Source organism: Archocentrus centrarchus, chromosome 2 (genome assembly GCF_007364275.1).
Source record: "Archocentrus centrarchus isolate MPI-CPG fArcCen1 chromosome 2, fArcCen1, whole genome shotgun sequence".
NCBI lineage: Eukaryota > Metazoa > Chordata > Actinopteri > Cichliformes > Cichlidae > Archocentrus > Archocentrus centrarchus.
Genome location: NC_044347.1, coordinates 29,507,575 through 29,579,510, shown reverse-complemented (window position 1 = coordinate 29,579,510; position 71,936 = coordinate 29,507,575). Strand labels below are relative to the sequence as shown.

Below are 71,936 nucleotides of genomic sequence, written 5' to 3'. Positions count from 1 at the left end.
TTTTTCCCCCAAAGGACTCTACATTAAAATTTGTGTTTATTTTATATTTATTTATTTTTTTGCTCTGGATACGCTGCAACACGTCGCCCTAGAGTTTCAGTCGTGCTGTTTCTCATCGTTATCCATGTTAAAATGGAATGCGGGAGCCCCCTCATAGAGAGACTATCAAGGTTCTGAGGTAAGAGGATCTATATTTCATTGCAGTGGTTTAAGGAGAAGTTTATGAAATATTTATAAAGCACTTTGGCTGAAACTCTTGCTTGAGCGCAGAATTTGTAATTTACCAGAGCTCCAAATCCGCTCATGCGGTGATGAAACTCGAGTCGGAGTCAAAGTAAAGTTTATTTCTGACAGATTATGATTGTCACCTCAGACTGTTTTTATTCCAATCGATCTTTTTCACGAGGCTGAGAGAGGGTGGGATTTCTGTACTCTTAGCTTCTTGAACTTTATGAGAGTGCTGCTGACATTATTCTCTCATTATACAGACAGCTGCTGTGACCGGTAATGCCGCGGATGAAGATGGATCCTCCCGCTCTGTTCGTCCTCAACGCGCTGCTGGTGCTGATTATTTTTTCCCTTGCCGCTTCTGGCTCCTGTCCCCGACCTTGCTCCTGCCCTCAGTCCACTGAGCTTCACTGCACCTTCCGTTCCCTTCTCACCATCCCAGCAGCTATTCCCAAACTCGTGAAACACATGAACTTGGGGTCAGTCCCTCTACCATCCATAGCTTTACAGTGCCATGCTCGTTATACTGTCAGTGACTGCATTAAACACTTAATGCAGTACAAGGGAGGGATGTCGCTTTATGGGAAGTAAACACCTAGGGTTATGTGGTGTTTCTGATGAATGGGTTTATTGTTTGCTATCCTGCCCACTCTGGTTTTGTTGTTTCAGGTTCAACAGAATTAATAAGATCGCTGACAAATCACTGGCAGGCCTGAGGAAGCTGGAGCTGCTCATGGTTCATGGGAATGACATCCATGACCTGCCTGATGGAGTGTTCAGGGAGCTTATTTCACTTCAGGTGCACTGACAGAAAGTACAGCAAAAACAAAATCTGGGAATGATTGAATCAATGAATGCTGACAGGGTGATTGTTGTTTAGTGTCCTTGAGCAAGACAGTGACTTTTAATGATGAATCCATATTATAGTCTGAGCCTTTCATAAAGTCGCATTGTGCTATTTTGCACACAGATTATGGGTGTCTACAGAAAATGTCTCTTTGAATGCTCAGTTTTAGTGTAGTAACAGCTGCTTTATCTGGTTCATTCTGACTCTAGGAAGACTACAGGTGCATGTTTTTGTTTATTTCATTTGAAAAGAACATCACATATTAACATGAGTACTTAAATCTATAGTGTAAATATGCCACATTTAATCATACAGTTGAACTCCCTGGCAGGTTGATCCAGGGTTTTCATTCTGGAAAAACATGTTTACCTGAGCCTGAAATACATTCTAGAGGTGCCAAATGTGAATCTATATTTTAAGAAAAAATCCAACTGTAATAATTTTATCTACACAACAAATTCATGACCATCCATTAGAATCTGTAAAAGATGGCACAAAGATTTGTTTAAAACCCAAATTTCCTCCTGAAATGTTAATTAAACAAAGCAATTACATATAAACTATGCTCCTTTAGTGTGCCTATATAATAACGACTAAAGTATCAAGGCATCATTACATTAACTGCAAATAATCTCTCATGATGGGTAATAATGTCTTTCTCTCTTCTTGTTGGTCACTTTAGATGTTGAAGATTAGCTACAACAAGCTGAAGGAGATCCGCAGGCACACTCTTCAGGGTCTGTGGTCTGTAGCCAGGTTACACCTGGATCACAACCGGCTGGAGTTCATCCATCCAGACGCCTTCCAGGGCCTCACTTCCCTCCGGCTGCTGCAGCTGGAGGGCAACCAGCTTCAGCAACTGCACCCAGAGACCTTCACCACCTTCACTGTAAAAAGCCACTTCCATGTGTCCACTCTGAGGCACCTCTACCTGTCAGATAATGGTCTGACATCAGTTCCTTCCAGGCTGATGGCAACCATGCCCCAGTTGGAGAACCTGTACCTTGACAGGAACCCTTGGATGTGTGACTGCAGCATGAGGTGGCTCCATGACTGGGATAAAAAATCACCAGGTGGGACTTTTAATATATACACTGCAAATTAATGTAGACCTTTCATTATTGTGATGGTTAAAGACTAATAACTAAGACTCAAAATATATAAAACAGTCAAAGCTAATAATTAAAGAGACATAGTGGTCTGATTTTACAACATTGATCTCTTCTTTTGGTCTAGGAGTCTTAAAATGTAAAAAGGACAGGACTCTTCCTGGTGGCCAGCTGTGTCCCATGTGCTCTTCTCCCAGGCACCTCCAGGCAAAAGACCTCCTTGATGTGGAGAACCTGGTCTGCAGCAGCCCTGTCATCACCATTCCTCACAGGATGACCACACTTAAAGATGCTGAGAGTAAGGATTTGACCACAGAGGATTTTAAGGAACCATTTGGAAACATCTCTCTTGCCCTGTCTGATGAACATGGAAATGAGGTGGATCTGGAGTGCAGTGTTAGCAAGTCAAGAGAGCTTACCAAGATCACCTGGGAGCAGAACAACCAGCTTCAGCTGACCTCCAACATCACAGTGACAGTGGATCTTGAATGTCCAGTTGATAGAGAAAAATATGAGAAGCTGTGGAGGCTTATAGCATACTACAGCAACATACCAGCACACTTACAAAGGGGAGTTATTCTTAGCAAAGGCCCTCATCCAACCTATTTATATATACAAGACTCTGAGAAAGATGTTCTGTACTACACAGGTGTTAAAGTTAATATGACGGCCCAACCAACATGGCTGATGCAAACATCTGTGGCCCTTCAGCTGAATCGGCTTCAGACATCAGCCAGGATGGCAAAGCTGATTATGAGCACAAACCTGTCAGAGACAGTGGAGGTAGAGCTGATGCAAAAACAGAGGAGGTCATGGGTCATGATCGAATCAACAAACACCACTCGTAAAGTGTTCAGTGCTATCCTAGGAAAGCAAAGTCAAATGTACTGTAACGTGCACAGTTCAGGCCAAAGAGTTATCCGCTGGGTGCTGCCAGATGGCTCCAAAGTGGAAGCACCGTACAGCAGTCCAGACAGCAGACTGTCTGTATCCAGTGGTGGAAGTCTTGTCATTAAAGCTGTCCGCCACACAGACACGGGCATTTACTACTGTATCGCCAGGTCTCATGGAGACTTTGCTGTCCTGCCTTTCTATCTGACAGTGCAGGAATCCTCCAGCCCTCCCCCAGGGGAGGAAACATCAATCACACCTACCGAGGGATTTGCAGGGAACCCTATCTCCCTGCCTTGCGCTGCATCTGGCTCCCCTGATGCTGAAATTAACTGGATTCTACCAAGCAGCAAAATAGTTAGTTTCCAAGCCAACTCACCCAGAGCTTCAGTCTATTCCAATGGCACCCTACATATCCCTCAGTCTCAGTTATCAGACAGTGGTTATTATAAATGCATTGCCATGAATCAACATGGTGTGGATACACTGACTACAAAAATGACTGTTGTCAGGCACAAAGGGCTGATAAGCCCATTAAGGAAGTTTCCAGCAACACCTCAGTCAGCCTCAGGAGTCAACACTCAAATTAAAATCCCTACAAAGGATACAGATGATGCATCAGAGGACAGTGAAGGTACTCAGGAAGCGGTTCCAAAGAGGAGGCCAGGAGGTGTGGCCCCTGGCAGGAGGGGCATCCACCCATCCAGGAAAATCTGGCGGAGGCCTCCAGTGCTTCAGAAATCAACAGGATCACGTGTTGCGGTCAGGATGAGTACTGCTGACAGGAAGAGGATTAATCTGTCTAAAGGTAAAATAGATCCACAGAAATGGGCTCATATTTTGGCTAAGATTAGAGAGAGAAAGGCTCAAAATACAACCACACCACTCCCAGTCCAACAAACAAATGAGAGGAAAGCAGCAGAGCAGACAACAGAGTCAGAAGAAACTACTGAAGGATCATCAGATGATGTGACTGAGCAGAAAAAACAAGGCCGGGATTTTTTCAGGACACTACACACTCCTGTACAATACACACAGATGAAAACTGATGAACAACTTGCACAAAGTCAAGAAACACAAGTGACATCTAACAGCAACTCTGCACATAATGCACGTAAGATGTCAAGCAGTCAGCACAGCACACATTCTTCAACAGAGCCACTTATAACACAGAGTACACACAGTGTAGAGTACATAAAGCGCGATATAGTCTTGGACCTACACACAAGTTCAAATAGTGTGTTTTTCCTCCCACAGACCACATCTGTTCCACTGCATGCTGTCACTCTCTGGCAGTCTCTCACAAACACTGCAAGCAGCACATTTTCTCTACAAGAGAACCAAAGCACAAATACAGATGTTAATGGAGACAAAACAGCTGATTGGTCCAAGGTATCAGAGAGGCATGAGAACACAGACAGATTAAATGTTGCTGCCAGTTCTAGTAATGACAACGAACCTTTTTCAAGAAGTCAAATTATCACTTCAGTCAACCCAAGTAAATCAATGACAAGCAGAGAAGAAAATGGAAAATATCCTAGTGAGACTGTAATATCACAGTTGCAGTCTCTGGAGGACGCACCTGATGATTTACAGTCTGTAGCAACAGCATCTCCAACAACTACACGTGTGCCTATGACTTTAGGGTGGAAAGGGTCAGAAAGACGATCATCCCCACGCCTTCAAGAACATAAATCCAGGAGAAGGAATGGGAGTCAAAGGAGAAGGCCAAACAGAAGGAAACAAAAGCTCATTAAACCTATCCAGTTTGCTGCCATCACACCTGCCAAAGCTCTCCTAGCAACCATCAAGACCACTGCCTCCACACTGCTAAAAATACTTCCAACACAAGTTACAACAGCCAATCCCAGTACCATTGTTCCATTCACTGGCAGCCAAACAGCATCATCAGGAAGAGTGAGTCATAAAGAAAGCACAGTCTCCAGGCATGACCATGAAGCAGCCACCAAACCCTCCTCACTACCAGCTTCTCCCATCGAAACAAAGGACAGCCATCTACCCTTGGCCAAACCACTATTCAAAAGCACAGTGACAGCAACATCATTTCCAACAACCTTTCCAGAAGTGGATCATAGAAAGACAACTTCTCAAACAGCCTTGGGAATCTCAGAAAGTCCATCTCCTCCAGAGCACTTCAGTGTACCTACAGCAACCACTTTGCACAGGTTTATAAGCAGCCCTGCTCCACCCATCAGCCTTTCTGAGGAGGCACAAAGACCAAGTGTTATGGGTGACCTTGGACCTCGGCCAAGTTCTGACACTTTGTTTGTGGGTTTTTACACTACAAATGCTACACGGCTGCAAAGAGATGGTGAGGAGAATCAATCAGGCCAACAATACACAGCTAATGAAGAGATGCTTTTGAATGAGACTGAGATGGGTTTTTCACCAGTGCCTTCCACAGTCACCACAGACACGACTTTCATTGACCAAGTAATCAAGACAACCTCTGGATACACTTCCAGCGAATTAAACATGCCACCAAGCATACTTTCCAAGGATTATTTGGAGACAGATCTGGATACCACACAGACACCTACAGTACCTGAAAATTCATATTATAGTTCCAGTCAAAATAAAACTTCAACTGAGTCAAAGGCAGCTCAGAATCTTAAAGAACCTCTAAATGAAAAAGTTGATTTATTTTCTCCTACCATCAGTGCCTTTAAAACAACAACTCCTCCTCCTACCACTTCAATCAAAATAACACTGCATCCCACACTACCCAAAATATCTTTCACAGAAGCTAAGAAGGATTCTTCAGTGAGGGCCAGCATGCAGGAGGCTCCATGGATCACAGTCAGCCATGGTGAAGACCAACAAAAAAACCCCAACATTAATATATCAGAGCCATGGACAGAATTATATGTCCACCCCACAACCCAGTCACCAGGCCACAAACCAGCTAGCTCAAGTCCAGCCATGGAACTGACTAGCAGACAGACAGTCATACAGACAGTCACCCCTGCCCCAAATGCTACAGTCCAAACTAATCTATATAGAGAGGGGCTGTTAACAAGCACTCAGGACGTGTCCAGGAAGTACCAGGTACCTAAACAAGAATCTATTCCAAGAGGAAAGCCAAGGATAACTAAGAGCAATTTCCAGACTTTGACTGTGAAAGCTGAAACAGATGCTCAGCTTCCCTGTGAGACTGAAGGTGATCCAAAGCCATTCCTGTCGTGGACCAAAGCTGCTAGTGGTATGTATGACTCAGCCTCATTAACTCTTATTTGCATACATTTTGAAAGCCATGGCACTTCACTCTGCTGAAACACTGCTATTCAAATATGAGTAATATATATGTAAATAATGTGTAAATAATTAAAAGTGAAATAACCTGAAATATTTTGACACTGATTTAGAGCAATATGGAGCAAAGATGCCTGCAGGCTTCCAGTTTGTCTAGTTTTATATAAATATAGCTTTAAAATATGTTTTAATGGTAATAATGGCACACAGTATAGCAGATAATAGATTATCTACCATATTTACTGCAAAGATAGCAGTATGGTTACACATTCCTCATTACTCTAAATATGTTTTCCATATTTTCATAATATAATATGTGGCCATTACAGCACAGTACTCAAAAATGACCTCCGTGACTGATGATGCTATGATTGCCAAACCTGGACATGACAACTTTGTAACAAGCTTGCACTGATTCTCCAAAAATCTGTTTTTATTCAGTGCCAACCTTTAAAGACATTCTTTCTATATCATAATTATGCTAACCTATTGAATTATTCTCAATAGAATAAAAGGATAAAATCCTTAGCTAAATTTATGGAAAATAAAATGTTCCTGATTATGGTTTTGAGTTTGTAACATAAAGTAATATATTTTTAGCAGAGCAATAATTCTTGTCTGCTGCATGGAAGTGGCATGACCTAAAGACCCAGCAATTTAGCTCAGCCTCCACACTCTCACCTTCATGTCTTTACAAAAAGGCACTCTTGTTCTGTAGTGATGCTGGCCTTGTGATCCGAGAGTGAATTGAAAATAGAAGTTTTAGTTAAATATGATATGACCTTTACAACAAAGCCTTTGGCTTGCTCCCAGTTAGAAGTAACTATTCCCTTAACCATGTTATGGGTTTCTTTTCAAGGTTGGCAATCACACTAAAGTATTTGGAGTTCTCATTAAGATGGGACAAGTACTATAGAAATGCAGTTTATTGTATTTTTTTACACACTGTAAATACAACATCAATTTCTCCTGCTATATATACTTTATGGTCTTTTCTATATTCACTCATTGTTCCTCTTAAATTTTATACAGTTTTAATCTGTCAATTTTTGCAGGGGCAAGTATTGCTCAGAACACCACGGTCCAAAGGTTTGAGGTCCATCCAAATGGTACATTAATCATCAGGAACACACAGCTCTTGGATAGCGGTCAATACTTGTGCACAGTGCAGAACCAGTATGGCACAGATATGATGGGGGTCAACCTTGTGGTCCTGTCTCAGCAGCCGCGGGTCCTGCATCCCCAGCACAGAGAAATTACTGTGCATCTAGGTGGTAAAGTCAGTTTGGAGTGCAAAGTGGAAGGGCATCCTGTGCCTCAAGTCACATGGGTACTCCCTAACCATGTCCATATAGCTGCCGCCTCAGCTTCTGTTCTATCTCAGCAGCATGTAGTTGTCAGTAATGATGGAACCCTACAGCTTAACCAGGCCAGTTCCACAGACAGAGGGATTTATAAGTGCATTGCCAGCAGTGCAGCTGGAGCTGACTCTGTTTCAGTACATCTTCGTGTCTTAGCATTGCCACCTGTGATTCAGCAGTCACTACATGAGACCACCACCCTTTCAGAGCGCAGCCCTGCCTACATCCACTGCACTGCCACAGGTTCCCCTCCACCTTTTATTCACTGGATCACACCTGATGGTGCACACCTCACTGCTTCCCTGGATATTGGACAGAACCTCATTGTTTTCCCCAATGGGACCCTCTACATACGGAGTATGGGCACAGAAAATGCTGGGAGATACGAGTGCTCAGCTACTAACACAGCAGCATCCAGCAGGAGAACTGTGATGCTGAGCATAAGAAGGAATCCTCTGTCCTCTGCCAAGCCCAATATCGCCTCTTCATCAACCAAAAGAACAGATGTGATCTATGGGAGTAAGCTGCTGCTTAACTGTGTGGCAACAGGACAGCCAAAACCCCGAATCATCTGGAGAACACCTTCTAAGAAGCTAGTAGATGTTCAGTACAGGTGAAATGTATAGCTTGTAATGAAAAAAAAGTCAAGCTAATTGTTATCATTAGAAACCCTAAAAATCCTTAATCTTCCTAAGCATTCACAATCATATAATCACATGTATCATATACTTAACCTTGTTTCAAAGTTGGTTGTTTGTTTATTGCAGTTTTGACAGCAGAATCAAGGTGTTTCCCAACGGCACTTTGAGTGTTCTTTCGGTGACCGACAAGGACAGTGGTGATTACTTATGTGTGGCACGTAACAAGATGGGTGACGACTATGTTCTGCTGCGGGTAAATGTGCTGACCAGACCAGCCAAGATCGAACAGAAGCTGCAGCAATCCAGCCAGGAGGTTGTGTACGGTGCGGACCTGAAGGTGGACTGTGTGGCTTCTGGCCTCCCCAACCCTGAGATCAGCTGGATGCTGCCCGATGGCACGATGGTTAACCTGGTCAAACAGAGAGATGGTATCATTGTGGGGCGCAGTCGCAGGTATGAGCTGTTTTGACTTCTAAAAAATGCCATGAGTAGCACAAAGGGAAAAAACCTTCACCTGCCAGTCTTTGTGGTGCCTGATCCCATGTGTAGATCAAAGTTTAGCAATTTAATGAAGTTCTAATGATGCTTTTATTCCTCAGAAGAAGTGAGTGTGGAAACTTAGCTAAAGTCACTATGGCCAAATGGCCTTCTTCTTCTTTTACCTGTTTAATGAACTTTGTGCATCAGTACAGAAAACCATCTGGTAATAACTGTTTTCATATTTTTGTTTTGTTTAGACTCTTTTGCTCCAGCAGGCTAGGACATCTTACTACTTATCATTAATTGAAGAAAATAAGAACAACCCCAGGTTTCTTTTCAGCACCGTAGCCAAGAGACAGAGCTCTGTAGAGCTGAGAATTCCTTTAATTTTAACAAGGAATGATTTCATGGATTTCTTCACAAGTAAAGTTTTAGACATTAAAGAAAAAATTATTCATGACCGTCTCAAAGATTTATCTTCATGTTCGGCTGCTTTCAGCACTGCTGGTATTTGTTTAGACTCTTTTGTTCCAGTTGATCTTTCAGAGTTAACTTCAATAGTTACTTCCTCCAAACCAGCAACATGTTTGTTAGATCCCATTCCTACTAGACTGTTCAAAGAAGTCTTTCCAATTATTGATGCTTCAATCTTAAAAATGATCAATCAGTCTTTATTAGTTGGCTATGTACCACAGGCCTTCAAGGTGGCTGTAATTAAACCTCTACTTAAAAAGCCATCACTGACCCAGCTGTCTTAGCTAATTATAGGCCAATCTCCAACCTTCCTTTTCTCTCAAAGACTCTTGAAAGAGTAGTTGTAAAACAGCTAACTGATCATCTGCAGAGGAACGGTTTATTTGAAGAGTTTCAGTCAGGTTTCAGAATTCATCACAGTACAGAAACAGCATTAGTGAAGGTTACAATGATCTTCTTACAGCCTCTGACAGTGGACTCATCTCTGTTCTTGTCCTGTTGGACCTCAGTGCAGCTTTGATACTGTTGACCATAACATTTTATTACAGAGATTAGAGCTTTCTATAGGTATTAAAGGTACTGCACTGCAGTGGTTTGAATCATATTTATCTCATAGACTCCAATTTGTTCATGTAAATTGGCGAGTCTTCTTCACACACTAAGGTTAATTATGGAGTTCCACAGGGTTCTGTGCTAGGACCAATTCTATTTACATTATACATGCTTCCCTTAGGCAGTATTATTAGAAAGCATTGCATCAATTTTCATTGTTATGCAGATGATACTCAGCTTTACCTATCAATGAAGCCAGATGACACATCAATTAGTTAAACTGCAGGAATGTCTTAAAGATATTAAGGCCTGGATGACCTCTAATTTCCTGCCTCTAAATTCAGATCAAACTGAAGTTCTTGTTCTCGGCCCCACAAATCTTAGAAACATGGTGTCTAACCAGATACTTACTCTGGATGGCATTACTTTGGCCTCCAGTAACACTGTGAGAAATCTTGGAGTCATTTTTGACCAGGATATGTCCTTCAATGCACATATTAAACAAATATGTAGGACCACTTTTTTTGCATTTGCGCAGTATTTCTAAAATTAGAAACTTCTTGTCTCAGAGTGATGCTGAAAAGCTAATTCATGCATTTATTACTTCTAGGCTGGACTATTGTAATTCATTATTATCAGGCTGTCCTAAAAGCTCCCTGAAAAGCCTTCAGCTGATCCAAAATGCTGCAGCTGGAGTACTGACAGGGACTAGAAAGCCAAATCCAGTACTTTTCTCTCAGATCTAACTTGTTCATGAATGAGCATCTGTGACAGTCTGTGATGAGAAGGCAGCATCAGTGGATGCTGTTCACTAAAACTCATGTTTGAATGTTGCGGCCTTTCCCTACACAAAGCAAACCATTTCCATTAAAGAGTGTCTTAAGATCTCTGCTCTTTCAGCTGCTGCCTTCATTTCCATTAACTCTCTGTGCTAAGTTTGCTCTTGCACATTTAAAATCCAATGCCTTTCAGCTTCTGCCCTAAGCTCTCATTGTCTCTTTGACCTGGAATGAGCATGAACAAATAGCTTAATCCAGGCTGTGACCCTCTTTAGTTTACTGTAATTCTCCAACTGTATCAGTGAATCTGGCTGTATGCTTTCAGTATTACTTAGATGGACTGTGATTTGTGGTTGTTTAAGCTCTGCTGTTATTTCTTGTTCACAGAGCTCCCTAGAAAATGACTCTGGTTGTATTTATGTCTTCAGAAATGGGGGCCCAGTCCATCAGAGCTCCACTTCTTTAAAATCTGAGGCTGGTTGACCTCTTGTGTTAAGGTCTGCAGGTTTCAGCCTCCTGCTGCAATATGACCAGGCTTCTGGTGCGGTTAGTGACTAACTATCATGGAGTCTGACCACATTTGGGTTTCTGTTGGCTGAATGAAGGCCTTTTTCAGGTTGTTTCCCATCCATGCAGCAACTAGAGCTCCCATTAATTCCAGACACGGCAGGGTGAATTTCTTAATGGGTGCTGATCTTCACTTGGACATCATCAGTATGGTGATGCTTTGACCATCAGCTGTCTGCCCTTGAAGATTGTGCCATAGGCTTTCTCACGGGCATTACTGAAAACATGAAGGATTTGGTCTTGTCCCCCTTGCAGCTAATCAGCTTCACACCACCTCGACTATCTGATGGAGTTGAAGCACCTCCATACTGCTGCTACTTTAGCGAGAGGTCATCTGGTACCTTCTCATCCCAGCTGATGCTTCTTGACCACGTCCTGAAAGAGACATTTCACTCTTGCTGTGCATGGGGTTAGAAATCCCAGGGTTTGAGCTGACGATTGCAGATGCTTCTCTTTGTGTTTTCCTTGTCTCAGAAAATGTCCATCAGATGCTTGAAGTCAAAAACAAAATTGTTAGTTTCTGACAAGACCTACACTTTTAAACGCACAGCCGTGTGTTTCAGATTCCAGAGTGAAATCAAATTCTCCTTGAATCCGCTTAGTTTTCATTTAAGAAACATCAATGATCCACTTACACCAGTTAATACCAGCAGCAGCTAACATCTCCCTTGCAACTGTGGTGACTGCATAAGCATTTTCAGCGTGCCATGTGCTTGTGATGAAGTCATCCATGTACAGAAGGTCCTTCAGAAGGTTAACGGCATGTGGATGTCTTGTTTGGTGCTAGTCCAAATACTTTCTGATTGTAGCTGACAGCAGGAATGGGCTGGCAGTCTCAAACTGATCCTAGAATTCTTGCCATTTGATATATCACCATCACATTTGTTTATGCAGAGCTTTGGCAGCTTCATTGATGTTCTCTTAATTACTCTACTAGAACGTGCAAAGCCCCGTTCAGCTCCTGGAGGGCCATCTCTTTCAGTAATTCTTGTTGCTCTGCCTTTCCAGAGGTCAAGCTGATTCTGATCATCCACAGTTTTAATCGTGGCTCCCTCCAGATTGTCCATCACTATTTCCTGTTTAATCTCTTTCTAATTCCTGGAGATTCTCTTCCATGACTGATATCATGGACAGCACGTCTGCTAGACAGTCACAACTCCGAGTCTTTGTAAATGCTCCATCATTTAGTTAAGTTCCCTTCTTGCTAGCTAGTTAGCTACTTTTATATATCGACAAAATCCTTTTCAGTTTCCTGGGCTTCTGCACCAAGAAAATGTTGAAACTAGCTAAAGTCACTTGCCACCTGTCAAAACTGGGGTGAAACACACCAAAACCTCGATCAGCCATGTTCATGTGTGGTGAAGGTTTTGAGCCGCGCTTCATAGCAGTGTCTCAAAACATCTGCACTTTGTAAGCTCAGCACAGCGTTGAAATATCAGTACTGAGAATAGAATAGAATAGTGTTTTTATTGTCACTGATAAAAAACAATGCAAGAACAATGTTAAAACAGTGAAATGCAGTTTAGCATCCGCTCTGCGGCAGTGATGTAAAAAAAATCCCATATCCCGTATCCCATTGAAATATCCGTACTGAGTATCCCATCCTTAATGTCCTGAAGTGTTGGTCAAAGTTTTGACAGGTGGCAAAGTGCTACTTCTGGACAAGAGGTTTTGTACACACCAGAGTCATTTGGGCTGGGCCTTGTAATTACTGTCTTAATAACATTAATATCATTACATTAATACTGCTTCTCGATAGCACATACACACACACATAAATTAAGAAAACAATACCTCATATCAGGTCTGTGTATTATGAAGACCCATATAGACCATTCACTTAAACACCAAAATCCAAAGTGTAATTACATAATAAATATCTTGATAGTCAAACTATTACTGTCATATAGATGAGAGAGAGTCAGAGAAAGAAGGAGGCTGTTGGGTGAGTCACACAGACTCATATCAGCAGAGAGCTGTGAACTGCTCTGTAAATTCATTACATTATCTCAATAGAAACTGCCTGTGCTTTCAAGGAGAAAATAAAACGGGCAGAAATTTTCAGCTCTAACTGTTTATTTTCTATGTGTTTCTGTTTTCAAAGGAAAATGTATTTGCTGCATTAAATCACTTCATCCTCACTCTAACCCATTATCCACATGCAGCCAGACACTGAAGGAGTATTCCTACTGCAAAAAAAATCAAAATAAAAACACTGTGTGGAAGCCTAAATAAAAATGCAAGAAAAAAAACACATCCATTAATTATAGGTGACCTATTCTCACGAGAAATGAATTTATTTTCTTTATTTCTTCCCTCACTGACACTTCAGGTGTAAATAATATCTCCAAACGACAGGAGAAAGGTATGTAGCAGGTTCAGTGTAACTAAAACCCCAGATTCAGACTGAATAAAACATCACTGTGATGTTACAAACGAAGTTAAAGTAAGTTCCTTCATCCTCTGCTGAGCAACCTCTGAACTCTGACGTGTTTGCTAAGATTTAAAAGGTATTGTCAGTGTGACCTGGACTGCTGGAATTGGTCAGAATTCAAATATGATAACTTATTAATGTGGCCTTTTAGTTTTAAGAAGGAAAACATATTTAGTGCTGTTTCTTTGAATATCAAATTGAATTGAATTGAATTGAAAATAAAACCTACGAAAGCACTTCTTACAGCTGTTAGGATGTGTTTGAAGTGGATTTATTACAAAGGCCCTCATATCATTACCCCATCAAATAAAAACTGGAAATTGTAAATTACTACCTGATTCTGTAGTGCACCATACCACCTTAAGATTAACAACTCCTCACTTCCACAAAAAATTACTTCAAGAAATAATTTTGGCATATCTTACTGCAATATAAAAACTGCAACACCACATATCAAAATCTGTTAAGGAGTGACAACAATATGTGTTTCTTTTTGACACATTATTGCTCACAGAAAATGGAAAAAGGCTCACAGAGCACTGAAACCATGCATGTTTGTTGTCAGCTGTGTCAGTCTAGAAGATGAACAGAAACAATAACATTAACAGATTTCAGACTGACACATCAGGTATAATCACTGGTTATTCTTTGGTAAGAATAGCAACAGTATGTGATGTCTAAATCTAAGTGATAATTGTTAATCAGAAATGTTGTATTTATTTAATAAATTCACTTCATTCTCAACTGACAGATCCAGTCATCACAGTGTAACAGTGAATATCCATTTCCTGTCCTTCTCCTTTGGAACTACATGTAGGTATGTGGTGTTTGACAACGGGACGCTTTACTTCAACAATGTTCGAATGCCAGAAGCGGGTGACTACACGTGTTATGCGGAGAACCAACTCGGCAAAGATGAGATGAAGGTCAGAGTCAAGATAAAAGCTGCACCTTCCCTGCCGCAAATCCACAACAAAGATCCACAGACTGTCAGGGTTTTCTATGGTGAGACAGTTACACTGAGATGTAACGCCAAAGGTGAACCAGCCCCAGTCATCACATGGATATCCCCTATAAATAAAGTGATCTTCCCTGCATTAGACAAGTACCAGGTTCTGGATGATGGGACTTTGGTAGTTCAAAAGATCCAGCGTTTTGATGGAGGTAACTATACATGCATTGCTAGAAACCGTGCAGGACAGGACCAAAAAGTCACCAGACTGGAAGTCTTGGTAACACCTCCAGTGATCGTTGGGTTAAGAGGAACACCCAATGCCATCAAAGTGACTGCAGTTCAAAATCAGCAAAAGCTGCTGGACTGCATGGCAAAAGGAACCCCCACCCCTCGCATTATGTGGGTTCTGCCAGGAAATGTGACCCTTCCTGCACCATATTACAGCAATAGAATACTAGTTCATCAGAATGGTACCTTGGAAATCCGCTCACCCAAGGAGACAGATTCAGGGCAACTGGTTTGTATTGCTCGTAATGAAGGAGGAGAGGTCAGATTGGTGGTCAACTTGGATGTGAAGACAGTTGTTGAGAGGCCACAAATTAGAGGTCCCAAAACAAATGTTCAGTCACTCACTGTAGGGAATGCTATGGCTTTGAACTGCTCCTTTGAGGGCTCAGCACTACTTCCTGTCACTTGGATCCTGCCTAGTGGTACACCTTTGCATAGTGGTGCTCGGTTTTCTAAGTTTTTCCACCAGCCTAATGGCTCGCTGATTATCAGCAACCCCTCTGTTGCTGATGCTGGTATGTATCGCTGTATGATCCATAATTCAGGAGACGTTGTGGAGCATACAGTTACATTGTCCCTAGGAAGAAAACCAGAGATCAGCAACAGATATAACTCTCCTGTCAGTGTCATTAATGGGGAAAACCTTTTGCTTCATTGCCAAACCACAGGTGAAGCACTCAGACTAGTATGGACTCTACCTAGTGGAGCAGTCCTCAACAGGGTACAAAGAGCAGGGCGATACACTATACTGCCCAATGGAACACTTGCCATTCAGCAAGTGTCGATCCATGATCGGGGTCCCTACATTTGCAGAGCTTCTAACGAGTATGGCAGCTCTTTACTCTCTGTTTCAGTAATTGTGATAGCACACCCACCTCAAATTACCAGTGGCCCTCCCTCTGTGACTTATGCTAAACGTGGAGTTGCTGTTCAGTTAAACTGTGTAGCAACTGGCATCCCTAAAGTGGAGGTAACATGGGAAACACCTGACAAAATCCGTTTGGCTGTCAGTGCACAGCCACACCTATTTGGAAACAAGTACCTCCATCCACGAGGTTCCCTCATCATCCAGAATCCAACACAAAGAGACACTGGCATCTACCAGTGCACAGCCAGAAATGCTATAGGGATGGACTCTAAAGCTACATTTCTCAATGTGTTCTAAACAATTTTACTGTTCCTCCTGGTCTATTAACAAACTGTCAAGCAACTGCCTAATTAAAAGCAATTTCAATATGTAGTAAAAACTGCTGTTACAGTGATGAAATTATGAGTTGATTAAACCTGCAGTGATGCTTTGAGTGTTTGCTGTTTAGAGGCCATTAGTTGAAGATACTGTGTCAGTTTCAGCATCTAAGATGTTTCAGTGAACGTCCCATTCTACACCTTTAGAAAGTTAATGCAGTTCAATTCAGTTTTATTTATATATATCGCCAATTCACAACAGTTGCCTCAGAACCTACAATTTTAGAAAGAAAGAAAGTCAACTAAAGAAGTTATTGCCTTGTGCTGGCAACTCATCCTGCAAGGTGATGACACTACTGAATAGTTGTATTTACCTGCTACATGTGAGACAAACACTGTAATAAAGCCAGATTTAAGTAATATAAATTCTCTTTATTTTAAGTGACTCAGGGAAATGCAAAAAAAAAAAAAGTGTCTATTCTATAAAATAAAGAACTAAAGATTATGATTAGCTTTAGTATAGTATTAGTAAAAGCCTATCTTAGCAAGGCTGTGCAATGCTTTAATTTTTATTTAACTTTCATAATATAATGTAAATTGAAAATTCACATTAGTATTCATACTGCAGGTCAAACTACATACATCGACACTGATTTTGCAATTAATCAGCTTCCTTGAAAACTAAGCAAAATTGAACAGTGTTTGTATTAATGCAATAAATGCAAAAAAAAGAAGGAAAGATGACTGTAGCCTATGTGGTGGGACCAAGGACTCTAAATGATGGCACTAAATCCTTGTATAATCCCATTTTTGGATCTCTTTGGGGGGAAATCTTAACAAACGGTCACATTATGATGTTCACAGTCCAGCTTTGGCTCTATCAGCTCCACTCAAGGTTAATCACACCAAAACATTTGATCCTTTGGCTGATGTTGCGTTGATAATATTTTCAGCTGTATGTGGACCTTTTCTTCAGTGGAATAATATCGTTCCGACAATGACAGATTATGTCAAGCTGTAAAGAATTGCTAAACTCTTCATTTTCTAATTAGGAAATACTGTTTAACTTAATAACAACATTGACTAATATGAATATGTGTTGCAGTAATGTTGGTGTTGTTGTATTTTCATTTAAAGAAGGTGATTTCTATTTTTTAAATTTGATCTGCTGGGATCCCGTTTCTTTCATACCAGGATACAGATCTTTCAACAACTGAAAGCTTTCTGCAGCATCTTTGAATCGTCTTCTTCAAAGTACTGACACAGGCACTACATCATCATTTGTATCTGACAGGCTGTGATTTGTGATTTGAATATAACATTTCCACTAAGCTCAGACACAAAAAGAAAACCTGTATGTTTGGTGAGGTAGGAAAGAGCACAAATGGAAAAAAAAAAAAGATGATTCAAGAATATTTGGTGCTGTATTATGAACGACACCCTTAAGTGAGAAAAATGTAGCAGTATTTGTCAAAAAACTCTTGGAAATATAACTCTCAAACTTTAAATAAATAATTCAAAAGCTGAATGTTGTTTTTGTTTAGAGCAGAGCAAAGATACAAATCTGAGAGATGGTGGAAGTTGGTCGCTGTTACTCTGATGATGAGAAACTTGCAGTCATCTCTCTGGGAATTCAACCAGTCTCCTCTTCCAGAGAGAAAAAAAAACATCTGGAGCTATGAGGAAAATCCCCAATTAGACAAGCTTATTTGGTCACACTTTGAGAACTTTCAGTATGTGTTACTCTTTTTTGTGAAAATGGTATCACAATAGTCAGCACACTGAGGATAATCAGCACTACAGAGTGCTACATCACCCAAATTCTCAAGTGTTTGAAATCGACACTTTCCCCTGAGAGACGATTAGACTGCAATGATGCATGATTTTAACTATTTCCCTAAAAACTGTGAAACTGAATAAGCTTGACCTCTTTGCCTGCGACCCAGAAACTGCTACAGTTTTGGGAATGCTCACATCTTGTGCCATCTGGTTTCCCTCCTTCTGTCACTGTGGTTTTCTCTCGTCACTGAAAGTCAGGGATCAGCATCAAGTAATGTCTCCCTTTTGGATGTTTATGCTGTTCATACACACTGTTGCTTTGTTGTGCTTGTCTGCTCTGAATTCAGATGATTTCCTGAGGAAACTCGCATCACAGGAAATTTGAAAAGGAGTCCCTACTTCAGGGATTAGTGGAAATCAAGGCGTATCCTCTTCTGCTCAGAAATATCAATATAAGAGAAGTTTAGTCAGCGAATCTGCTGTGATGTATGACTAGAGCTTTTCACAAGGTGCTACAGCTGACTGATGAACCAAAAACTGGATGAGAGAACTCTGTGTGTAGAGGATTTGTGTCCTACTGCAACATGATCAATACAGCTGAACATCAAGACATTTCATGATTGAGCAACAGAGAAGATGAATCCACCAATCAGAAGGAGTGCTCCATCAGAGAACACTGGCTTCTTTCTCTGGAGCATGAGAACACAATTAGGATGTGGAGATTCCTCTGTAATGAAAGCAGCACTGAGCTAACTGGCTGTGATTTTAATGATATTTGTTAAAATCCGTGATAAAGCTGCTCTGTGTTAAAACTGTTTGTATCAGTTCCAGATTTCTCAGATTCAGAGCTTTGAGCTAAATGTGGCAGATTGCTTGTTTGTGACACTTAAAGAGCACTCAGCTGTCTCTGTGAATGCTTGTGCTCATAGTAAATCATACCAACATCAGTCTCAGTAAATGAACTGAAAAGAGGGGATTTTCTTTCCTGGCAGACTTAGAAAACCTGCCTGTCTGTCAATCCAAAGAGTTTCAGATTTCCAAGCAGCATTCTGAGCTCTCTTTACTTTACAGTGCTCAACACTTTCTGAGTAATCAAAATGAGTTCTTATCTGTTTGATAATCAGATATTATCTGATATAAATCAGTTTTCTTTGGTGTATAATTCAGTATAATATAAAAACTATATGGATAATGGACTAAACATCATTGCAACCATAATTTTATCATTAACATTAAAAACCACTGGCATTATCACTTCATCCCAGCTGCAATCCCAGACAACAGTGGGCTCCCCCAGCAGGACTTTGTGCCCAGTCACACCATAAGAACTGCTCAGAAATGTCTGAATAAACAAGGTACACACTCCAAAGTGTTCACATCCCAATCAAACTGATCAATTGGATTATGATGAAATAAACTTGATCCCTAAAGGCCCCACCCCACCTACAGGACCCATTGGCTCAACTGCCAAAGTCCTAGTGAAAACCCATGAGGACCACAAAATTCATTTCCTATATGAAAGAACAAACTTATAGTTGACCTGCATACATTAAAATAGCTCTGCTGAAATGAAGTGTTAATTAGGAAACAAGCAAAAAGAAAGAGTGAAGCCTTAAAAACCATCAGCGCTAACCTCTGTGCAAACTGTGGTTTGTGGACCTGCTTTAGCATCAGCAAGAAAATTTGGGATTAATGAGCAGTGACTCGTTATGCCTGTAGTGAAGCTATCACAGGCTGATATAGTGGTGTGAAAAAGTGTTTGCCCCCTGCCTCATTTCCTGTTTTTTTTGCATGTTTGTCACACTTAAGTGTTTCGGAACATCAAACCAATTTAAACAATAGTCAAGGACAACACAAGTAAACACAAAATGCAAGTTGTAAATGAAGGTGTTTATTAGTAAAGGTGAAAAAAAATCCAAACCATCATGGCCCTGTGTGAAAAAGTGATTGCCCCCTAAACCTAATAACTGGTTGGGCCACCCTTAGCAGCAACAACTGCAACCAAGCGTCTGCGATAACTTGCAATGAGGCTTTTACAGCGTTCTGGAGGAATTTTGGCCCACTCATCTTTGCAGAATTGTCCCAATTCAGTTACATTAGAGGGTTTTCGAGCATGAACGGCCTTTTTAAGGTCATACCACAACATCTCAATAGGATTCAGGTCAGGACTTTGGCTAGGCCACTCCAAAGTCTTCATTTTGTTTTTCTTCAGCCATTCAGTGGTGGACTTGCTGGTGTGTTTAGGATCATTGTCCTGCTGCAGAACCCGAGTACGTTTAAGCTTGAGTACACGAACAGATGGTCTGACATTCTCCCTCAGGATCTCTTGGTAGACAGCAGAATTCATAGTTCCATTTATCACAGCAAGTCTTCCAGGTCCTGACGCAGCAAAACAGCCCCAGACCATCACACTACCACCACCATATTTTACTGTTGGTATAATGTTCTTTTTCTGAAATGCAGTGTTCCTTTTACGCCAGATGTAATGGGACACACACCTTCCAAAGAGTTCCACTTTTGTCTCATCGGTCCACAGAATGTTGTCCCAAAAGTCTTGGGGATCATCAAGATGCGTTTTGGAAAAATTGAGACGAGCTTTAATGTTCTTTTTGCTCAGCAGTGGTTTTCTTCTTGGAACTCTGCCATGCAGGCCATTTTTGCTCAGTCTTTTTCTGATGGTGGAGGCATGAACGCTGACCTTAAGTGAGGCAAGTGAGGCCTGCAGTTCTTTGGACGTTGTTGTGGGGTCTTTTGTGACCTCTTGGATGAGTCGTCGCTGCGCCCTTGGGGTAATTTTGGGTGGCCGGCCACTCCTGGGAAGGTTCATCACTGTTCCATGTCTTCGCCATTTGTGGATAATGGCTCTCACTGTGGTTCGCTGGATTCCCAAAGCTTTGGAAATGGCTTATAACCCTTTCCAGACTGATAGATCTCAGTTACTTTCTTTCTCAATTGCTCCTGAATTTCTTTGGATCTCGGCATGATGTGTAGCTTTCAAGGATCTTCTGGTGGACCTTACTGTGTCAGGCAGCTCCTATTTAAGTGATGTCTTGATTGGGAACAGGTGTGGCAATAATCAGGCCTAGGTGTGGCTAGGGAAATTGAACTCAGGTGTGAAAAACCACAGTTATAGTATGTTTTAACAAGGGGGGCAATCACTTTTTCACACAGGGCCATGATGGTTTGGATTTTTTTTCACCTTTACTAATAAACACCTTCATTTACAACTTGCATTTTGTGTTTACTTGTGTTGTCCTTGACTATTGTTTAAATTGGTTTGATGTTCCGAAACACTTAAGTGTGACAAACATGCAAAAAAACAGGAAATGAGGCAGGGGGCAAACACTTTTTCACACCACTAAATAAGGTAAAAGTATGTTTATCTTTTTTAATCTAGTGCTGGAATGGTAACAGAAGAAAGCATTTAGTTTCAGAAAACTTGAAACAATCATGAATCCACATTTGAAACACAAATTTAAGGGAAAAAAAGACATTTTTATACTCCGGAGAGCACCATAAATGATTCAAATGACCTTTAACCTGTTAAGGATGCCTCAGATGCATATTTGCATTTTCAAGCAACGTTGTCCAGGATTACTGTAGTTCTGATTATGAAGAAAATATTGGTTATGAATCTGAATTTCTTACCTTTACTGTTGAGGTTTTTCACTGGTGTTTTTCAATAAACTTTTGCTTAGAACTTTTAAAAGATAACGGAGTGAAACATTTTTGAGAAGAACTGTCCGAGGAGAAGCTTCAGCTCTTTTGTGTTTGAAATAAAGGAAACAGCCAAGAATCTGGTTGTTAGTGATCTTTGAATAATAGTTTCTGCTCATTTACAAATTTTACAAATTTTATTTGTTATATTGCAGTCTTACAAAGTGTGTTTCTTGACTGTTGATAAGTTTGCTGTGATGGTGTCCAAAAATCAACTGTGTCTCTTTCTCTGCTCTGTTTCAAATCTGTAACAGATATAAGAACTTCTCAAAATATGTATTAGGTTCCAGCAGCTGTGTGCTAAACTTTAAACCTTTGGATCATCTCACACTCTGTCTAAACCTACTGCCTGAACAGACCTATAACCCAGTGACTCTCAAATCCAGGCATCATGGCCCAGTGTCGTGCAGGTTTTAGATTTGTCGCTGATCCAACACACCTGAATCAAATGGCTGAAGTACCTCCTCAGTATGCAGTCAAGTTCTCCAGAGTCCTGCTAATGACTTCTATATTTGACTCAGGTGTATTGAAGCAGAGACACATCTAAAAGTTGCAGGACACTGGGCCACGAGGCCTGGATTTGAGAACCACTGCTGTAAGCCAACATGCTGGAGGAAGGAAAGGAAAGACTCTGCCATCATCAGAGTTAGTTGTCTTTCACGTTTTCCAGGTCTTTTGGTGGATTTTGCCACTGCTTTCAATCTCCCCACACTTGGAATAAATTCCAGATATTTTATCTGCTTAAGGGAACAGGACTCACATTGCCATGAAACTGTCAGTCAACTGTCCAATTACTTTTGATCCTCTGAAAATAGGGTAGCGCTGAGGGGGGGGTCAATGCTCAGCTGTTCTGGATTTGGGCGGAAAGTTATGGCCAATGTTTCTGTGAATTTTAAAGTTAAAAAGGGGGATAAATAAGTAACAAGATTAAAATAATTGTGCACCTCTAGATTCATAATACAGTTTATACGGCACATGTATGTTAATAAAATGTTACAGATCTGTTGATTATTCCATATTTAGTTGAAAATATGACCTTCTTGTAAATTTGTAAACTAATAAGTCCAGTCTTTACGGCAACCTTTCCAAATTATTTCACATTGATGGGCATTTTATAGCCAAGCATGTTGCAAAGTGCTTAAAATATATTGTGAGCAATTTACATTATTAATATTAATCAGTGGTTCCAACTGTAGAATGAATGAATGAATCCTCCTGTCCTCAGGACGTCTGGACTTCCATGTGAATTTGCCAAGTAAGAACTAGCATTCTTGAGTGTTGGGTTAACGAACTATCACCAGAAGTGTATACATGATTTTTCATGAGTTTGTTTCCACAGCAAAAACTACTGTTAGATAACAGCAATAGATACGATAAACTGTCATTAAACAGGTACAAATGGATAACTAATTTACAAAAAAAAAGATGACTGAAGGTTGTGTGTGCTCTGTAAAATGCAAATCATTGCTAGCATGGTTGTAAAAATCCACATGTATAGAAATGAAATTTGAAAATGATGCCAGGATTCCACACTTATGTAGGCTGATCTTGTGTTTGGGGGGGTTTATCCTTGGGATGAACCAGTTTTTGTCTCAGGGTGTGATTTGGTTTGAAGTATTCTGGGATGTCATTCTTGGAGAAAATTCTTTGGAGTTTCTCCGACAAGCCTGCCACATAAGGGATGATGATGTTGTTCCTCGTGTCCTTCCCTAGTTTGTGTTTTACCTTCTTTCCTGTGCATCTTGGTTGATTTGATGAGGCCCAGTTGGGATAACCACATGTTTTGAGGGCTTTCTTTACATGTGTGTTTCTTTCTGCTACACCAGGCAGAAAGCATTCCCTCTGAGGCAGAAGGAAACGCTTTCTGCCCAATGTTGTACGGTTCTGATCACCCCAAGTTTGTGTTCCAGAGGGTGGTGGGAGTCAAAGAGATGATACTGGTCTGTGTGTGTGGGCTTCTGGTGAACTTCAATGTTGAGGCTTCCATCTTCCTCAATAAGCACTGCACAGTTCAGGAATGGTAACTTGTTATTTCTGGTGTCCTCCCTGGTAAATTTTTTGTATTTATCCACTGAGTTGATGTGGTGAGTGAAGGATTCTATTCTTGGGTTCTGATTTTGACCCAAGTGTCATCTACATATCTGTATCAGTGGCTAGGTGCCACCCCTTTGAAAGAACCAAGAGCTTTACTTTCCACTTCCTCCATGTAAAGGTTGGTTACAATGGGTGACAATGGGTGATGAGCCCATGGCACATCCATGCTTCTGTCTGTAGAATCCATCACTGTATTTGAAATATGTTGTGGTAAGGCAGAGGTCTAAAAGTGCACCAATCTGATCTGGGGTGAAGCTGGTTCTGTTCAGTAAGGAGTCGTCTTCCTGTAGTCGTCTTCCTGTAGTCGTCTTCTGATGGTCTCCACTGCCTCAGTTGTGGGTATGCAAGTGAAAAGTGAAACCACATCAAAGGTCACCATGGTTTCAGCTGGATTCAGTGCAAGATTATGGACCTTATTGGTAAAATCTGTGGAGTTTTCAATGTGGTGGGGTGTGTTGCCAACAAGCGGAGATAAGATGGTGGTGAGGTGTTTGGAAATGTTGTAGGTGGCTGAGTTTATACTGCTGATAATGGGTCTGAGTGGGACTTCGGGGGTCCATAAATGCATGGAGTAGTTTCTCCAGGGTCTCTAATACCTGGGTCTCTCTACCTTTTGGTTTGAGAACTGAAGAAGCCGTTTGGATGAGAAGTGAAAGGTTTTCAAGAAACATAAAGAAGTCCAGTCGCCTTTTTTTCAAGCTCCAGAGACTACTATGACCAGGATGATTGAGAACCTACACAGACACACTTATCTATGATTTTATACTAGCAATGTAAGAAAAGACTCAAAACAATTAGACAACTTAATAATGTATCAGCCTTTCCATAAGGCTTGTATATGTAAGTTAGAAAAAAGTAAAACAATAAAAAGTACATTTGAAATCAAGAAACAGTGCTTCCATCACAGCTTTGAAGGCACCACTTACTTAACCTATGAACTCCTGAAAGCTGAATAAAGCATGAAGCATTTCTCCAGCTCTGTGTGATGAATTTAAAATCCTACATGGCATCATTATCGAGCTCTCACAGTCACAAGATTTCCAGAAAACTTGACCTCACACCTTTATCTTCAGGTCAGTGTCGCAAAGATTCACTCATCCAAGATTTTTAGCAGATGCATCTACGTATGGTTTGAATTTGAACATCCAAGGTGAGATCGTTATCAGGGTCACAAGATCTTCAGAAAACTTGATCTTTGACCTTTACCTTTAGGCCAAGGTTTCTGGGATTCAAACAAGGTTTTTTGTAGATGTATGGGGATCTATCTATCTATCTATCTATCTATCTATCTATCTATCTATCTATCTATCTATCTATCTATCTATCTATCTATCTATCTATCTATCTATCTATCTATCTATCTATCTATCTATCTATCTACACAAACACACACACACTCCTTTGACATTCATTTTTCCACTAGAGCAGTCCTTGTACCTGACATTTTCAGAGATTTTTGTTTTTTTGCTAAGCCACTTAACTCTGACCAATGAATCACTTGATGATAAAAACACACCTAGCTCAAGGGATGAACCTGTGTCATGCCTACACACAACAGAAATCTTAGCAAAGAACCCATTTAAAATGGAATGTGTAGACACTTTATTACTAGCAGCCTGTTGCAAAAAAATAAATAATAAAATAAATAAATAAAAATGATCCCCATTTCTTTAGCTGAATCTACAAAAAAAATGCCAAACATAACAGATTTTTTGTAATAACAGGTTGATCCCCAAAGAGCTAGTAGCTGAAAATTTGTCATTATCCCAGCATGGCATGCAGAGTGTTCTTAGAAATGTGAGAAAACTGGACAAGTGGAGGACAAAAGAACTCCCCCAAAAAGTATCTGCAACAGATGAACAGTATCTGAAAGTCATGTCCTTAAGAAACAGGAAACATCCAGCAAAGGCCTAACCACATGTCCTGAGAGATACATCTGCTCATCCAAGTCTTTCCTGAAGTCTCATCAGAAATAGTCTCAGTGAAAGGGTGGCTGTCTGCTGTTCTAGCCTACTGTGCATCAGTGCAGTCGTGGTTGTCTCCAGTATTCAAATCACTGACACCCTCAAATGGAACACAAACTCTGGCTGTCTTATCAAGAAAGCCCACCAAAGACTCTGCTTCTGCTTGAAGAAGGCTGGCCTCGGGACCAAAATCCTCACTTCCTTCTACAAGTGTGTGGTTGAGAGCATCATAACATTCATCACTGTGTGGTATTGTAACTGTTCTGCATCTGACAGGAAGGCTCTGCAGAGGGTGGGCAAGTCCGCACAGAAGATCACCGGGAGCGCCTTCACAACTGTAGAGGACATCTATGTCAGCAGATGCAAGAGCAGGGCCTCCAGCATAATCAGAGACCCCACTGACCCTGCCCACGGACTGTTCTCCCCACTCCCCTCAGGCCGTAGATTACGCAGCATCAGAGCGAGGTCAACCAGACTGTGAAACAGCTTCTGACCTGAAGCTGTCAGACTCACAAACTCTGCTCCTCACTAAAATCAGATCACTGACACCATTACTCTGAAATAGAAACTCTAATTCTTTAAGGCCAATACTACATGACAATATAATGTGCAATAACAGTGTGAACTGCTCAGGTACTAGACCAGTTTTTCTAACTTTTATAGTTAGTTGTTTATTCTATTCTATTTTCTTAAATTATTCTATTTATTTGTAATTGCATACTGTACAGTTTCTTTTGTAGTGGTGGGATCTCAGAAACTGAATTTCCTTCCTGTCATGTTCTACATGAGAAGAATGACAATAAAGCTTTTGAATCCTTGAATGTCCTGAATAATTTTTCCCCACTTTGTGACACACCTGCCAAGGAACAAACTCTGGTTAGTGATGACTCTGTTTGAGAAATCTGAAGCTGGAGACACCAGTGACCATTGCTGATCGTCTTCCAGGGGCCAGAGCAAGTGACATAGAAGGAAATGTGAAATTGTTAGCTAAGGCGAAGCATAGATTATATAAGTAATTCCTTTTTTTTTTTTTTTTTTTAAAGCCTGTCATGTCTGGTAGATCTTGCAAGCAGAACTGTGATCTGAATGCGTTGATGTGCCAAACATATTTGCTATTTCAAGATGAGCTCTGTAGATACTCAATAGGCTCTTCTTGTTGATGTTTTAACCCTTTATTTTATTTATCTGAGTTATTTTTAACATACAATGTAACAGCCAGAGCTGACAGGCTGAAGAAAAGGAAAATAAAGAATAGAAAAAGGGAGAGAGAAAGAGAGCAAAAAAAAAGGAGAATAGAAAGAAAAAAAAAAAAAAAAAAGAGGAAAGAGCACAAGTAAATTAATCAAATAGTTCATCACTTTATTATTAAAAAATACTATCAATACTTGCAAAAATAAATTTGTATGTGAAAAACAAAACTAACAAAGCATGTTACGCACACCAACAATTTTGTTGAGTTGTGATTGAGTGGGTGTTTGTGTCTGTGTCATGTTTGTGTCTGTGTCATGGAACGTACTTACCAATGAGGGCAAAACGCTGCAGCTCCACCCATCAGAAGCTAGAGGCAGGTAGGGAAAGCCCCCGGAAACCCAGGCCACCAGCAGCCCACCAAGAGCCAGGAAGACCCATGGCTACTCAATCCAAAGACAACCGCACACCTACCCCAGCAGACGGGAGAGGGTGGTCTCAGACGGAGCCCCCCCAGTCGAGGAGCAAGTGCTCCAGGGAACCCAAGGCGATGAGAAGCCAGTCCCCCCCCCAGCAGCCAGCCCCCTGCACTGGCCGGCGGCAGGGCCCCAGGGCCCACGGCACCCAAGGACTGCCCGACCCTCCACAGAGCCCCCCCCCCACGCCGAAGAAGCCAACGCAGCCCTGCACCGCACCCCCAAGGGGGGCAGGCCAGCACCCACGCCAGAACGTCCAGCCCCACCCAGGAGCCCTGAGGCACCCCCACCCCAGGGGGGCAGGGGGGAGGAGGTAACCAGCAAGGAGTGGCCAGGAGGCAAGGCACAAGGCCCAGACCCAGGTCCAGCCATACATACAAACACACCCACACACCCGTGTACACATTTATGCACAGTATATAAGTAATTCCTGACGGCAGTAATTACACCCAGTCACATCAAACAGAGGCCACTAAAGTTAATATTGAATTGGTGTATAACTTTGTCAAAAAAAATGTCAGGCTCTGTAGTTTTCTCTGGTCCCCTCCCCAATTGAAATTTATCACCCCCCCCCCCCACCAAAAAAAACAAAAAAAACATGACTATACAGAGTTGAGACCAATAAGCAAAGTTGCAGTTTTCTGAAAGTGGTTAAATTAAGTTTAAGGATATATTTCCTCCACTGTTATCGTCACTTTCATCACTTATGGAAGAAAATAAGAACAACCCCAGGTTTCTTTTCAGAATTCTAGTAGTGACTTCATGGATTTCTACCATCCATCCATCCATCCATCCATTTTCTTCAGCTTATACAAGGCCAGGTCGCAGGGGCAACAGCCTAAGCAGAGAAGCCCAGACTTCCCTCTCCCCATCCACCTCCACCAGCTCATTCAGCGGGACCCCAAGGCATTCAAAGGCCAGCCGAAAGCTATAATCTTTCCAGCATGTCCTGGGTCTGCCCCGGGGCCTCCTCCCAGTAGGTCATACCTGGAACACCTCACCCAAGAGGTCCCCAGGAGGCATCCTAGTCAGATGCCCAATGCGCCTTAACTGGCTCCTTTCAATGTGGAGGAGCAGTGACTCTACTTTGAGACCCTTGCGAATGGCTGCGCTCCTCACCCTATCTCTAAGGGAGAGGCCAGCCACCCTTCAGAGGAAGCTCATTTCTGCCACTTGTATTCACAAACTTATTCACTATCCATAGTTCATGACCAGTACATCGAGGACCTCCTTAATCCAACTGACACGTCTAATGTAGAGGAAACAGAGTCTGGGGAATGACTTGCCCATTACCCAGGCTGAGGTCACTGAGGTAGTTAAACAACTCCTTGGTGGCAAGGCCCCTGGGGTGGATGAGATTTAGACTGCTAAGGATGCTATAGGACAGTCTTGGTTGACAAGCCTCTGCAACATCGCATGAACATCACACCAGTGGTGCCTCTGGATTTTGAGATTGGAGTGGTAGTCCCCATCTTTAAGAAGAGGGACTAGAGGGTGTGCTCCAACTATTGAGGGATAACAATCCTCAGCCTCCCCGGGAAGGTGTATGCCAGGGTGCTGGAAAGGAGAGTTCATCTGTTAGGTGACCCTTGGATTCAAGAAGAACAGTGCGTTTTTTTTTTTTAATCCTGGTTGCAGAACGCTGGACCAGCTGTTTGCTCTGTTTGCTTAAGATAAGATAGATAAGATAAGATAAGATAGTGTTTATTTGTCACATGCACAGTTATACACAGTACAATGCACAGTGAAATGTATTTTGTACCTGCAACCATATATACACACACATATAAATAAGAAGAATAAAAATAAAAAAAAGTAATTCACACTATACACTATACTCTATATACTATACACTATACACACTTTTATAAATTATAATATTTACATTGTGCAATAATGGTCCAGTTAGGGCTCAGAGTTGAGCAGACGGATGGCTTGTGGGTAAAAACTCTTCTTCAACCTTTCAGTCTTAGTCCTCAGGCAGCGGTAACGCCGGCCTGAAGGGAGCAGGGAGAAGAGAGAGTGTCCGGGGTGGCTGGGCTGTTTTAGGATCTTCATGGCCCTCAGCCTGCACTGCTTGGTGTAAATGTCCTGCAGGTTGGGGAGGGTGGTTCTGATGGTCCGTTCAGCTGAATGAACCACCCTTTTTAGGGCCATGAAGTCCTGCTTGGTGCAGTTTCCCATCCAGGTGGTGATGCTCCCACGCATGATGCTCTCGATGGTGCAGGTGTAAAAGTTCCTGAGCACCTTGAGTGGGAGCTTGAAGTCTCTCAGCCGCCTGAGAAGGTAGAGACGCTGTCTGGCCTTCTTCACAGTGATGTTTATGTGATGAGTCCAGGACAGGTCCTGTGAGATGGTCACTCCCAGGTATTTGAAAGTGTCCACTCTTTCCACCTCAGCACCACTGATGACAAGTGGATGGTAGTCCCTCTGCTGCTTCCTGCTGAAGTCCACAATCAGTTCCTTTGTTTTGCTGACGTTGAGCAGGAGGTGGTTCTCCTGGCACCAGTTCTCCAGGCGGGAGACCTCTCTCCTGTAGGCTGTCTCCTCATTGTGAGAGATTAGTCCCACAACAGCAGTGTCGTCAGCAAACTTGATGATGACGTTGGACTCTGACGTGGCCTCGCAGTCATGGGTGTACAGTGAGTACAGCAGAGGGCTGAGCACACAGCCTTGGGGGGATCCAGTGTTGAGGGTGAGGGAGGATGAGGTGAGGTGACCCACTCGTACCACCTGTGGTCTGCTGGTCAGGAAGCTGTGAACCCACCTGCACAGGGATGGGCCCAGGCCCAGGCCCAGCAGCTTAGAGACCAGCCTGGAGGGAACTATGGTGTTGAATGCTGAGCTGTAATCTACAAACAGCACTCTCACATAGTTCCCCTTACCTTATCTAGCTTATCTAGTCTACATGTGTTTTGTGGATATGTAGAAGATATTCAACCATGTCCCTCGAGGTATCTGGTGGGGGGTGCTGTGGGAGTATGGGGCGACTGGTCCATTGTTATGGGCCATTAAGTCTCTGTAGTGAGAGCTTGGTCTACATTGCTGACAATGGATCAGACTCATTTCTGGTGGGTGTTGAACTCTGCCAGGGCTGCCCTCTGTCACAGATTCTGTTCATAATTTTTATGGACAGAATTTCTAGGTTTAGCCAAGTGGCACAAGTCGTCTGCCTTTGTGGCCTCAGAATCTCATCTCTGCATTTTGTGAATGATGTGGTCGGCTTCATCAGTTGGTGGCCTCAGGCCCCGTTTACACGAAGCCGTTTTCACTGGAAACGGTGTCGTTTTGATGCGTTTCATCCTTTTGTTTACACGATAGCGTTTCAGAAACGATCTGCGTTTACACGATGACGTGAAACGATGAAAACGATGTAGTTCCCATGCCAGGCCACAAGTTGGCGTTGGTTTTCTCTTTGCAAAGTTTGTTTATGCAAGACACGCATGCGTGGAGTGACAGTAGGTAGTGCGGCAAATTGTTCATTATTTACAAAACGGCCAATGTGAGAGGTTTTGTGTGGACTGACGATGAGGTTGGATCGCTGGTGCACACAACGCTGAATTACAAAACGGAAAAAACACAAGAAAAGCATAAGAAGCACTCGTGAATCTGTGAGAACTGTTTATCAATTTGCGAGTGCGCGAAAAACTGTGGCCGTCGCAACCATAGTGCGCATGTGTGAGTTGAGCGTTTTCAAATCACCCCGGTTTCAAGTGTTTACACAAGAACGCAAGCCGGTGCATTTCTGAAACGCTCCACTCTGGACCCCGTTTCCGAAACACATCGTTTTCACTCCGTTGTCGTGTAAACAGAAGGGCGAAACGCATCAAAACGACACCGTTTCAAAATGAAAACAGTCTCGTGTAAACGGCACCTCAAGCTCACATTGGAATGGTTTGTGGTCAAGTGTGAAGTGGCAGGTATGGGAATTAGCACCTCTAAGTCTGAGGCCATGGGCCCCCCCAGGAAAAGTGTGGCATGCCTACTCCAGTTCAGGGACAAGTTCCTGCCCCCAAGTGGCGGAGTTTAAATAGCTTGTTGTCTTGTTCACAAGTGGGGAAAGAAAGGAGCAGGACATTAATAGACAGATTAGGACTGCAGCTGCAGTGATGTGGACGCTGCACTGGTCCATTGTGGTAAAGAGAGAGCTGAGCATAAAAGAGAAGTTGTCAATTTACTGGTCAGTCTATGTCCCTCACCTATAGTAATGAGCTCTCAGCAGTGACCAAAAGAACAAGATTGCAGATACAAGCTGTGGAAATGAGCTTCCTCTGAAGGGTTGCTGACCTCTCCCTTATAGTTAGGGTAAGGAATGCGGCCATCCAGGAGGGGCCCAGAGTAGATCCACTACTCCTCCACATCAAAAGGAGCCAGTTGAGGTGGTTCAGGCATGACTTGGATGCCTCCCGCTTTCTTGCATTCGCGCAGTATTTCTAAAATTAGAAACATCCTGTCTCAGAGTAACACTGAAAAAGTAGTTCATGCATTTATTACTTCTAGGGGGGACTATTGTAATTCATTTTAATCAGGCTGTTCTAAAAGCTCCCTGAAAAGCCTTCAATTAATCCAAAATGCTGCAGAGACAGAACTGAAAGGGACTAGAAAGAGAGAGCAGATTTCTCCCATATTAGCTTCTCTGTTAAATCCAGACTTGAATTTAAAATCCTTCTACTCACATACAAGGTCTGTGGGGAGAATAATCAGGCCCCATCTTATCTTAAAGACTTCATAGTTCCATATCACCCCAATAGAGCACTTTGCTCTCAGACTGCTGGTCTTTTTAATGCTTCCTAGGGTGTTTACAGGAGTGTCCCAAAGAACACGTGTCACGTGGTCAAAGGCTTGTCAGAAAGTATATTAATGTATATGAAAGTAAGTGATTAAGTGTTGAGCTTGGCAGTTAATATTTACAAATAGATTTTCAGAGTAAAAAATGTTCAATGGGTCCTATGTGGAACTTTATATTTTACATCAAGTTTATTTCATTCAATATTGACAAAGATATCTGACAGGAAATACAGAGATGAGACAGCTGAGGGATGAATGAACGATGGAATTGATGAGTGATTAAATCAGTATAAGATGAGGTAGGGTTATGGTTCATGTGCCCTGCAGTCGCACTCTTCAATATCTACCCTCCAAATTTGAAGTGAATATGTTGCATGGTTACCGAGATAGCATGGAAAAGTGATCCCTAAGTGTCTCCCTGCCTCTTGGCAGGTGACACAAAAAGTAGAATGGGATGCAGCTGCTCAGCCATGGCAAGCTGTCCCATGGAAGTCTCTACGCACTGTTCTTCAGCCAATCTGAGGGGTGCATGAAGTTTGGAGGTCTGTAGTGATTGACCGCAGAAAGTTGGTGACCTCTGTGCACTATGACCCTCAGCATCCTCTGACCCAACTCTGTCATGTTACATGGCCTGTCACTTCATGGCTGAGGTGCTGTGATTCCCAATCACTTCCACTTTGTTATAATCCCAGTTCACTGTGGAATATTTAGTAGTGAGGAAATTTCAGGACTGGACTTGTTGTATGGGTCACGGTACCACAATGGAATTCACTGAGCTCCTGAGAGACTTTCACAAATGTAGAAGCAGTCTGCATGGTTAGGTGCTTGGTTTACCTGTGGCCATGGAAGTGATTGAAACACCTGAATTCAATGATTTTGATGGGTGAGTGACAGTTTTGGCAATTAGTGTACATACACACTTGCACAAAACTCACACTTTGTTGCATCTTCTCTCAGTTCAGCTACTGCTCACACCACACTCACACTCCTTCTCACTTCAGGTTTCAACCAATAACAGAAGCATCACTCTAATCATGAAAACTGCTTCCTTATACAACCTGAGCTCTTCACAATAAAGCAGGATGCATCTATAAGGTGAATACTTCAAAAACACATTCTACTCTTTTTTTTAAATAAATCACCTTTAAAGTCTTTACGAATGCTTAAACTATATTTATTTTACATTTTTGGTTTTCAATTTATTTTAATAAATTTCAATTTGAATCTGGTTACACCTTCACATCAGCACTTTTTTCCACACTTCTACATCCAAGTGCTTTCTAACAGTCACAGTTCAATGAACACATCGGGAGCAACTCAGGATTCAGTATCTTGCCCAAGGATCTTTGGTGTGCAGGCTGGGAACCACCAACCTTCTGATTAGTAGATGACCAGTTCTACCTCCTGAGCCACAGCCACCCCACTCCTGTCAGCTAAGAGCCATTTCCTGTTCTTAGCTGACAGGAGTAGGACCAGATTATTGGGCATTTGGTGAGAGGTATGCCCAGCCATCAGCTCAGCTGAAATAAGCTAATCTAGGTTTTTGTTAGTGATTCTAGGTTAGCTGCAATTAAAAGAATCAAGAATAATTTTAGTGCCTTCATGGACTCTTTTGCTTGATTCCTTTTGGTTTTCAGTGCTTAATGAATGAGGTGGTCATGGGAAATCAACTGTGCCCAGATCTGCACTTGCACTTTAATCTTGATGAATCAGACTGACGCAGGAAATGCTAAGAGCAGTGATGTGCCAGGCTTTCTTTCAAAGCAGTCATCAGAAACCTTTTTCACTAACAGCCCAAGCTCACGTTCTTTCACTTGCTTTGCATTCAGCATGCTGCATTCTGTCATGGTGACAACATTATAGGAGGAATACTTATGAAAATTACATGCACCATGTGCCCATTGGATAAGGATCACACCAAATTCTGTCGACTGCAGTCAGACATCTATTAATCTCCATTCTTGCTTCTGTGATGAGCTGTTATGATGGGAAGGATTGTGAAGGAAGACCCACAGTGCCCCCTGCTGTAAGCTTGAATATATACAACCTTATTCTGATTGTAAGTGTAGTCTGTGGGTGAAATTTTTATGAATCTACATGACTACATGATGAGCAAGAAGGCATTTATTTTATTTTTTTTAAATTTGAGATGTTTTCATAGCTTATAAATTCACCCCTGGTTGTAATTACAAGGAAAATCAAGCGACTAGTGAGGAAGCCCAAACACTGAGGAAGTAGCTCTCATGAGGACGGCACCTGGAGACCAAGTCTGGAGGTATTGTGGGAGTAGTGACATCATTCAGGAGAATTCTGCAGCGGCTACTTGCTCCTTAAAGGCAAGCATAAATAGAAGTGCCTGTTTGATGACATTACTGGCAGCACGCAAAGCAACCAACATGGCGGGTATACTAGGGCCTTAATTTAACTAAAAGCACACATCAGTACATTTCAGCAGCAGTACATATCAACACTGAGTGAATGAGGCCTTCATGGTTTAACCGAGGGACGATGTCTGCAGCTTAAACATAAGCCCATGCAAAGTGGCAAACACTGCAGTTCGTCTCAGTGTCACTTGAGGTTTGCTCCAAACGGAAGCCAGTCCCCAGACTCCCATGTTAAAGTGCCCAACTTACAGCATTAAAAACCACATTTACAGCCTGGTATCAAAATAAATAACTCATCCACCAAGATAATTCGGGCCATGGCCATGTTGATTGACAGGTGTCCTAGTTGGAGTCTGCTAGGCCTCGTGCACTACTTTGAGTCATTGGACTGAACTTCTTCTCTGTGAGAACGCTGTCGGAGTGTTTTGGAGCATTTCTAGTGAATTATCTGATAATATTACAGTTTGCTCTGTGGTACAGACCACCCAAGAAGGTTGGGCTTCAGTTTTGATGAGTCAAACTATAGTATTTTATTTAATGCTAATTATTCAACATGCATATCTACCTTCCACCCATAGTTTGGTAGCATTAGCACCTTTTTTATACAGCGACCGTGTGCTCTTTATACTCAGTGGCACATGTGAGGTGTTAAGGCTCCTGTATGTGAAATTTGATTATGTTGTATTTCATATCAAAAATATCAGAAGTTGTTTAATTTTGTATGATGTTTATCCCAAATCTTTGAGCTGGTTTTAACCATCAGGTGACTCTCAGTGTGTAGTGAGTATGAGTGGTACCATTAGACTAGAAACACCAGTGTTCCAAGTTCTACGTACTGAGGGTTCAAATATAAAAACTCTTAAACAGGCAGGTACACAGATAGACTCCATCTGCCTTTTTGGCCTCTTCCTTAATAGGTGCCCTTTGTGCCGACCAGCCAGACGTGACGAGTAAGGGATCAAGTCACTGTGTGCATAATAACCCAATTATTTTAAATAATTTGCATACCACCCCAAACCTCCAAAAATGCAAGCTCAAAACCTGAAGTTGGCCTCATGCATTAGTCAGTCATCTATATCAGAGTTGTTTTTACTTATTTTACTACAGATGAACCCTTAATTATCACATACAACATTGATTGTGCATTTGACAATTGTAACATAAACCCAAGAAAGGACAGGTTAAGAAAACAGAGGACCTGCAGCAGAGTACCAGCTTTCTGTCCTGATCAGGGAGAGGTGTTATCACATGATAAACAGACCATGTAGAAATACTGAATGCAAAAGATTGTTTGTGTGAAATTATAATTTTGTAGAAATCTGATAAATGCATGAGTATATGGGTGTATTATTATTATTATTATTATTATTATTATTATTATTATTATTATTATTATTATTATTATTATTATAATAAGCAAATAAAAGTTGTTATTGTGTGCAACTTAATTTTTTGATAAATATTTATGTGCCCTTCATTTGGGTTGAGTACATGCTACTCAACATATCTGTGCACAGCTATGATATTGAGGTTTAAAGCATGCAAACACCCAAAGCCCAGCAGCAAGGCTCTACTTCTGTAACTACAGGATATGAAAACACTGAGGGTCATGGGTCTGATGAAGGTAGAGACTTTTTTTAATCCAAAAAGCGGTCCAGCATCCTCTGGATGTTTTGAAAGGAATCTCTGCCAAGGTAGTCCACCTGTCCCATCTCCCACATCCTGCGATGCTCTAGCTGCTCCGGCTCTGCGTCTGCAGGTCTCTGCCACGATAATGCAGAAAAATGACAATTACAGGTCATTTTGGATCCCTACAGACATGGATGCATTTAACAGAAGTGTCACTCTGAAATCTGGCACAAGTCTTACACACAGACAACAGTGTAAAGGAGAGTCAGAGCTGTCTGTGGAAGGAGGAAGAATATCAGAGCAGCTAAGATGACGACGTTCATATGTTTCATAGTTTTAGCAAAAAGCTGTCCCTACTCTGTACCCTACAGACGTTTAGGCGATGAATACTGCCAGCCAAACATGAGAGAAACTGCAAATGCACACCAGTCGAGTCTTAGACTTTCAATGTGACAATCTTCCCAGTGTAGCAGCTCTACTTAAATCTGAACAAATGTAACTGTTATAAAATTTTAGAACAATTTTTGGATTGTACCGGTATGGTCGGTGAACTAAAGTAAAGTGAATTTACTTACTGCACAGGTGGGTCTGTGTTTTCTTTTTTTCTAAGTACATTTTCAAATTTAACAGTTATTCATCAATATTTAGAATTACATCATGTCCAGAGTAAACTCTACAAATAGGTTTGGAAATGTCCTTTCTGTCAAATTATAGGATTGCAATTTCTTTCCTTTCTCTCTTTTTTTGAGCAGCCAGTCGGGCCTTCTGAATGAATCTGTCATACACACCTCACATGCTCTAAGCATGTTCTTTAATCACTCTTGGGAGACCCTGCTAATATTTCTAGGCCATCTCTGGAGCTTGAAAAAGGCGACTGGACTTCTTTTTGTTTCTTGAAGACGTTTTGTTTCTTGAAGACAACTTCTGTTTCTTGAATACTTCAGTTCTCCACCTTTTGGTTGAGAACTGAAGAAGCCTTTCGGATGAGAGGTGAAACGTCTTCAAGAAACAAAAAGAAGTCCAGTCGCCTTTTTCAAGCTCCAGAGACTACTATGACCTGGATGACTGAGAATCTACACAGACATATTTCTAGGCCATGTTAGGAGCTCTCAGAGTTACTAACGTGGCCTCCAGAGCTGTGTAGAGTGTAAGGAATAATTACTATCAGTTACGTGTTCACAGCATAATCATTTTACATCAATGTATTATTACAATGTAACAGTTAAACTGTAAATTCCCACTTTGATCTTGTTTGAACCAGAGGATTACATACAGGATCAGTAGCAGCGTCTGCAGTGGCATCACTGCCCTCCAATCCTTCTGCTCCCAAAGGTGGATCCACAACTTCTGTCTCCTCATATGATCTCGACTCTTCCTCCAGCGATCTCGGCTCTTCCTCCAACTGTCTGCCATCTGTGTGGGAACACTACAGACACTGGAGTCAAGTTACAGCAAACTATTATATGTGATGTACACCGTTGTAAAAGCCAGCATGGCTCTGCTTCATCCTTGTCATGGAGCTCTTGATAAGTCTGCTGATGTATGTTCATGGTGGCTGTCATACTGGAGGGTGTGTGGTTGTTCCAACTAATCTTACAAGCTTGTATAAACACAATGCATCAAGTTGAAATTAATTCAACAAATGACAGAAATACAATGAGAAGCTCAGAGGCCTGTGGCAGATAATAGGCTCTGTGTCCCTGTCTTGTTACATTTTTTTTTGCTGGAGTCAAATGAAGTCAAGCAGAAATACTCATAAATTAACAGCCTCATCTACTGGAACTAACAGGAGGCACTTGAGCTGCCTAATAAACCACTATAATAATCACTATGATATAAACACAACTACAGCTAATAAGGTCATTCATTAAGCTAATTAATGCACTGATTAGCAATTATATCTAATGACTTTTTATAGTAAAAGTTTGACTTGAAAGACTGTATTTAAAAGGAGTTGTTCAAATACACACACACACACACACACACACACACACACACACACACACACACACACACACACACACACACACACACACACACACACAGTAGTTTCTGTTTTCAGTGCTTGTGCTGAATTTGCACGACTCATGAGCTGCACAGCTCAGTAACGAACAAACAGAAGCAATAAAGGAGGGACTATAAAGTAAAGCAGAACTGTCTGCAAACTGAACAGAGAAGTTTTACTAACCACCCCCATAAAGTCATAAATCCTTTAACAAAACAAAGACTCCATGTGAAGAATGAAGAGCCTGCTGTGTATAATACTCTCAATTAGGTACTGTGACCATAAAAATCTCAAAAATCATCATAAAAATGAAAAGATCAGTTTTCGCTTACCAAGGTTGGTTCAGGCTGTGAATAAAGACTCTCTGAAGGAGGAGAAAAATGTGCAAGCAGTGAATTTGTGCTGTCCAAGTTTTCTGTAGATTTCATCTTGGCTTCCCTTTCTGGGATCTGCAGAAACAAGCGAGGATGTTAAGTGTTGGGCTGTCAACCAAGACCGGGGCTGGACAGCCATGTGTCACATTTAGCAGCCAATCTGCATGTTTATGTTTCAGCCAAACTCTGCAGCAGCTTATGTGACAGATTAACAAATCTTCAGCTAAAGAGGGGGAAGTCATCAGTGAAAAGTGATGCTGGAGTGCTTGGAGGGAAAATGTGTGGAGCATCAGCCAAACATGGCAAAGGGCTGACTTCCTGCAAAGCAACACTGTTCGTGTTCATAACATTTAAAATCTGATCCAGTTACAGTCAATTACCAATTAAACAAAATCCAGTGAAGTAACTGGCAACAATTTATTACTACCACATCATGATAGTGGTTATCAGAGGTTTTTATCCAAGCCAGAGGTTTGAAATGAGTTTTAGTTCCTTTCTAAAGAATCATCATATATGGCCTGCTGTACTACACAGGCACAAGACAGTTAAACCATTATATATATATATATATATATATATATATATATATATATATATATATATATATATATATATATATATATATATATATATATATATATTTTTTTTTTTTTTTTTTTTTTTTTTTTTTCTTTCATTGACTCCTTCCTGATGTGTGGCCTTGGACCTCCTCCCAGCATGCACAGTCTGATGTGCTCTCTTGTTCTTGTAGCCATTTGATCTCATGACAATAGTATCATATATGCAGGATCAGCATTGCCAAACTCACATGCTTTTATACTTAGGTTTCAAAATACAGAGCAAGCTTTCATTAGTGTCCAGTTTCCTGTGTGGTAGCAGGAGAAGCACACCTGTTTGCTGGCCCCATCCTGGTTTCCATGATGGCTTTCTATCACAGTCTTTCAAGTATATCATGTCTATGTGGTGGTACATGCAAGCAGTTAAATATATTTTCTTTCTAACAAGCTCCAGTGCTGGTTGTACCATTGTTAGCTGTGCTGCCCCCCCTCCCACACCTGCTCCCCGTCCCCTCATTAAACCTTCAGTGTCCACCCCGCTCACATAGACCACATAGATGTTCCTACCTGTTGTGGTTTCTTCTGCTCTTGCTTGGGCTGGGCTGCTGGAGCAGATGGGGTTGTGTGAATAAGGTATTCCTTCCACCACAGAGACACAAACTGCTCCATAGTGTGCGAGCCGCTGCTGTTCCCCTGCGACTTCCAGGGTTTGTCTCCTCCGAGGAAGTGGATGATCTTTGCACCGTGGCCAAACCTGCAGGGACAAAACTGTAACTCCAATACGTCCACAGTTCAGAGTACACGCACATTAGCAGAGTTCCTCAAACCTATATCTATGTTCCAGTAGTTTCATTGGTACGCTATCAAACGTCATTCTTTTGTTTTCTATGGTGCTCCACTTTAATTCAGTTTTCATAAGAAATAAATCAAAGCAGCATTTGTTTTCAGCTCTGTTCAGGCACAACAGGGAGATTACCTAGCAAGATTACATTCACAGTCAATGCAGAGATGCATGGAGACAAGTTTGCTCCAGGCAATATAAACAGTGTCAGTTTTCCATATTTCAGGTCTCAAATTAAAAATGAATGATGGAAAATGTGTGTCTATCTTGGGACTGTACAAAAAAAAAATCCCTGATTTCTTCTGCATTTTGTTTGCACCAAAACTAGGTTCAATACTACAGCTGCTACACTAAAAACATACTCAGGCTGGATAACTGTCCCATTCGATCAACTTCATCACCTACATGGACCTTTTTCACAAGCTTAAAAGGCCTCAAAGTTCACGCACCAAGAGGTGAAAAAGGAACTGACAAACACAGATTGGGAATGTGTACAAACATCTTCCAATGCTCTGGAACTCCTCAAGTTCAAACTGAGAATTATCTACAAACCGAGGAGAATTGAACCAACATGAAGCCTGCACAGGAAGATTCCAAGATGTCAAGGAAAACATTCAAGGAACTATAGACCTCTCTCACTGCAAAGGTCAGTGTTCCATTACCCAAACAACATGTGGCTAAAATGGCATTGGGGGACCACTGCTAACCCTAAGAACAGCCACCTGATTCACCTTGATGACCCTCAAACATTCTGGGAGGCTGTCCCATCGACTCAAATGCTCAGCTCTCTAGAAAACAGAGGTCCTCTGACATCAAAGCAGTGTGACATGCCTGATTTAGGGAAACTTGCTCTGAAAATCTGAATTCTGCTGCCTTACGAAGTTCTGTAGGAGAGCATCAGGTCATCAAAGTGAAATTTATTATCATTCAGAGCTCACGACAAGGTCAGAGCAAAATTGCCTTTCCCCTAGCTGACTGCGCAGTAAAAACATAAAAGACAAGAAGATACACAAATACTCGGCTCACATGAAAAGTATTGAAATATAAAAATTTTAAAAAGTGATGTACAACAAGAAAAAAAGGTTAGGCAGTATATGTGAACCTATAAACTGTATACACACTCACAAGTACTCTATCATTTACACCTCGCTCGTAGAGAGGTGGACCCCCTTTTACCTTCACTACTGTCTTAATTTAAATGGAGTCAACAATGTGCTGGAACATTCCTCAGATTTTGCTCCACACTGAAATGATAGCTTCACACAGTTGCTGCAGATTTGTCTGCCATTACCTCCAGGATGCAGATCTCCAATTGCACCCCACCTCAGAGGAGTTCTGTTGGGTTGACATGTGGTACACCACCACAGCCTGCCTGAACCACTGATACAGGGCAGGATGGAGCCATGCTTTTTATGCTGTTTAAGCCACTATGCCACATTTGGACCGCTACCATCCAAATCAATACTCACCAGGCAAGGGAACACTTTCCCAATCTTCTGAGCCTGTGTGAATTATGATAAGTGGAATCTGAGTGCTCTACTTGAGCACTCAAAGCACTTTATACAACATCTCATTCACACTTTTTTCTACGTCTAAGTGCTTTCAATCTAAATATCTGATGAACACATCGGGAGCAACTCTGGGTTCAGCATCTTGCCCAAGGATACTTTGCCATTGCAGACTGGAGCAGCCAGGGACTGAACCACCAACCTTCCCATTAGATGGCCTGCTCTACCGTGTAAACCACAGCCACCACATTATAGTTTCAGTTTCCTGTTCTTAGCTGACAGGAGTGGGACCTGGTGTGCTCTGCTGCTAATGTAGCCCATCAGGTTTGTCATGCTGTGTGTTAAGAGATGCTCTTCTGCATACCTTAGTTGCAACAAGTGGTCATTCTCCTCACAGGGAACTGTTTTTTTCCCCAGATCATCCTCTGTAAGCCCTACACAGCTGTGTGGGAAAATCCCAGTAAATCAGCAGTTTCTGAAATACTAAACCGGCACCAACAACTGTGCCAAAGTTACCTCGATTCCCCATTCTGATGCTCGGTTTGAACTTCAGCAGGTCGTTCGTAACATGTTTACATGCCGAAAAATCAAAATCAATCAATCATGTGGTTGTTGCCACTTAATTGGCTGATTAGTCATTTATGTTAATGAGCTGTTGAAAAGGTGTACCTAATGAAGTGAGCAGTGAATAAATACATAAACAATGAAATACTGCACAGAGTAGCAGAAGTTAAAAACACAAAGCATTTGTTAGAGAGCACAACAGTGAACAGTCAGTAAATCAACTCCATTATTTCATTCTAATAGCTGTGAAGGGTTAAATAGTTAATGCCCGTTCACTAACTCCATACACGTGTTAACCAATCTGAATGAAACTTACTATAGAAACTGCACCACTCAAATCCTTACAAATTTCATACATTATGTTGTGGCTGATCTCAGCGTGAACAGTGACACTGAGTTTATGTTACACGTATGTTTGTGAATACCTTTTGCTAAATATTTTTAGTGCAGTGGCCTTTTGATGGTCACTGGAATGTGTTGTCATGCATATCAGTAAGTAAGTGTTCAAGCAGTGGTGCCAAGAATGCCTGTAATTGATTACTTTGTCTTAGACAAAGAGTGTGTGTGTGTGTGTTCATTTGCTTGCCGTTTATAAACAGTCGTTTTTGTCACCTCATTATATACAGTTATATAATGAAGATTAAAAATAACATGAGCAAGCGCAAAGATAAAGTTTTATGCCGAAGCTTAATTCCTGTAACAGGTATCAGAACCCACAAAAACATTTGTTTTGAGTTTCATTATTTCTAATGAAGATCATGCCCAAAATAATGAAAATCAAATCAGGACTATTAAACCACAATTAACTTTTAGATTAGAGATGAAGATAACATTTGACTGAGTACTGAAAACATTTTTGCACTTTAAAAAAATAAAAGTGTGCTTCATGTAAGAGCCTTCAGATGTGTGTCACAGGCAGTGCAGACACACTCACTGTTGGAAAGCAGGAAGGTAGCTGTAGACTGAGCTGACGCTGAGGTTGTAGATGAACGGCAGGTGTTTACTGATGTCTTCCACTGACCAGCCACTGAAGAACGAGTTCAGCAGTCCCTGGTCTCCTCCTGTCAGTATACAAGAATAAAATCCACATAGTTCACAATCGTATCAACCAAACAAACAGAACGTATGGGTTTTGATCCCCCCCCCTTTTTTCATGTGGATAACGGATAACTTAAGTTGCCCAGTGATCATCCTGAACTGCTGCCTTTGGGGCTTGTCATTAAGAAATAAGCCTATAATTATTCCACAGATGACACTAGCTGTACCTCCCACTATTACCTGGTGATCTCTGCCATTTGAAATTCTTTCTGACTTGAATTGAGGACATAAACAGAAGACAAAGCTGGATTCAGTGAAACCAGATTTTCTTTCCTCTTACCACTACTGCAGTTCTCACTGTAGGAATCTGTCAGTCAGTCTGCATCAAGTATGTGTCCAGGATTTAACCCGGGCAAGTTGGTTTGTCTACTTTTAACACTTAACTTTTGATGGGTTTTTTTTATTCATCTTTTCACAGGGCATCAAATACAAATAGCTGTTCTGTGAAAACTGCTGGCATCTCAGAGATATGCAGAAGGTATCTTTGTTCCATGATGCCATGTGCAGCAATATTAGAGTTTGAGAAAGAGCACTCCTGCATATCATTTAAGGCCAAAATTGATTCATTATTCCTAATACTTTCAAGCAGGACGCCACAGTTCAGGTTCTATGTGGCAGCTTTGTTTTTGCTCTTTTCACTTCGGTTTAGTCTGTTTTTGTTGTTTGTTTGTTTTTTTAAAGAGCAAAGCATTATTTCATGCAGGCCACAAAGTCGAGCTCAGCCACGATCCCAAACAGCCAGCTGATCTCACATCAGCCAATAGCTCAGCTGATACCCTCGGTCATTCCAATTAGCCATCTAATTTACTATTACCACTGCTTTAGAGTGTGCACGCTTGGCAACATGTGCAACAGACTTTTTGCCTGTTTTCTGAGGCACAGAGTGAGTCTCACCACGATAAAGCACACACAGCTGACAGCAGACATTTCCCATGCACCCATTTCCACAACCACAAGAGGCTGCCTGTATAAAACTGGTCATTTCCAGCAACCATCTGGTGAGGTCAGGTATGCATTTCTGAACTATTCCAACTCTAGACATCTCAGATCTTCAGACCCATCATTGCTCTTTTCCTGATCAGAACAAAATCCAAAGTTGAATGAACATTTTCCATTGTTGGCCCAATACTGTGGAATATAAAGTAATTGATTTCTATGAGCAAACCTTTTCTTTTCATTTTGTATGAATCCATTCAGTCGAGTCATTGGTATGCAAAGCAGCCCATGTAGTCATGTGTTACCATCAAAGCTGCCATGACGACGGGCGTGATCCAGCAGCCTGGTGTGTGTGTGGAGGGACGGTCTGAAGACAAACACTCCTGAGTTGAAACAGTCAGGCCAGCCGGGATCAGGGGCTGCTGACAGCTCATCTCTCTCAAACAGCTCGTCCACGTTACACAGCACCTGACAGGGAGCAGAAGGTCAGAGGTCATCTAAGACTTGTAATAAATGTGAGCATGTACTGTGTGTGTGTAATTATATATATATATATATATATATATATATATATATATATATATATATATATATATATATATATAGGGGTGTGCACATGTGTAGGGGTCTGTGCACGTGCGTGCGTGTGTGTCAGAGAAGTTCAATGGATTTTGAAAGTTCATATGCACGCAGCATCTGCTTTGGCTTAATGAAATCTTTACCTTAGATCTGCAGGGTATACAGTACACAGGGGGAAAATTTTTGATCCCCTGCTTCAATTCAGTTTTATTTATATAGCACCAAATTACAACAGTAGTCACCTCAAGGCTCTTTATGGACTAAGGTAAAGACCCTACAATAATACAGAAAACACTGTGGAAGAGAGCCAGAGATTAATAATAACTAATAATTAAATGCAGAGTGGGGTATAAACAGAGTAAAAAGAGGTGAGTGAAGAAGAATCACTCAGTGCATCATGGGAACCCCCCAGCAGCCTAGGCTTATTGTAGTGTAACTAAAGGAGGGTTCAGGGTCAGTTGATCCAGCCATAACTATAAGCTTGATCAAAACGGAAAGGTTTAAGCCTAATCTTAAAATTCAATTCCTGAATTCAAACCACAAAAATGCTGAAAGCTGAAGGCTCTGCCTCAAAGAAATGAACCATTTCATTTTAATGGAGAGAGAATATCAACCAGAAATCCAGGGGAAAAAAAAGTGTGAAAGTTTTAAATTGATTTGAACATCATTGAGTAAAATAAGTATTTGATCCTCAAGCAAAACATGATTTAGTGCTTGTTGGCAAACACAGCATTAAGATGTTCCTTGTAGTTGGTCACCAGGTTTGCACACATCACAGGAGGGATTTCGTCCCACTCCTCTTCACACAAACTCCTTTAGGGTTCCTGGCTGCCATTTGGCAACTCCAAGTTTCAGCTGCCTCCAGAGATTTTCTATATGAGTGAGGTCTGGAGACTGGTTAGACCACTATGACTAATGTACTTCCTTCTTTAGCCAGTCCTTTGATGCCTTGGTGGTATATGTTGGGTCACTGTCATGCTTGAAGTCTTATCCACAACCCATCTTTAGTGTTCTGGCTGAGGGAAGGAGGTGCTCATCCAAGAGGTTATGGTACATGGTCCCGTCCATTGGCCCCTCAGCGGGGTCGTCCTGCACACTTAGCAGAAAAACAGCTCCAAAGCATTATGTTCCCACCTCTGTGCTGTGCATCAGCCAGTTACTCCTGTACAGGAAATACAAACTGGCTCTCCATTTAAAGAATCTCAGTTTTCCTTTAGTTGTCAGGAAAGAATAAGTAAGTACTTAAAGTACTTTGATTAACTGATATGGACTGAGTAATGTGTTAGGAATTAAAGGATACCACATTTGAATTCAGCCCTTTGCATGTGGATAATTTTCATTTCTGTCAGACACCCCGAAAATCAAAGTGAAAAAATGACGCAGCACTTTAGTGCATTTTGCCCAATTTCATTGTAGCAACTAGGAAATGGTCCTCAGTTTGTATGGCCCCATGTGCTTGTTACAGCTACCATTCATCATGCTCCTAGCGACCGCCTCGTCTTTGGATGCATCTAGAAAGAGGTTATACTTTCAGGTTATACTCTTTATGCATTTTAAGAGAAAAATTGTACAGTTTCTCTCTCATTACCTGCACATGATCAGGGTATTTGAGATACACACATACTGACCATCAGTAAAAATAATGAAACCACTGTCAGGAGATGGAACAGATGTTGTGAGACCGCAAGACTCCCAGTGCAAGATTTGAGATTCAAAATTGTGGCACCCATCTGCTAGATCAGACTCTAGAAGATTAACCAGTTTAGCTTATTTACCTTTAAACAAACACTTGACAACAATTTAAAACACACAATGATGTGGTAGCACAGTAATTGGAACTGTTGCCTTACAGCAAGAAGGTTTGAATTAACCATCTGGCCCAGGCATTTCTGTGTGGAGTTTGCATGTTCTTCTGTGTCTTCGTGGGTTCTGTGCTGGGACTCCAGCTTCCTCCCACAGTTAGGCATGCAGCTAGTGCCACCACAGGCACTATGGCTCTGCTCACCTGTCTGGCTTGAAGTCACTCAAAGGTTTTCCTCCATCTTAGGCTGCAGAATCCCATTATCACCTCATTTGTGCTTGCTCAGTGACATAACCTCAATCGATCTTACCAACCACACAAGCAAAGCCCACACTCACAGGTCTAGCCATGGCCAAGCAAACAATACTTGCTAACTGGAAAGATAAACAGTCACTTAATATTAACCACTGGTTGAATCTCCTGGTTGAACACATCAATGGAAAGAGTACCTGCCTCCTTAAACAGAATGACACACTGAATAAATAAATGGAGACCTCTCACACAACACTGGAATCCAGATTTTGCCTGTCAGTGAATACTATGGTGGAAGCTAGCAATTTTGCTACCTAAGCATATTATTACTATTGACCTGATTTATTTAAGTGTACGATCATCCTCACCTCTGCTATTATTGATTCAAATTTTTGGGGGGTTGTTGGCTCTACCCTTGCACCACACAATAATAATGAGATAATAAAGTGATAACCACTAGAACAGGGGTAACAGTCTGGCTTGGAAGAGTCTTGGGGGGTTAGGGCTGTGCAGTCGGACCTCTGTTACTACTTTTCTACCGCCGAGGTGCCGCTGCTCGTGCCAGTGCTGGTGTCGGTTTCAGTGATTGGGCGAAACACTTAAGAACAAGCCTCCATTTCCACCACGTTTCTGTGAACTGATCCTTTATGTATGAGTGTGGGCGGGTCCTCATCTGGACACGGAAGCCGAAGCCGTGCCGTGTGGGAGAACACGCTCCCCTTTCTGTGCTGCAAATACGTTTTAGGGTCCAAACCAAACTACTGCAGCATCTGTGTGCAGCACAGAGGGAAACACAGACAGGGATTAGAGCAAGACGACAAGTACGCACTTTGTGTCCTTTTATCAGTGATATGAACTGATACAAAGCAGCAAGTTCAGCCTTAGAGCCCAACCTAATTCACAGCTGTGAATTAGGTTGGGCTCTAAGGCTGAACTTGCTGCTTGACCAGTGTGCCTCTCCTGGTGGCTCTGTGGGTATGGCATACTGTATTGGGGTGGGTGTTATGCCAGCTATGTGGGACTTCATATTTTCATCTGTGACATTGTCTCCTTATTCTGGACCAGGCAGTTGTGGAGTTAGAAGTGGGGGCGGTACGACCAGTGAAAGAGTGGTGGATCCTGCCAGCTTGCCTTTGTGGGGTTGGATTGCCTGAAATTGTAAGCATAGGGAAAGGCATTTCTTTCTAGCCTCATCTGGGCGTGGTGCCTCCCCCACCCTGCATTAGCTGGTGTGGTTTCGTATTGGGCGTGGATGTGTGGGGACCTCTTGTTCTCCCTTTCCCATGGTCTGCCCCCCCTGCGCTGTGCTGGACCACTAGGTATGTGTCCAGGGTCATCCCTGCAGGCCAGTCCATGGCCTGTGTCCAGCCCTCTGAGGCAAGGTGACAGGAAGAGGGGGGTGACAGTTCAGGTGGGCACCCTGTGGAGCTGGGTCAGACTGTGCTGCTGGGGTTGTGCCGGCTGCTGTCCTTCCTGGGCTTTGGGTTTGTTTGCACTGGATGTCAGTGCTGCCTGCTTTGGGATATGCTGTCTGGCTTCTGTTGCATCTTAGCGAGTGCCTCAGCGATTTTCTGGCTCGGCACACTGGCGTCCACTGCGGCTTGGTCCTTACTGTAGGTTGCGGCCACTTGGGGTTTTGGTCTCACGTGGGTTCTCATCACCACTGTGTGTTGGTGTTCAGGCTCTGGTGATTCTGGTTGTCTTGATGGGAATGGGGGTGTCATCATGGAGTGGACCACCACACTGCCAGTTTCTTTGTTCCTCTGTCCTTGCTTGAGTGTTTCAGTTTTGGGTTTCATTGAGGTACATTTTCCCCTCTTTGAAAGTAGATGGTTACTGTGATGTTGATGAGGACCGTGTATGTGTTTACTGGGTGGACGGGGGGGTGGTGATGCATCAGAAGAGTACGAGGTGACAGATGTCACAGCCTGTAGCAGGTGACATTTCAGTTTGCCACCTGTTTCAACTACAGGATTGAGCCACCTGTCAATTCTTTCCTGAAGCCTGTATGAAAACTACCTCCACCACAGGCTGGAGCTAATATCACAAACTGAGAATAAAGCATGAAAGAACCATCTGAAACCACCACAGAAATTCCTAACTTGGTGGCTTTACATAATCCACTGAACACATGATGAATGTTAGTGAACTCACCAGTGTATCAGCATCCAGAAAGACACATTTGCTGTACTGGGTCAGAGTCCAGCAGTGGATCTTGGTGAAAGTGATACCAAGCTCAGGACGTCCCAGCAAGGACAAGTGGAGGCTGTCCTCACTGTCCATCACATCCACCACAATGACGTCATCAAACTCATTCTTAAGGGCCAGTCTGTTGGGGGATTCAAAGATGTCAGTATATGACCACCCCCACCCACCCACCCCAAATACTGTTTAATACATGGCAGGGCTGTTATATTCAAGAGTAATGAGACACCTAATCTTAAGGCATTATCACACCTTTAGTTCCTACTTCAACCTATACTTTTGTTGCTGGCAGCCCAGACACATCTGCCCAGTGTGCAAACTGAACATTTTCATGTAATTTGTAGTGATGCATTCACTTTGACTTTTCTCTATAAGAGAAGAAACCAAGCTGTGGCTATAAGTTTACAAATTCATCACTGATTCAGACCAGAGTAAACAATCTGTGTGTGACAAAAAACACCCTTAGAAAAGTTATTTATCAGCAGTGTGCATGGAACAAGAAAATGATTTTAGAGTACAACAAAGGAACAAAAAGGAAAAAAAGGATCCATATCCCACCTTGACTGCTCAGAGATGTTTGGTGTAATCATGACAACAATGTGGCGAGTTGTTCCATGTCGCCGCAGACTTCTGGCCACTACTGTGGCTCCCATGCAGTAAGAGTCTGTGGTGGCCAGGGTCACGAAGGCCTCATCAGCTGGTCAAAGAACAGGAAAGGCACGATCAGACTGGTGTGCTCTGTTTTTACATTTAACACTTTTAACAGTTTAGTTTTAGACAGTTCTTCGTGACAACAGGAAAAGTAAGCACTGCATGGTTTGACTTTTAGGTGAGGTCCTGGTGCCCAGTAGAGAACCACTTTTATTGCCATGTTGTGTAAGCGCTTTGAGTGCTCATACTGAGTAGAAAAGCGCTATATAAGAACTAGTCCATTTACCATTTAATGCCCCCCCCCCCCAAAAAAAAAAGACTCATACCATCAAAAGGAAGAACTGGAGAGGTAAGGGCTGGCATCAATAAATAACCTGAATGGTAAATGCACTGATACCTATATAGCCCCTTTCTACTCAATTTGAGCACTTAAAGTGCTTTCTACTACAAGTCTCATTCACCCAATCACACAGTGCTTTTATCTGTACCTAAGCCCTTAAACATTAGTGCAGTCTGTCTGTGCAGGTCCTCATAGTGGAGAGAAGACTTATTGCTCCAGTTTGTTCTGTTTGGATGATCCTATTCCAGGAACCATGTTCAGCAAACCGAGTATAAAAATAAACTTTGAGTTGATTAACAGCAACTCTGAGTTTTCAGTTCCAGAACAGCTGATCAGCATTAGCTCAATTAACTGGCACAACCCACAAATGCATTTCCTTACAAATGGGCTCCATGTAAGGAAAAATAAACAGGTTTTCCAACAGTATAATATTTATTGTCAGGAAGCATTGTTACAACAGAGAAATTATTGTGAATTTCCTTACGTTTTGTGCTAACTTTGTTGAGGCTCAGACATTGTGCCTTTACTGACTGAATCTGAAACTGAACGCATTAACAGGAAATGTTCAGAATAGTCTGCTGCCTGCATGTAAAACTCACTTTTAAGATCCCAACTGTGAGACATTTTTCCATCAGTACAGCCAATTACAATACGACAACTAAGCTTAATTGATCCATGTGTTGTGTCTAAAGGTTCATACAGGTTTTATTGTTTTATTTAAACAGTGATTCCTACAGTAACAGAAAATTTCTGCAGTGCAAGAAAACTGACAGTCTGACAGCATTACAGTCCACAGAGTCAGAATCAGGACAATAGAGTTTGAGCTGATAATAAATCTGACATAATTGCTGTCTCCCTCCTCATATACTGACAAGTAAAAACAGTCATGTTAAATACAAAGAAATAAAAAGGCAAACCACTGCCTAACAGACTTCAGTGCTTGTATAAATGTAATCTTCTGCAAACTAATTTGCTCCACTCTGAGCTTTGATGGCGACTTTATGAATGAGGGAAAGCTGCCAGTGAGGGTTTAACTTCACAGAGTCTGTTACCCAGGTAACTGACTCAGTTTAGGTTAACCCTCTTTCTGGAAGAGAAAACCCAGAGTTTCTCCTCTCCTCAGGACCGACAAACTCAGAGTCATTAGCTAAACCTGCTTCCTGGAATAGGGCTCAGATACAGTATACTGTGTTGTCATCTGATGTAACAGGTTACATTTTCTGCTACATCAGTGAGGAAATGTTCACATATCTAGTGAGTTGATGCAGGATGGATTGCTAACTGATCGGCGTCCATTTAGTTACAGATAATGAGAGATGAAGGTCTGCTTTAACACAGAAAACAGTGACTTCAGACAGTCTTTATTTACATTAGACCAGGGGCCTGTACTACACACTAGGTTCAACATACCATAATCTCTTTTTTAACCTTATCTGGCTTCACTTTACCCAACATCAGTGATCAGGCTAAGAGGTCACACAAAGGTGGTTATCAGCTTGAAAAGTCAACCCAGGGTTTCCTAACCTCTCTTTGAACATGCTCACATGAAAGGGTGGTGTTGGTAGCAGAAGACAAATCAGAAACATAGAAACATCAGCAACCCAATGCAAATATGAATGAGTGAAAATATGAGGAGGATATGCCTTGCACATCTCAGCAACACTACAATAAAACCGCATACTGCAGCTATTACAGCAGCATGGCTTCATAGCAGACGAGTGTGGGTGCTGAGCTGGCCCGCCTGTGGTCCACCATCTGAAAAGAATTGGCACATCAAACAAAAAGATATGACGGGACTGCTGAGCAGCTAGAACCCTCTGGGACAAGAATGGGACCACATTCCTCTCCCAGAAGTCCAGGAACCGGTCTCCGCAGTTCCACGACATTTAGCGATGCCACACAGGGGTAAACACAGCACTGCTCTAGCTTTTTAGAGATGTATTGCTGCCATCAACCTCAAAATGACCACCTTTCTTAAAATGGTGCATTTCTCAGTTTAAACAATCGAGATGTTCTCTATGAATAAAATCTGGGTTTGAGATTTGCAGATCTTTGCATTCTGTTTTATGTTCCTGTTATAGTGTCCCAGCGTTTCTTGTTGGGTTGCACATTTTGAGCAGGAAAATATTTATTTCAGCTGAGATTTTCATGTTTTTGTCTAGAACAGTAAATCGTTTTAAACATTAAGTCTCGTTCAGCAGAAGAATCTGCTGGACGACCTGATCTGGAGTCAGTCATCACCCCCACCACTCACTGAGGGGGTAACTATCACTTCTTTTTGCAGAGTAGGATGCAGCTCCACTATATTAATGAAAAGGAAACAGTTATTGTTTACCTCTTTCCATCGTTAGAAGATGACAGGAATGCTCTCTGTCTTTGGGGGTTAAAAGATGTAATGAATTTGACCCCCGTTTATTTTTGTCCTCTTTAGAATTAAGAGCCTGTTTCCACACTTTTTTGAAATTGAATAAAAATGTCTTGAAGTCCAGTTTGCTGTTTTAAAACGCCTCAAACACTCCGCCTCTCATTGTAAGACTCAGTAAAGGACCTGCTGGGTCTCCTGGCACCAAATGTACCGCTATGACAAGGGCGTCACAGGTTCATATTCCTGGCCCACACAAGCATGTTAACCTTTTGTCTGCATGTAGTGTTAAATTTCACCCTGCACACTGTGAGAGAGAGAGTCAGGAACAGGGAGCAGGGATTTTCATATCAAAAACGACTGCATTATTTTCTATATACGATATTTAACCAGAGAGATTTATAATTCGGTTTGAAGCCTTTATTCGTTACACTAAGTGAACCTGGAGGAAGGTCAAGCAGGCCGAAGTGATTTGATACTTCGGTAGAACAAGTTGAGGAGTCTAACACGATAAAGTGACTAAATCCTCTGAACTCTAAGGCAGTCACCTACCTGACATTCCCGAGGACAGAAATCTGCTGCAAACCTGGCAGCTGCGCTTCCTCAGAGGAGACCAGGAATATGCTGCACCTGTGTGCACAGACCACTCCTGCGGTCCCGTGGGAGCAGCCAATCAGACGGCCCGGAGCAGAGGACAGCTGATGGTGGAAGCGTACCTAAATACTGAGCGGCTGAGTCTGACCCCACGGCGCGAAATCACAACTCATTCGGTTTTTCCGGCCTGAACAGCGGAGCGCTGCTGCCGCTGCTGCCGCTGCTGCCTCCCTGATTGCTCAAATGGTCATTCAACTAACGCAAAACGAGCGCTGACAAGTGTTGTGCAACGCACACGACCTCCGCCAGCTGCCCTAATGCCCCTGTGCCGCAGTGTTGTGCCAAAAAGTGATCGTCTGCCAAAAAGTGATTTTCTGTGTTTGCGAGAAAACGATTGGCTGTATTTAAAACTGTTGCTAATTCCCCTTTGGCCTGAAATTTGTGAAATCCCTGCTCCTCGTTCCTCAAAATATGAATGATATCAAGTCACTCTGACTCACAGGCTACAATCACTAAAGTGACTTTTATTTATCAGGGTAAAAACTGTCATTAAAAATGTCCTTATTTTAGAGATCTGGCAGAGAGGGCAGCAGAAAGTGAAACAGATATAACATCACAGTTCTATAAAGATATTTTAAATGGCCAAAAAAGACTGGATTGATTATAATGCAGATAAATAATGCAGAGCCATAAAGATGCTTCCAAAACAGGTCACTTCTTCATTTTATATATAAAAGCTTCATAAATCCTGTTGACTACAGTCTATTTACCAATATAAGCAAAGATAATACACATAAAAAACACAGAAACATCGGATATCATTTTTTGGCACACCGGTCCCCCTCCACCGAGGCGTTTTCCATCAGTAGCATCACTCTGTACTCCCACAGAACATTCACTTCATTGCTTTGGCCTTCATCGGGTTCACTTGTCCTGGAGGTGGATGTATTAACGTGAGCGTAGCTGTTATGAGTTCAGTACATGTTTTTAGAACATCTCTCTATGTTCAGGTTAGATTCCTCAGCCTTTCCGTTCTTGTCTATAGGGGCACGTCTGCTGAGTCACTATGTGCCGCATATTGTTATTATGGTAAAGAAAGTGGCTCCTGTAAGATAACATAACATATAATGCCCCCCCCCCCAACACCACCGCTTGCTGTTGACTCTCTGGGAGGGACAAATTGTAGAACACATAATTACAGGTCTCTGTAGATCTGGCATGATTTTTAATCTTAGGAGTTAAAAAATATTTCACCTTGGTTTTTTTGGAGCTTGGGGGTCCCTGATAATATATCAATCATAAAATATGCCCCACCACCATCAGATTTTGGTTTGTTTCCTCTGGGCAACAACATGCTATGAGGGTACTAAAACACCAAGGTTTTCTAAATTATATAACAGGTGGAATAAGGAACAAACAAGCAATGAATACAGTAGAAGAAGTTCTATTCCATCAAAAATCAAACAATTTTAACAAGTTTTATTATAACAAACATCAGACACGAATAGTTTATGAATCAGTGGGTTAGAAATTAGGTCCACTGTGTGTTTGTGTTTCTGAAGTTGTCTTCTGAAGCCCATACTGGCCTGACTAGGGTGAGGCTTTCTGATGGAAAGCCAGCATGGTGGACCTGCCCCCAGAGCCTGAGTGGAGGACACCCGGTCCTGAGGGTGGGAGGGTTTGAGAAACTGCGTTTGCTGGAAGGCCCCCATTGGCTGTGCTGCGGACCACCACCCTGCGACAGGGGATCCGTCATAGGACAGCTAGGACAGACAGGGGATCATGGTCTCTCTACTGAATTTGTGCCCAGAGGAAGTGCCACCCCCACCCCACATCACCCATGCAGGACCCCAACTGGGACTAGAGGCGAGCCTGCAGGCTGCAGGAGCCAGCCTCCTGAAGGTGCTGGCACAGGGACTGAATTCCAAGGCCCATTTTTCCAAACACCCTTCTCCAAAAGATTCTGGAGACCATGGATTGGTCTGGCTTATCCCTTTAATGGGCTGCATGCACGAGGTTAAAACAGACCATGCTGTGGCCCTGGCTCAAGATTCTCTTCATCTTCATTTTCCTCTTCATCCACAGACTCATTGTCATCAGACAGGACATCTGTTTCCAGAATTAGGAAGCATAAAATTAGAACTGATCAGCTGAACTGCTTGATCATGTTCCTCACACCCACACAATGTTTGTGCTTCCATTTCCTGTAAGTAATAGTAGATAATAGAGCAAAAAATTGATCATGTTGATAAATATGCATCCCTGCACATCTCCATCCGTAATCATATTCAGTCAAACTGTGCAATGTTGCCCTGAGGCAACAAATGAAAAACTACCATTTTAGTTCATGAATAAAGTAAAAAAAAGTCGTAGCTCAGTCAAATATGCATTTTTACATATTCATGCACATTGCAGATATTATTTATTTCATTTAAACATGTTGAAAAGTGAGATTTATCTGACCTTCTGCTGGCAGTGTGTGCAAGCCTGCTATGGCCCTGAAAAGGATTGCCCCTCCCAAACCACACCTACCTGCGTGTGCGTGCGTGCATGAGAGTGTGTGTGTGTGTGTGTGTGTACCTGATGTAGGCCAAGGAGAAGCAGAGTTCCAGAATACAAAGAACCCATCCATCATTTTATTAGAAACATTTACACGCTTTAATCCTACTCACAAAAGGAACATTCATCTAATCATCAGACATTAAAAAAAAAACCCTGGATAAGATCGAGGTTTGTAAAACAGATACACATTTGTAACAATTTTCCAAAACACACTTCAAACTGATCATGATTGTAGGTACAGAAAAGCTAAAAGCATCAAATCTGAAGCAGAAACCAGCAGACCACCTGTACACTGAATCCTCGCATACTTACAGCTCAGGGAGGCAATTTATTTTAATATTTCAGCGGCATAACAAAAACTCACAGAGAGCCTTTGTTATGATGCTCATCTGTAGCTGCTGGATTCAACACAACAAACAAATAATAAAAATAAACATTCTCATGAACATAAATGCATCTGCAGTGTCAGCATTTTGTGGCTGCCACTCTGCTAAGGCGAGCATTGGTTTTTTTGATTTATTAAACATAGATAATAACTGAATCCTTTCTGATAACTTCTGTCCTGAAAACCTTATTTTCATATCTGCTTGTCTCAAACATGTCGACACCATAATGAGAAAAACACACAAAAATCAAACAAAAAGAAATTTCTACAAATAAACTTGCTTGTTTTCCTTCTTATTAATATGCATTCATATTTTAGATGAAGAACTGTGTGAATTTTATGGGCTTACACTTTGCTACACATGTGCCCATCGCATGGAAACACACGGCTTTTGCAGCTATAACCAAACTTTAAAAATGACGTTTTAGTGTAATTGTATTGATTTTATTGACAGTTTTTCATTATTTGAATACTGTGACAGAATAATTTCCCACTTTGTGGCTTCTAATATCTTAATAATGAGCTAAGAATGGCTGAATGTGTGAGGGTTTCATACATGGAGCAGAGCTGTTCTTATTACACATTAAAAACAAGACTTCAGTGGAAAAGATGAATTTTAGAGCTCACCGACTGATGATCAAGCTCAGCAAAAACTTAATATTTGTACTGTATGGCATATTAATAAAGGAAATACAAAAGATCCTAAGAAAACTCTAAAATGTGTGCATTAATAAATGTACAATGTACATTTTATACATGTAGTCCTCTGTGTTTCATAAAGAGCAACGCTCACATTTACATCCAGTTACACGATGATTGGCTGCTACAAACAAACTGGAACACTAAAGGGGAGACTCTGTTACACATTACACATTACATCTACTCTAATCTGATCATGTGTGTTACTGCAGACACCTCCAGCTGTTCTGAAAACTGTGACAAGGAGAAAAGACACACACCCAGCTGCGTTTGCAGCTGATAGATTTCAAGTTGGGATAAAGTCATAATTATGGTTTAAACTAATCGTGCTGCAGAAACACTCCAAGAATGTCTCGTTATCTGAACCGCAGACGTGACCGGAAGGCTGGAAGGCGCTCTGTCGGCTGCAGGAAAGACGGCTTCTAGTTTGACTGGAGCAGATTGCTGAGAGCTGCAATGAAAGAATAAAAATGCAAAAACAAGTCAGTGCCTGCTGTTCTCGTGTGCCACCACCAGGTGTCAGGCTGGTGTCACGTTACCTTATGTTTTGGATGATATCAAGATTATAAAAAAAAGGGAAAAAAGGCTTTTTCATCCACAGTTGGGATTATTTAAGCAGCCTTTTATATCGTGTTCATGCAGAGCTTCATTTAAGACTTTTTACATATGATCACTGTTTCGTTTTTCCTAACTAACATCCTTTGATATTCTCACTGCAAAAAATTCCCAGAGCAGCTCAGTGTTAAACATTCGGACCACCAACATTCCCGTCACGCAGTCACACCGAGAAGCTGAACAAGCAGCAGATGGTTTTCTTCCTCTTGATATTTCACGTTGAATCAAATGGTTGGTGGAGCTGTAAACTGACTAATTACTCATTTTAATAATGAACAAAATACTGACAGCACCTGTGAATTACACTTTACTGTGGGCCCTGCAGAGATATTGCTGTGCTCTCTTCTACCACTAGGTGTCATCAGTACTCTTTGTGGAAGCAGAGAGTGATGACTGTCATAATGTGTGAAGCCTACAATTACAGCTGGACTTTAACACATCAGTTGCATTTAAGGCCTTACAAGCTAATTATGCCCATCGGTGTCTGATAAATCTTATTTAAATATTACAGAGCACAGCAGTTTAATGTTTAAAGCAGTTTAAAGCATGTCTGGCAGCACCCTTTCCTATAATCTGTCACCTGTCTGTAAGCAGCCAGCTTAAGCCTGTTTATGGCCACCTTGGTTGTGTTGTGCACCAACATTGCCACAGTGCTCCAGAGCCTTGTGTGTGATAGGTGTTGCCACTCAGACAACATTGTGCATTAGCACTGGTGCAGGAGCAGAAGAAGTGAGAACAGGAAAATGGTAAATGGACTAGCTCTTATATAGCGCTTTTCTACTCAGTATGAGCACTCAAAGCGCTATTAAAAGAAATTAGAGGGTTTTTTCTCCTGAAAGTCTCATGTTTTTCGATGCTTTTGCAGCTTGAGAACGGCCCCCTGTTCTGAGAGATCACTGAAATGGCTGTAAAAAAGAACACTACTGAATACTCATGTCTTCAGCCTGGCTGCACCGCACATGCCAGGTTACAAAAATCAAGAGGTGCAGGCCATCCCTGCGCTCAAAGTTTTGGTATCACTTTTGGGGTGTGTTACTGTTGTCACCTGTGTGAACCCGGTTTTACAGACAGTGATATATGTTCATGGTGAGGTCACATCCAGCTCTTCTCTAACTTACACAGAAAAAAAACATGCAAGTGAAATAAACTTCGCTGTAAAGCTAACACTGTGTCTGTGACAGTGATTGGGCAGCAGGTCCAGTGAAACCTCATTTGACAGGATTAGAGCAGAACTTACCTTGAGGCTCGGAATGAGTACCTTGGTGTCCTTTACCGCTCTCTGGATCTGCACCTGGATCAGAAACAGTCGTATCAGGATGAGTCTGCTGTGATCTGCTCTCTGTGGCACCTGTTTATCGTGTTTTCAGCAGTCGTAATGAATTCATTCTAAGTGAAGTGAGGGACACTGACCTCCCTGCATCTTGAAGCAGAGCTTCTTCTTCTGATAAGCAAAGTAACTGGATGCTGCTCCCACCAGAGCAACTCCTACGGCACTGATGATTCCTGCAAGTGGTCCACTCCCTGCCTCTGCAGGACAGGAAAAAAAAGGACACGTTACTGCAAGGGAACGATTCAGAACCAGTTTCTCAAAATATTTATTATTTTTATCATCAGATATGTCAAATAACTTTGCTTTTAAGAAGATCTGAATAAAATTATTTTAAAGGAAGAGCGCTCACATTAGAGACAGAAAAACTGACTCCACATTTGTTTCACTCACAAACATGATCTTTAGAGCCTCTTTAAGAACAATTATTTTGTAAATAGCCAGTAACAGTTTGACAAGGTCCAGTCAATGAAGTGTCATGACCAGAGTTCTCCACAAGGTGGCAGTCAATAACGTTTAGTGCCACATTCTCCTGCAGCAGTGAAAAAAGTTCAGACAGGCTGATTAAAGTGCAGGGTGTGGCAGAGAGGCAGCACAAAGACACTGAAACACAAGCTGTGTGTGTGTGAATAATAAGGCTGGCTGTTGTTTAACACCTCACTGAGTCATGAGGAGGAGTGTGTCGGTGACAGTGCAGCACAAAAACAGGGAGTTGCCTGGATATTAAAAAACAGAAAGAATGATATGAAGGCTGACAGCCAACAGCGTGACTGACTACTGAGAAATGTTGAGTATGCCACTCACTGTTCTGTTTCACGCACGGCTCCTGAGTGCTCAGTGCCGTCTTTCTGCTGCTAACACAGCTGTGATGCAGAGCCATCATGGGGACAGCGTCATGAAAAGCATGTTAGCATAAAGTTCTCATTTTTGTGAAACCTGTTTCAAGTTCTAACAAAATCTTTATAAAAAATTTTTTATGTAATCTTCCTAAATCATAGGAATAGTGCATTTTTTTTATTCTGAGTATATTTGCATGATGGACATTTTCTATTTTCCACATTGTATAAATAAAGAGTTTTATCACTGGTTTTGTTTTGAAATTTCACAGAAATATTTCTTGTATCATTTCCAGCCTCTGTCCTATTAAAGTCTTCATATATTTATTTGTAATAAAAAAAAATCTTCTGAAGTTTGAGCAGCATGAAGATTACAGATGTACCAGCGATGGGCACATCTGTATGATTACGATCAGCTTGAGCTGACTGTTGTGATTTGGTGCTTTATAAATAAACTGAATTATTGTTGGACACAAAGAAACATTCACACTAAAGAATGAGTCTAAATATGATTATTAATAAATAGTGCATATTTTTCTGTGAAAATAATATATAGTTACATTAAAGGGGCTGAGTCAGCGGTTTGTGTTCGTCGTCTGGATTCAGAGATCATGTTTCAATCATACTATCCAAACACTGACCACTCCACAGCTGCTTTTATTATTTTATTATCATATGTTACACATTTCAGGAAATCCAAATCCCATAAAGACTCAAGGTACAAAAAAAAAACCCACCAAAAATACACTTACACAACACACACAACGCACACCGAACCCCCATGTTAGCAAGAGGACTGAGAGCCGCACAAAAACAAAGTACTGAAAAAAATATATATATCTCCCCCTGACCGTACTCTTGGCACCCAGAAAACAAAATTTCTATTTCCTAATTTTCCAGCCACCAATTTTTTCAAACTCTGACTCCATCAGATATTATATTTGTAAACCAACACAAACAATCAGAAACCTGAGAGCATCACAAACGGACCAGCGGCTCACGGCAGAGCCTGCAGCAGCTCCATGGCCCGCTCTAACAGAGGCGTTACGATTTGCTTTAGGTTGGACAGCCAAACATAAAATTCCTCTGGAAAGTTAGTATTTAGCATCTTCTGGATTTGGCCCCACAGAAAATCTGGATCTGCAACGACACACAATCGTAGCAGGTGGTTAACCAGAGGAACCAGACCAGGGGCGCCAGTAAGAAGGTCAGGCTCACTAACAACTGATCCTCAGACAGAATCCAGCCGACACCTACACCCAAACTAGGATATCCAAAACGGTAATGAGATACCAGAGCTTTCAAAGCCACAGGTGTATCAAAAACTCAATAATGACAAGTGGCTTGAAAATAAGCAAATAAAACCTAGTGCAGGAATGCAGAAGCATTGTGTACTGTTTCCTCCATTAAGCACAACAGGAAATGGGCAACAAGATTTCAGGAACTTTAATTCCAAAGACAGGAAGGGATACACTTCCTGTTCATCTCATTTGTCTCTGAAACTTTTTTCAGACATTGCAGAACCAAATGATCTGTTTTAGATACAACTTTTCAATATTCATCATGTAATACGGTTCTAGTTTATATGACCATCACATTTGTTACGCGTTTCCATGTGATCATAAAAACCAGCTCACATCTGTGGGCTTTATCATGTTTGAAGACAGAGCTCATTGGTCAGAACTGACCTCTGACCTCTGAAGAAAGAAGCAAAGCAGATCAAAGATGAGAGGAAGGATTTACCTTGAGGCGGATCAGCACCACCTGTGAGAACACAGCACTCAAATTAATCAACAGTGTTTATTACAGTGAAATCATAGACATCATACTGTGATACTAAAGGAGAGGTTCTCTGGCAATTTAGTATTGCACTTCACATTTCCTCAGGTTCTATAATTAAACAATAAATGCCAGGCAGCACGATGGCACAGTGGTTAACACTGCTGCCTCACAGCAAGAAGGTCCTGGATTTGAATCCAGCATGCAGCCTTTCTGTGTGGAGTTTGCATGTTCTCCCTGTAGCCGCGTGGGTTCACTCGGCTTCTCCCAAAGACATGCAGTTAGTGGGTTTAGGTTAACTGCTGATTCTAAATTGTCCATAGGTGTAGATGTGAGCGTAAATGGTTGTCTGTCTCTCTGTGTTGTCACTGTGACAAACTGTCCAGGGTGAACCCTCGCACGCTATGGCTGCTGGGAAAAGCTCCAGCTGCCCTGCGACCCTGAATCGGACAAGTGGAAGAAGCTGGATGGATGGACACTGGCCTAAATGAGTCTGCTAGTAAACGAGTGGCATGCTCTCATTTGCACCTCTTTCAGCAGTATTAAATTCTCCAGCTTCTTCTATGTGGCTACAAATTTAGGAAGTCCCATTCACTGCTTTACTGCCAGAGATAATTTGACTACCTGTGGGTGGTGTTTAGGACATGAACACACCACTTAGAATAAGTTACACTGGTGGGTATTATTTGTGATTATTTGTGATCACAACACAAAATATGAACATCTGAAAACTGTGAGTGAACAATACAGATGTTAGAGCAGCATGATCTACTGGGACTGCAGTGTAGTCCTGCTATCCTTGTTAAACTAAACTGAAGACAAATAATTATATATGGTGGAATAAAATGCATAAACATAGAGAAAAAGAGACATACCCTGAGGATCCATGGCACGACCTGGATTCAAAAGAGAAGAAAAGAACAAAGGTCACCATACTTTTTTTTTTAATCTTTCCACCTGAAAGCAGAGAGCTGACCTCAGAGTGGAGCACTAACTCTGGGTACAACAAATCAGCATTACGGTCTTGTCACAGGACTTTCTCATAAACCCTCATTCATGACTTCTATGCAGATAATAACAGGGTACTGTAGCTGCTGCTTCATGAATAAGCTCATGCAGAATTGCATGTGAAGCCAACCATGTGGTTTTAATTTGAGCTCGAAGGCTGTGGCTCTTATTCCCCTTTTTTGTTCTTTGGTTAAAGTACAACTAATGACTTCAGTGCTCTGACTAAACAACATTACAGAGACTCAAATCTTTTTGTCTTAGAAAACAGTCACTGTGCATTCAAAGACATGATAGTACTATCTTTATCCAGGAGAGAACACATGCAAAAGGATCCACGCTGGCTTTATCTGTGGAACACATGACAGCCCACACGTTCTGTCTCCACTAAAGCACAGAGGCTTTTGAAGTGAAGACACAATGCTGCAACAGTTTGCATGAACAATAGCAAGTTTTGATCTAGTGGACCAACAACTTATCCTTTACTGAGCTGATGCTCATATAAAAAAAAAACAGGTTCTCATCATTTACTCTGCAGGAGGATCTCATTACAATGTGTCTTTGTAGGATGGATTAACAAGTCAGCATCAGCAGCTCAGTGTTTGTCTACACAGCAGGTATTCACAACAGCACTGGAAATGGAAAAGAACCGGCCTTTCTATAGAACCTTTCTAGTTCTGTTGACCCCTTCAATTTAATTCGATTCAATTGCCACTGACTGTGGCAGGTGGTCTCATCTTTTTAAAAGGGGAGGGGAATGTATGTGAAGTAAATGAGCTAAAACTCATTAACGTGATACAATACTCTCTAAGGATAACACACAATTTAGATCTATTCTTAACAGCACAAAGAAGACGAAAAATAAAAACATCTTAACTGCAAAGTTAACTAGAAAACAAATGGGATGTTCCTATGAGGAGCTCAATGCCGTGTGCGGGGACATTTTGGTGGGGGAGGCACATAACATGAAGCCTCTGTACAGCCAGGCTGAGCCCCGAGAGGCTCCTCCTACTGTCTACTGTATTTTTAGCCCCTTCAGGGCAACATGGAAGATAAACAGCTGAATAGTGTCATGAGCAGAACAATGAGGTGGGTAGGGTTGTCCACATTAGTTGTCAACATTACCATGACATATGTGTTTGTTTTTCTATTAACATGACAGCATTTTAGCAGTGTGGCTGAGTCAGCAGTAGTGAAGGACAACAAAACACAACATTAGAAACAAAACACTGTGCACAGTAGAGCTTCCTCATTTTCTAACCATAGACTGTAACCACAGAGTTTCTGTCTAACTCAGGTGCTGCTTAATCTTTGTGACATTACTGATCATTCATAAAAATGAGAACACGCCTACACGAACAGCATTCGGAGCAATAAAAGAAATAAAACGTTGACTCTTAGCTACAATCCAGATTTAAGGATCCCCTCTCTGATCATATTCTTCTCTCATCCGTATAATCAAAGTTTAGACCCTCTCCTGTACAGCTGCAAACACCACCAGTATACTGGGATATAATCTGAGGCTGGATGTGCTGTAAGAAATCACACCACGTATAATTTAATCACCATAACCTGTAGTGTGAACACGTCCTGGTGTATTTAGGTGACACTGGCACTACAAGCCCAAACAGAGACATAAAGAGTGAAATGTTTAATGTGGTACTGATGCCTCACCTCCTGAGCGGCCTCCATCAGGCTTGTAGTCCCCCCCCCCACCCACACTAGCCAAGTCTGAGTCATCAAAACTTCCACCACCTGCAAAAATTGCCAACATAACGAAGCATAAACAACCAACAGTGGCACAAAATATGCTTTCACATCAGAACACAGTCACAAAAACAAAATCAGGGGTTATAAGATTACATGATTATATTTGCTTGTGTTTATAATCACTTTGTCCACAAATCTTTATTTATTATTTTGTGCCTTTATCAGAGAGTTCAGTGAAGAGGAGACAGGAGAGCAGTGAGGAAGACGAACAGCAAAGGGCCTCGAGTCAGAGTGGAACCTGGGCCAATGCGTTTTCCCCTGCAGCATATGGCTGCCTGCTTAACCTGCGAGCTAAACCGGCATCCCATAAATCAACAGGCTGTGCAGACTGCCACTGACAGCAGCCTGTTAGCTGAAACTTTAGCAGGCTCACCTCCTCCTCCACCGCTCGGCGGTTTGACAGCAGGTTTGTCAGGTTTAGCGTTGGGGTCTGTAAGTACAAAGACATTATGAGTACCAATATATACAATAAGAAAGCAGGATTATGGGCTATGCTTGGCATACAACACAAACAGTAGTTTGCTATAGCAGGCAAGTTAGCACAGCAACAGTGCACCACACATGTAGCACACTCTGTGGTTATTATAGGCACCAACCAGGAAGAAGATCCTCACCCAAAATAATCTGTTTAAATTTAAGATGAAGCCAGACTACAGTGTGGAACATTAAATTATTAAAGCCAAACCCTAAACATACCGTTAGCACTGAGTCACAGACTATAAGAGGGTATGACAGACTCAGCATTAATGAAGGTAATCCAGATTGTGACAAAATGTTCTCAGATAAAGTTAATACCTACAGCTTCACCCACAACTTCATTAATTATTCATCACTATTAATTACTCCCACTCTGAGACAGAATATTGAGTCACAGATTTACAGAACCAGTGAGTGTGTCCAAACTTTTGACTGGAGCTGTACATAGATATGTGGGGCTATACAGCCCTTTGAGAGCAGCTGGGGGAGGTCTGTTTTAGCCTGCCATTCAGTCAGCCTGAGCTGTGATAACAGCTCACAGGATCGTCTCCTGCTCCTCTACAGATAACATTTAGACAAGTCACCCATTAAAATAAATGTCCTGAAAAAAGAAAGGTGGTAGGTAAGGAACAAAGAGAAGTGCAGATGTAGCTAAATGCTGAAGAACTCCCAGACATGAACCATGTCTGCCAATCATCATGTCAGTTAAAAGAAGTCACAGTTTTTTCTAGCAAGATGTACTGTTGTGTTTGTTTACTGCTTCCAGGTTTTGGTTCTCATCACATTTGTAATGCTTTTGTGTTTAGGGCTTTGTTCTGGATATTCTGTTGGTTTTCTCCGTTTCATATTTCTATTCTCAGGCCTTCTTAGTTTGGTTATCCACATTCTGGTTTTGGTTATAGTTTGCTTGTATTCTGTCTCTTGGTTCAGTTATCATGCTTCCCTGTGTCTTTTTGTCAAGTCTTCCTGCTAAAGCAAATGTTTATCTCTCCTAAGGTGCCAAAATGGGTGAAGTTGGCTAACAATAGCCATCGTTAGCTAGAGGAAAGCCAACCTGGGTTTGGTTTAGATCCCCCAGACCAAAAGAACGTCCCAGCATGAACCAAATGCTGATGTTGGTCCTAGTTTTCCCACCGTCATCAGTATCGTTCCCATTTGGTCATCACTAGGTTAATTGTGGTAGTTTGGCTGAGTGCCAAACTACCACAAGTGTGCCGTGTTGAGGCATCATAGATGACATTGATATTATAATATTGTCATATTGTTGAGTGTATTGAGTTAGCTTCATTGGAAAAATTATCCAGTTGCTACTTTTGCAATTCAAGTAATTCATTTAATTCAATTTAATTTTATTCATATAGCACCAAATCACAACAAAAGGTGCTTTACATTGTAATTTAAAGACCCTACAATAATGCAGAGAAAACCCAACAGTCAAAACGACCCCCTATGAGCAGCACTTGGTGACAGTGGGAAGGAAAAACTCCCTTTAACAGGAAGAAACCTCCAGCAGAACCAGGCTCAGGGAGGGGGGGGTCATCTGCTGAGACCGGTTGGGACTGAAGGGAGAGAAATCAGTTACTGCAACAGACTGGATCCAGTCAGGGTACACTTTCATCCTATGATAGCTGGGCTAGGCTCCAGCTCCCTCACAACTGGATAAGCAGAAGAAATTGGATAGATAGAAATAATCCGTTATTAGGATACTTTTTCAAATAAACTTTCAATTACTGTTGAATATGTTACCATATTTTTCCTTTCCATTTTCTGTGACCAAAGGGAGATGGAAACATAATCTCCAGTACATTTGCAACATTTCTGTTTCCCTCCAGTTGGAGATGTGTACTAGTGGAAAGTATTCAATCCTTCAGTTGTATCAGGTCTTCACATTGTGGATGTATTTGCATAACTTTTTGCCTGGCTAATATTAAAGTATGCATCAGTGCCAGCTGTCAAGTAGCTCACATTAAAAAAAAAAACATCTGTGAGTCAAATGAGGAGAAGAACGATGCTTCAGCCCCAAAAAGAAAAGAAAAGAAAACAAAAAATATCACAATTTCAAGCGTTTGAAGTGTGAATACTACCAACAACCAGAATCATCCGTTGGAGTTATCCATTTTTGAACAGCTTCCATTACTGGTAATTACGTTACCTGGTTTGAGAGCATCCCCCAAATCAAATCCAGCATCTCCTGTGATACAAAAAAGATAGAACTTCAAACACTGTGCAAATGATGCTTATTCATTTATATTCCTAATACACTTCTACACAAAAACAAATTTATATGTAAAATTAGCATCAGTTTTCTTCCATCACAAATAATACATCTTTAAACCAGAGCGTGTAAAACCGCTGGCTGTCTGAAGGTTAAAGAGAAAGCCAACCTACCAGAATCTCCAGAATTTGGTTTCTCGGGTTTTTTAGTTTGTGGCTCATCTGTAGAAAAAGGATTTCAACAAAGAGAAGAAATCACATTTGATACAAATGACAACCAATTAATAACTAGTACTTAGTGAAAACACTACAGAATATGTGTATTAATTTTTTTAATTCAAGTGTTCTGAGAGAAAAACATCATCTCTGCTTTCAGCTTCAGGAAATGTTCAAGAAAGGAGATTTTGATCAATCAGTTTTTTTTTTAGCTCAAGTGAGTCGTACAAAGAGCAGAAAAGTCTGTATGCAAAGCATAGCTATACTGGCTACATAGATTTGTGGTTTTAATGATGATCTGTTATATTAATCATGCTTCAACTGTTTCCACCAATCAACTGTTTTGCATTTCTAAAATTAAATATAACGGACATTCTATAAGATTCTGCACATGCAGACAAAGCTGTGCACGGTGTATCTACCTGGTCCAAATGCATCAGAAAGGTCTAGGCCACCTGAAGGAGAAAGACAAGGATTGATTTGTTAGTCAGTCTACTTGCGTGGACTTGGAACAGGAATGTGTCCACTACAGACGGTACAGCATAGCAGCCAAGACATTTATTACATTATTTTTTGCTGTGTACTTCTTCCATACAGTCTTTTATGAAGCAGTTTCAGGCAAATGTGGCAAAAATAATGGACAAAACCATGAAGATGAATATAAATAAAGCCCTAAACAGTGAGTTTAGGGAAGGTTGGTGGTTTGATGCCTGGCTGCTTTAGTCTGCGTGTCAAATTGGGCAAGATACTGAACTCCAAGTTGCTCTCTGGTGCATTCATCAGAGTGTGGTTAGATAGAAAGCACTTAGGCACAGAAGCAAGTATTTGGCTGACTGAGTCATGTTTAAAGTAGAGTAGAAAAGTGCCACATATCACAGTCCTTTAACACTCCAGTCTTCCTTCTGCTACTTTATCATTAATTAGTGCTGAATTATGAAGAATTTGCCTTAAAGAGTTCCTGAGATATTGTGTTCAAGACAATGGGACAGACTAAAACCACACCTCAGGCCACATGAAGACATAAAAAGATGGTGAATCATATGTGTAATACACAGCATCATACACAAAGTTAATCCCAGAAACTGATGGCGTCCTTAAAGATCTGATGCAACAAATGAAAAGCTACAAACCGTCCAGACCGGGATCCTTTGGTGGCTTTGGCGGCTCCTTGGGTTTTGCAGGTGTTGGTGCTAAAGGAACAGAATGAAATGAGCAGTGTTATTGTGTACCTTCAAAAAAAAAAAAAAACAGATGCTAAAAATTAAATGTGACCGTCACTCACGTGGGTCATCAAGAGCATCGAACAAGTCTGTGTGAAGAACACATGAGAAAAAGCATTACAATTTAACAGTGGACACAATGGTTTAAGTGAGCACGCCCACTTGGGGCCTGCAGGGGTTTGCCCTGCCCACACAGCCCCATACTGAACCCACACCTGCCCACTGTGGGCCCGAATGAGTACGTTTTCTTGCACATTATGGATAACAAGGAGAAACCATTCAAGGAACTATAACAATTGCAGAAAAGATTAAAGATAGAACAAGTTTTAATACCCTGTTAGAAATATGTGAGAAATGATGATTTATTCAAAACTTATTAAAACACAAGTTAAAGTGGGTCTGATTGATATTCTGTAAAATAGCTCAAGAAGTGAATGCTATCAGGCCATATTCCGTTTTCTAAGACAGACTAACTTGTTTGATCAAATCTGAGGGTTTCTTTCTTTTGTTGAGGGCAAGTAGCTGTCCCTGGTTTGAGGATGGGAGGAGACAGAAATCTCTTAGGGTCACGAAGAAAATCTGGTGTAAAAGCTGCCAAATCAAAAACGTGGTGACCTCTTTTGAATAAAGGAGCAGCTAAAAGATTTTTTTTTTTTTTAAGCAACATTCTGGTTCACACTCCATACCAATACTGTGCCCACTGTGGGCCCCTGGTACTGACATGCAATGTGGGGCATGTCTAGGTGGACAGCCCACTGTGGGCTGCTGTATCGACAATAAACCACATGTGGGCCCCACGCTATGGCCACAGGTAGGGCAGCCCACACCAAGATTGTGAGCATACTGTGGGCATGCTGCAGGTCCCTCCCTCCTTAGTGTGGGCAGCCCACGCTATGGGATGCCCCACTAGGGCCCATCTGGGCCCCATGGTCCAGGTAACAGATGTGTCCTACATTTCACACCAGTACTGGGGCCCACAGTGGGCTGACCACTGTGGCCCGTGTGGGTGTGCCCACAGTGTTTCCACACAGGCCCCAAAGGAGCATGTTGGCTGGGATCTGTGTTTGTCTTTCATAGTGGAAATGCGTGTGTTCTGTGTTTGCGTGTTGCACAGAGTCATACAGTGTATTTGCTGGTTGCTATGACAGCACTGACTGACACACCAAGCAGCTCTGAAAGGCATGAGTCACCACTGGAGCTATGAGCTGTCACACGTTTTGCCTGGGCGGCTGCAGAACTGCAGCCTTCATGGACCAGTTGATCGTGTACTGTACACACACACACACACACACACACACACACACACACACACACACACACACACACACACACACACAATACACACACACTTTAAATTTGCCTCAGAGTGGCACACTGTCATGGAAATGGTCAGACTGCTGTATGTGTTTTTACTTGTTAAATTGTGGCCACCACATACATTTCACTGACAGTGAATCAGTGAAACACAATAATGCTGCACCCATTTTATTATGAGACAGCGTCTTCACTAAATGTTTCTCTAATGGCAGTGGATTACAGTATGTATTAATGTCTGTGTAGATTCTCAGTTATCCAGGTCATAGTAGTCTCTGGAGCTTGAAAAAGGGCGACTGGACTTCTTTTTGTTTCTTGAAGACGTTTCACCTCTCATCCGAAAGGCTTCTTCAGTTCTCAACCAAATGGTGGAGAGACCCACCATCACTTATAAGTATGTATTAATAACAGACACCGTATGACAGCTTTTACTTTGAGCATCTGTTTGGTTGAACTATCACCTCCAAACCAAACAATGTTGGTAATTCCTTCTTTTTTGCCTTCCTTGGTTACCACACCCACTTTTTTTGACCCCCCCAGCATTCTTACTCTGATCCAGATGCTGTTTCACAGTTAATAATGAATACACATTAACTTCCCAGCCACCGTATTACACGCAGCTCTGGGTAAAGTGGAAAGCCTGAGTTACTAAAGTGCGTGCCATCTCCTTTAGAAAAGCATGCCTGTGGTTTAATATACCAGCTCTCATTGTGTTTCATACAGGAAGTATGAAAGAGGAAGATGCACTCACTCAGCTCATTTTAAATACCTACATGTTTGCATTTTGATTTTAGTGTTTCTGAAAAATTGGACAATTTTTTTCCTTTTGATTTTTTGTTGTTGAATCACCACGCAGGGGTGTCCAAACTTGCGGCCCGCGGGCCGCTTCCGGCCCCGCCCACTTTCGGTCCGCAAATTGATGTCAAAAATAACATACAATTTGGCCCTTTAAGTTAATTTTTTGACATTTCGCCCTCCCCTCCAATTAAGACGGTTAAGCGAAATGTCAAAAAAGGAAAAAGCAGGGACTTGGACAGAACAAACATCAGTTTGGCTTTAAGAGTATTTTCTGACATTAATCCAAAGAATTAACCAGCCTGTCCAAAAACGAATGAAAACAACAATTAGCTACAGCCCCCATGTCACACACTCACAGATTAAGGACTCCTTTAAGATCCCTTTCTTACAGGCAAGCCAAACTTCACTTATAAATCAATGAAAATAAAACTCTTTACTTGATCCTAATGCACAGCATCCTTTCAGCTTACCCACGTGCTACTGTCGTTGTGTAACTAGCAGTTTCCAGTTCTGGAATTCCAGTGTATTCCAAAAAAGGAAAAATGCTGGAAATCTCAGCTGAGCCAGCTCTTCACATGTTCTACCCAAAGAAGAACAACAAGACCATAGCACCACACTGAGGACACTGTAATAAACATTTTCCACCCAGGGTGCAGAGTAGAGACCTGACCTCATTTGATCCCACCTTACTGGTGGGCCTCACAATAAACCACGCAGCCTCTTCTTCTTTATCTACAGCAGCACTTTAAATCCTGAAGCCACAGATGCAAACTTAGACATCAATTTCGATTCAGCTCTTTGTTCGATGTTAAATACGGATGCCATGTTGGATTTTTCTATAAATGAATGTTTTTCCAGATTAATGCAGAGCTCTACACTGGAACATGTGTTATTTAATCCCACTGTTCTCTCCTTTTAAAGCAGAGCTCAGAGCAGGGGGACACGCTGTCCGCGGGTCGTAAAATAGAATAGACTTCATCATTACGAAGTTAGTATGACCCTGTTTAATCCCGCTTTATTTTAGCAAATATCTTTTTAAAAAATGACATGTTAAAGTTTACTTTAATATAACGTAACTTTGTTAAAGATCCAAGCAAGCAGCTAGAAAAACAGTTTAATTAGCCATAATCGTCTTTCACCACCTTAAAAGGCAAGGGTACCGAAATACACACAACATAATAATCACAGTAATCATCTTACCAAAATCTTGTGTTACTGTTCCAGTAACCAGAAAAAACAGGAGAAGAATCCTTAAACAAAACTTCATGTTGTCTCTTTTTCCCCAGCGCGTGTGCAGCGTGTTGGCCAGCAGGTATTTCAGCCCCACACAGACGCCCACAGGAAAACTCGGCTGGTGTCTTCTTACACTTTGTGAGTCAACTTTGCCTGCACAGAGCAGACTGGGTGTGGCAGCGCCTGATAGGCGTTCAGCTTTCAGACGCACGCAACATGCATAAACAGAAAGCACGCGCATCCCAACATTTGTGCCTGCCCCCCAAAATTAACATCAAGCGATACAACTATTACAGTTCTTATCTTTGCTACGAGCCGTACATCTCACTGAAGTCAGTGTTCAGATAAGATACCTAACAATTCCCACCGTGTGGAGACTGTGAAGGCAGAAGAAGTGACTCAAGGTCTTGAGTTTTAATGGTGAAGTGTTCTATCCGTGAATATTGCTAATATTTCATCAAATGTCATCGCTCGTTCACTCTTCTCTGACTTTATAGACAGAAGAAAGTTTACCAGTAACAGATAAGCCTGGTTTTGTGTACGATGTGGAAACTTTATAATTACACTCGGGAATAGGGGGCATAACATTTGGCTTTTTTTTTTTTTAAGCGGGGGGAGGGCTCTCTGTGGATGAGTGATAAAGAGGAGCCCGAGGGTTCAAGACACCAGCTGATCCACCAGCCTCAGCTGAAGCATGTGCGCCACCTAGAGTCCTCTGTCTGAATATTTCTTAATG

At 41.7% G+C, this 71,936-nt stretch overlaps 3 protein-coding genes across 5 annotated transcripts; 1 reads left to right on the top strand and 2 right to left on the bottom strand.

The window, feature by feature from the left end:
* Window positions 1-516: 516 nt before the first annotated feature.
* On the top strand, window positions 517-17,529 carry mxra5a (matrix-remodelling associated 5a). Its single transcript, XM_030745127.1, has 7 exons — window positions 517-707; window positions 898-1,027; window positions 1,758-2,148; window positions 2,312-6,298; window positions 7,404-8,322; window positions 8,477-8,803; window positions 14,454-17,529. Exons 1-7 carry the CDS (start codon window positions 517-519, stop codon window positions 16,042-16,044), a joined length of 7,536 nt encoding a protein of 2,511 aa, XP_030600987.1. The 3' UTR covers window positions 16,045-17,529.
* Window positions 17,530-35,874: 18,345 nt separating this feature from the next.
* gyg2 (glycogenin 2) lies at window positions 35,875-52,960 on the bottom strand. The gene is made up of 9 exons (XM_030746644.1): window positions 52,709-52,960; window positions 49,362-49,500; window positions 48,753-48,927; window positions 44,272-44,434; window positions 42,867-42,993; window positions 39,587-39,773; window positions 38,421-38,537; window positions 37,357-37,509; window positions 35,875-36,217 (listed from the first exon to the last, which is right to left on the bottom strand). The coding sequence occupies exons 1-9, from the start codon at window positions 52,713-52,715 to the stop codon at window positions 36,092-36,094; spliced, it is 1,194 nt and encodes a 397-aa protein (XP_030602504.1). The 5' UTR covers window positions 52,716-52,960; the 3' UTR covers window positions 35,875-36,091.
* A 2,404-nt stretch (window positions 52,961-55,364) lies between these two features.
* Window positions 55,365-71,362, bottom strand: cd99 (CD99 molecule). Of its 3 annotated transcripts, XM_030746656.1 has the most exons (13): window positions 71,168-71,352; window positions 67,918-67,944; window positions 67,766-67,825; window positions 67,058-67,090; window positions 66,594-66,641; window positions 66,358-66,396; window positions 64,102-64,158; window positions 63,633-63,713; window positions 61,829-61,849; window positions 60,918-60,938; window positions 58,422-58,538; window positions 58,249-58,302; window positions 55,365-56,847 (listed from the first exon to the last, which is right to left on the bottom strand). In XM_030746656.1, exons 1-13 carry the CDS (start codon window positions 71,232-71,234, stop codon window positions 56,819-56,821), a joined length of 654 nt encoding a protein of 217 aa, XP_030602516.1. In that variant the 5' UTR covers window positions 71,235-71,352; the 3' UTR covers window positions 55,365-56,818. The 3 variants fall into 3 exon arrangements, with proteins under 3 accessions (XP_030602516.1, XP_030602533.1, XP_030602525.1); XM_030746673.1 differs by lacking the exon at window positions 63,633-63,713 and having other exon boundaries at window positions 71,168-71,353; XM_030746665.1 differs by lacking the exons at window positions 55,365-56,847; window positions 58,249-58,302; window positions 58,422-58,538 and adding an exon at window positions 58,552-60,314 and having other exon boundaries at window positions 71,168-71,362.
* Window positions 71,363-71,936: the final 574 nt, after the last annotated feature.

Bases quoted from the DNA above. Each gene is read 5' to 3' on its own strand.
- gyg2 (XM_030746644.1), bottom strand. The intron at 39,774-42,866 runs GTGAGTGTGTCT...TTGTCCCTGCAG, and splicing joins TACCTTCCTGCTTTCCAACA to GTTTGGCCACGGTGCAAAGA. The intron at 37,510-38,420 runs GTAAGCGAAAAC...CAGTGTCTGTAG, and splicing joins CACAGCCTGAACCAACCTTG to TGTTCCCACACAGATGGCAG.
- mxra5a (XM_030745127.1), top strand. From the start codon at position 517: ATGAAGATGGATCCTCCCGCTCTGTTCGTCCTCAACGCGCTGCTGGTG. The intron at 2,149-2,311 runs GTGGGACTTTTA...CTTTTGGTCTAG, and splicing joins CTGGGATAAAAAATCACCAG to GAGTCTTAAAATGTAAAAAG. The intron at 8,323-8,476 runs GTGAAATGTATA...TGTTTATTGCAG, and splicing joins CTAGTAGATGTTCAGTACAG to TTTTGACAGCAGAATCAAGG.
- cd99 (XM_030746656.1), bottom strand. From the start codon at position 71,234: ATGAAGTTTTGTTTAAGGATTCTTCTCCTGTTTTTTCTGGTTACTGGA. The intron at 66,397-66,593 runs GTAGGTTGGCTT...TTTGTATCACAG, and splicing joins ACCAAATTCTGGAGATTCTG to GAGATGCTGGATTTGATTTG. The intron at 56,848-58,248 runs GTAAGTTCTGCT...CTTTCATTGCAG, and splicing joins TACTCATTCCGAGCCTCAAG to CTCTCAGCAATCTGCTCCAG.